At 45.1% G+C, this 72,089-nt stretch overlaps 2 protein-coding genes across 2 annotated transcripts; both read left to right on the forward strand.

The window, feature by feature from the left end:
* Nucleotides 1-7,858: 7,858 nt before the first annotated feature.
* LOC115469378 (dual specificity protein phosphatase 26-like) lies at nt 7,859-13,592 on the forward strand. Its single transcript, XM_030201961.1, has 4 exons — nt 7,859-7,958; nt 9,104-9,339; nt 10,884-11,098; nt 11,895-13,592. The coding sequence occupies exons 2-4, from the start codon at nt 9,164-9,166 to the stop codon at nt 12,092-12,094; spliced, it is 591 nt and encodes a 196-aa protein (XP_030057821.1). The 5' UTR covers nt 7,859-7,958; nt 9,104-9,163; the 3' UTR covers nt 12,095-13,592.
* Nucleotides 13,593-15,752: 2,160 nt separating this feature from the next.
* On the forward strand, nt 15,753-55,119 carry LOC115469730 (gamma-glutamyl hydrolase-like). The gene is given in 11 exon segments (XM_030202519.1): nt 15,753-15,992; nt 16,137-16,304; nt 28,141-28,177; nt 28,180-28,216; nt 32,423-32,473; nt 36,092-36,176; nt 39,402-39,540; nt 41,104-41,210; nt 41,974-42,067; nt 53,064-53,201; nt 53,775-55,119. Coding segments are annotated over 11 exon segments (1,209 nt in total). The 3' UTR covers nt 53,888-55,119.
* The last annotated feature ends 16,970 nt before the right edge of the window (nt 55,120-72,089 follow it).

A 72,089-nucleotide genomic window follows, 5' to 3' on the forward strand; every position in this document is an offset into this window, starting at 1 on the left:
TTGACTAGTTAGCTTGGGCACAGCCTTGCTTGGTAGCCTGTGTACAGCTTTACTAGTTCTTCTGTGTTTGCTCTGTGTGAGTTCCCAGTGTTTGCCTAGTTAGCTTGGGCACTGCTCTGCTTGTTAGCTTGTGTACAGCTTCTAGGTCTCCTGAGTTTAGCCTCTGGTTTTCCCTGGTGGGGTTTCCTTGGTTTCTGGAGCTTCAGCCCTAGTCTTGTCCTTTGCCAGTTCTCCTTGTTACTTGATCTCCAGCCCTAGTCTTGCTATTGGTTCTGACCCTTGCCTGTACCTATCTACTGCTCTGCTAGCCGCCTGCCCAGAGACTTCTGCTTTGAACCTGACCACGCCTGTCTCTGCCTATTGCCTATACTCAGTTATTCTCTGCCAGCCACCTGTCTCTGCCTATTGCCTGTACTCAGATCTTCTCTGCCAGCCACCTGTCTCGGACTATTGCCAGAACCTGGCCATTCCCTGCCTGCCTGTCTCACGTTAGCCTAGGTACCTGGGAGCACTGCTGGATCCTGACTCCGGTTGTTCCTGTTGCTGGTTCCAGTTCTGGTTTTCCTGTAAGCCCTACCGGCTGCTCGAACCTGAGGGCTCAACCCTCGGGGAAAGGCAGCTAAGCATAGGTGAAGCCTACTCCAGTGTGTTCCGGTCCGGTGCGTTCCAGTCCCGAGTGTTCCAGTGCAGGACTCCAGTCCGGGGTTCCAGTCCAGCCTTGTCTCTTCTCTGCTCCGAAGGTGATCTTGCCTGCCACTGCCGCTCCTTGGCCGTGGTCCAAGGACTCAAGTACCCAGGGTTCCCGGGGAAGAAGCCTGACAGAATGCCAAGGTCCTCGAGAACACGACATCAATATAATAGATTCAAGGCAAGATACAATCAATGCAAGCCAAAAAAAAAAAACTTTAGTAATCATCCTGCAAAATTCCATGACAAACCTACATATAGCCCTTTAGGGTAGTCCTAATAAAATATCATGACAACCAGGAAGTGACAATAACATCAGCAGATACGGGAGGAGCCATTGTGATGATGAACACAGAGGCTTCTCTCCAAGAAATATATGGCCAATGCATTATCTATAAAAACCACAACAGTGGAAACCACAGCAGTAATTTCTATCACTTTTCTTTCATGGGAGAAAATTCCTCACTTGGCCAGCACAATCGATGTAGTGCCAACAGGCTAATCAGTCTTTATAACATAAGCCCTTCTATAATCATATGTAAAAACTCCCACTGTCCTTTTATGATTAATATTAATAGCATTTGCCCTCTGACGCTTAAGACTAGAGACATGATCACTTCTGAAGGACATGAGGGCAACTCCTCCAGGAGATTTGACATAGAGGACTTGAACACTAATATTCCACAAGAAAAGAGCCTTGAGGATATTAAGGGGTCCTTTTTACTAAGGTGTGCTGAAAAATGGCCTGCTGTAATATAGGCGCGGGTTTTGGGCGTGCGCAGATCCATTTTTCAGCATGCCTGCAAAAAAATGCCTTTTTAAAATTTTTGGTGAAAATGGTCGTGCGGCAAAATCAAAATTGGTGCGCGTCCATTTGGGGTTTGAGACCTTACTGTCAGCCATTGACCTAGCAGTAAAGTCTCACGCAGTAACTGGGCGGTAATGACCTACGCTCGTCAAGTGCCACTTGGCAGGCGTCCAATATGCAAGTCCGAAAATACGCATGCCAAAAATGAAATTGCCGCAAGAGCCACGTGGTAGCCGGGCGGTAACTCCATTTTGGCGTGCGTTGGGCGCGAATAGACACTTACACGGCTTAGTAAACGGGCCCCTAAGTTTTTAAATTCATACTATCACTTATATCGAGTGCTTACTATATTCATATTAAGAAAGAGTGGGAGAGATAGCCCTCACTCAGAATTATTTTGCATTTGAAAAACTTTTACTAATAGATTTGTGATACAGCCATGGGAGCCACCATGGCACTGTAATTGGCCAATCTATCCATAGACTGAAGACATAAGTATTACAACAGAAATAAAAATAGCATAATATAATTTTTTTATATACTGTCACAACTGTTGGCTCTGAATGTTTTTCAGAGTAATAAAAGAACCAAAAATATAATTCTGGTAAAATGTAAACTAACTAAATTTAACTCTTACTAACAAACACATAAAATTATGTCACTTTATAATATTTTTGTAAAAGCCAAAATTTTAGTTATTGACAAAATCTCAGATAATCTTGCTCATAAGTACATACGTATTGCCATACTGGGACAGACCAAAGGTCCATCAAGCCTAGTATTTTGTTTCCAACAGTGGCCATTTCAGGTCACAAATTCCTGGCAAGATCCCAAAAAAGTACAAAACATTTTATACTGCTTATCTCAGAAATAGTGGATTTTCCCTCAAGACCATTTAATAATGGTCTATGGACTTTTTCTTTAGGAAGCTGTCCAAACCTTTTTTAAACTCCGCTAAGCTAACCGCCTTTACCACATTCTCTGGCAACGAATTCCAGAGTTTAATTACACATTGAGTGAAGAAACATTTTCTCCGATTCGTTTTAAATTTACTACATTGTAGCTTCATTGCATGCCCCCTAGTCCTAGTATTTTTGGAAAGCATAAACAGACGCTTCACATCTACCCGTTCACCTCCACTCATTATTTTATAGACCTCTATCATATCTCCCCTCAGCCGCCTTTTCTCCAAGCTGAAGAGCCCTAGCCACTTTAGTCTTTCCTCATAGGGAAGTCGTCCCATCCCCTTTATCATTTTCATCGCCTTTCTCTGTACCTTTTCTAATTCCACTATATCTTTTTTGAGATGTGGCAACCAGAATTGAACACATTATTCGAAGCGTGGTCTCTGTCAGTAGACAATGCATTCCATGATAAAACCACTGTAAACGACAATAAGTTCTTACAAGATGACTGTAACCTCAAAAAAGACGATGAAGGAACCAGAAGTTTATGGATCAATATAAAGAATCTTGAGTACTTCTAAATGTAACTAAAACCAATTATAAAGTTCTTTTACGTATTGTGTTGACATTGCAAGTAGTATACCATGCCATACTTTGTATTGTTAGTTGTATATTTTTACTGCTGTAATTTCGTATTGCTCATGTTTGATCTATTCTTACTGTACACCACCTTGACTGAATTCCTTCAAATAGGCGATAAATAAATCCTAATAAAGAAATAATAAAGAAATCAAGTACTCAGAACAATTTCTGTTTATTATTTTGTGAACTAGACACAATCTTACCTATTATAAGGAACCAATGTAAAGCTTTAAATAATGGTGTAATCCTGTCAAATTTAGATTTATGAAGCAAGATTCTGGCTGCTGTATTTTGCAACAGCTGAATCAAGGAGGTAGAATTCTTAGTAAACCTAAGCACAATGAGTCACAGTAGTCAATTCTTGAGAAAATCAAAGCATGAGTGATTTTTTGCATGTCATCCTAAGAAACAAAGGAATGAATCTAATGTAACGTGTAATTGAGAAAACATAGAAGATGATACACTTTTTTTTTATTTAGTGGTCCCCTTTCATCTCCGTTTCCAGCCAGACTCCTAAAACTATGGACCTCAGATTATAAAGAGATATTTTGACCATTTGATACAGGATTAGAAGCTGGAATAGTGGAGGATTTGCCATTTACCCATAATAGTGTTGTCTTGTTAGAATGTAATTTAAGGTGATGGTTGGCCATCCAGCTAGAAATGATCAAAAAGCAATCCGTCATCTTATCAAAAAGGTTATGAATAGTACTAGTTAGAAGCAGTGGCGTTCCTAGGGGGGTGGACACCCGGGGCGGCGCCCTGCCCCCCCCCCCCGGGTGCAGCATCCCCCCCCCCCCGATGCAGCACGGAACCCCCCCCGGGTGCACGCCGCTGGGGGGGGTGCCGCAGCGCGCGCCTGCTCAGAGTTCCCTGACTTCGCGCGTTCACTGGAGCTCCCTCTGACCTGGAACAGGAAGTAACCTGTTTCAGGGCAGAGGGACCTGCAGCGAACGCACGAAGTCAACGAACTCAGAGCAGGCGTGCGCCGCGGCACCCCCCAGCGGCGTGCACCCGGGGCGGACTGCCCCCAAGGCCCCCCCTTGGTACGCCACTGGTTAGAGGATCTTTAAATAGAGAATGCTCAATATGAGAGAACAAGACTCATTTACCCCCTATGGATTTTTTCACAGTAATAAGATTTTTTAGTTGAAGTGACAGCTGATATATAGATCTTAATGCATTCCTTCCATCTTATCTTATCGTTATCTAATCTAGAAGAAATCCATAATTGTTCTAACTTCTTACATTCCTTTTTATGTTCAGACCTGAAAGCAGACAGGAAGAAGGTTGCCAGCATCAGGGCCGAGCCCGGGGAATTTTGCCTCCCTGTCCCTCCTCTCGGTGGCCCAGAGTGGTGGTTGGTGATTCTCTTCTGAGGAATATAGAAGCGCCCATCTGCCGACCAGACATCTGCCGTCTAGGGAGGTGTGTTGTCTGCCTGGTGCCAAGATTCGAGATGTAATGGAAAGTTTGCTGAGACTCATCAAGCCTACTGACCACTGTCCTATGCTGCTCATCCATGCTAGCAGAAATGATAGTGCTCGGTATCCTATTGAACATATCAAGTGGGATTTGATGGCTCTGGGTCAGAGGGTGAAGCACCTAGGTGCAGAGGCAGTGTTCTCATCGATCCTTCCTGTTGAAGATATAGGCTGGATAAGGGAAGTTCGCATCCTGGAGCTGAATGTGTGGCTGCTTGGATGGTGCCAACATGAGTGCTTCAGCTTCCTTGACCATGGGATGATTTTCCAAGAGCTACTGAGCAGTGATGGTGTCCATCTATCAAGGAAGGGGCAAAGTGTCTTTTATAACAGACTGGTTAAAGTACTACAGAGGGCTTTAAACTAAATTGGATGGGGTTGGGTAAGAGAAACCCCAAAGTCATTAATAACTCTCAGAAGGGCAAGACATAAAATACTTTTATAGAACAGGGAAAAAAGAGTAAAATCTGAAGAGCCTTGTATACCAGTGCCCATAGTATGGGTAACAAATTTCTAAATCTAGAGGCTGCAGTGATAGAAACCTATTTGGATTTAGTGGCAGTCATGGAGACGTGGCTCACTGAGAACTATGTCTGGGACATAGTTATACCTGGCTATAATCTATTCAGGAAGGATAGGATATGGGAAAAGGGTGAAGGAGTGGCATTATATATTAAGAATAATATTAAAGAGACAGAACTGCAGGACATACAGGGTAAGGAAGAAGCACTGTGGGTTAAATTGGTAAAAGGGAAAAGAAAATGTATTTATATTGGTGTAATATACAGGTTATCCTCACAGACAGAAGAAATGGACAGAGACTTAATTGAAGACATTCACAAGATAGCTAAGAAAGGGGAAATACTACTAATAGGTGACTTTAATATGCCAGATGTCGATTGGAGTGTCCCTGTTGCGGGGTCATCTAGAAGCAAAAAGGATCTTAGATTCTTTACAAGAATAATTGTTCTAGCAGTGGGTAACGGAACCGATGCGGGATGGAGCAATTCTAGACCTGGTGCTTACAAAAGGGGACAATGTGTCTGATGTTACCGTGGGAGATCATTTGGCATCTAGTGAACACTGGAAGGTATGGTTTAATATTAAGATAAAGGAGGAGAAGGCTTATTCAAGATTGAAAGTCCTAGTTTTCAAAAGAACTAACTTTGTTGATGGGGAATTTCTCAGGGAAGAGTTAGTTAGATGGGAACAGCTGAAGGAAGTAGAACATCAGTGGACGAAACTGAAAGGACCTTCATGTTAGAAAATTACATAAAAGTAAGAGGAATAGAAGGCCACTCTAGTTCTCGAATGTAGTAAGGTAAGGGAAAAAGGGTTAGCTTTCATATGTTACAAGATGACTCAGAAAGAGGAAGACAGGCAAAAATACCTAGAAAAGCTAAGAGAAGGAAAGTGAAGAGGCAAACGGAAGAAAAGATAGCCGATATGGTAAAATTGGGGGACAATACATTTTTTAGATATGTAAGCGACAGCAGGAAGTACCACAATAGCATTGTGAGGCTCAAGGCTGAGGGGGAGGAATATGTAGAAGCTGATAAGGGTAAAGCTGAACTGCTAAACAATTATTTCTTAGTGAACCTGGATGATGTATTGAGCCAAACTGACAAATTAAAGAGTAGTAAATCACCTGGACCGGATGGCATACATCCAATGGTACTCAAAGAACTCAAGTATGAAATTGCTGACTGTTGTTAGTAATGTGTACCCACACTGAACAGTTTAGTTGTGTCTGCGAGGGAAAAGTCTCAACTTTACGGCAACAACTTTGAACTGTTGTGTTGCACGTACAAAAAGTCATCATAGACTAAAAACCCCTCATGTAATATTTTTTAGAATAATTTTTCAAGATTATTAATGCAATAAAGTTTGTATATTGAATAGTTAATCAGACTGAAAAAATATACATAATCAGTAAATGTGTCGAATCTCAATGACTGAAATGCACTTATCTTGCAACTTTGCACTCCAGCTTGCCAGATGATTCCAACAGTCCTGTTTCGTTCATCTTCCTCAGGGAACCATGCAGCAAAGTGTTTTAAAATCGCTATATGCTGGAGAATACTCTAACTGTTTGCCTGCTGTTGCGCCCCGCCCCCGGCTTCTCACAGGGTGTGGAACTCGGGAGGAGGAGTGTGGAAGAATAGCGTCACGGGGGCGGGATCCCGGAGGATGGAATGAAGCATCACGGGGGGCGGTGCGCCTAAGAAGGGAAGCGTCACGGTGTTGGATTGATGACAGAACGCGGTAAGAGGCTAGTGCCATTGTTCCGCCCTCGACGTCATCACGTTGTGACGCGAGGGCGGGGCAGAAACTCATGGCCAAACCGGATATCTAGACCACCTCAAGTTTCCGGCTTGAGGCTTCATTCGAACGTTGGAGGTGCGTTTTATGTCCAGATGGGGCATGGCTAAGGGGGAGTCTATCAGTGAGGGTCAGTGGTGGTGAGCCCCTTTAGAGATGGTGCGTGGTTTAGGGTGAGTGGTGCTGAGTGAGCTTCAGAACGTTGGAGGTGGGAATTATTTATATAGAAGTTTCTCACCTGATAACTCATTCTGTAGGAAGGCCAGGGTTACATATTTCAGGGGATGCACCTTGCTGATCTTTAGAGCCACAGCTCCTGGGGTCTAGGATTCATGGGTCAGGACCAGCTACAGATGGGAGATCCTTGGCCCCTGGGACCATTCGATCATTCACTCCTCTCATGCTCCACTCCACAGAGATACACGATCCAGCCCTACCAGGCTCCCAAATGTTTTAGCCCCTAACTGAAGTATATGTTGTTTGAACTGTTAATATATTATGTTAGTAGTAAATCTAAACAATACAGAGTGCATACACTGAGTGACACTTGGTTTTATGCTTAGAATCTGAGTGCAAAGGGCCCACTGCAGACAAATATAATAAAACAGACATCTTGCCACTCAAAATCTGCTATGGATACCATTTCTACCCCACACCCAAAACACACACCCCTTCTACATACCCAGAACTATAAAATTATATCAAGGAAGCCTGATATCCAAAAATTAATCTGTAAGGAAAACAGATACAGCTGCTAGACAGCGTCATATTGGAAAAGAGAGCAGAGTACTACAATAGATTTAGAAAAGGTGTATGTACAGCTGTGTGCGCTGAGACTGTATGTTTAACTCAACATCTCTCTCCCTCTGCATCTATCTTTGCTGTTCTCTCTCTCTCTCTCTCTCTCTCTCTCTCACACACACACACACACACACACACACACACACACACACACACACACACACACACATTTTGATATAAACAGATCTGTCTGCCAGACATGCCATGCTTTAAAATAGCTCGTCAGTACTGGGGTTCTTCAAAGCTCTGCAAGCAGCAGATCTCAACTTCATGGATGTCCCTGCTACAGAGACACACACCCTGAAGGAGGTAAGCGATGGGGGAGGGGGGCACGGCCCCTGCTTACTGCACTGCAGAATCTCTCAGCTCTGACTGCCAAGATTCACCTACTCAGTCCTTCTCCTCCAAACATGTCCTTCATTCACAGCACGCCACAAGCTGCTGGCTAGAGGGTGTGGGCACAAAGCACAACGTACACACATGCAACTCACACCATGAGCTGCAGGCTGGCAAGGGGAAACGTGTGCAGATCACAACTAGCATTACACACACACCATGAGCTGCAGAGAGGGAAGGAGGAGAGTGTGGACAGATAACACTAGCAGAACAAAACACACACACACACACACACCATGAGCTACAGGCAAGCAAGGGGAACTGTGCACAGAGCAAAGGGCTAGTTTTAGTGTAGGGCAAACAGAACCCTTGCCCTGGGCTCCATGTGATGAGGGGTGCCACCAGCCAGTGGTCACCAGAAAGGGAGGAGAGAAGACAGGAGAGAACATGGAAGCCTGTATCTCACATTAATCTTGGGGGAGGGGGAGATAGATCTTACATGCACCCCACCCGCAGCTAAACCACCACAAGGACTAGGGATGAGGGCCAGCCAGGAGAGGCGCCAGCTTCTCTACAGCACAAACCCACATACCCACCACCCTGTAGGCAAGGGAAAATGTACACAGAGTACACACACACACAAAGCACTGCTACACCTAAACCTCTCATACAACTCTCTAGATCAGAGGATTTAAACTCAATTCTCGGAGCACACCCTGCCAATGGGGGTTTTCAACCCAGTCCTCCAGACATATCCAGCCTGTCGGATTTTCAGGAATAAATGAATATACATGAGATAAATTTGCATGCACTACCTCCATTGTATGAAATCTATCTTATGCATATTCATTTGTGGGCAGTCCTGAGGACTGGGCTGACAACTCCTAGTACAAACCAAGTGTATGTTTATCTTGGGTGGGAGGGGGGGAGTATAGTGTTTTTGGGTGTAGGGGTAAGAGGTGCCTTGGTATACGATTGTGACTAGGACAACTGAAAATACTTCAGGCCTACAATGGTGGAGGGGAGGGAGGAGACTAATCCAGAGCTGGAGGAAGTAGAGGGGGGACGATTCAGACAGAGTGGGGGAGGAGTGTAATCCTATGTTTTTTTTCCCTCAGGATCTGTATCTGCTCAAAACTTTCTGCTCCCCAGCGGCATGAGTTCTGGGACCCAGTTCCATGGCTTTTATATCCAGGTTGTCCCGAAGAAGTTCCCGCTCCCCCAGCCGCAGTTCCTCAGAGGCCTCCAGCCCTCCTGTTCTCAGTGTCTTTGAGCTGGAACGACTGCTGTACACGGGGAAGACGGCCTGTAATCATGCTGATGAAGTCTGGCCCGGGCTCTACCTGGGTGATCAGTATGTAACCAGCACTGCTGATGAAGGGAGAAGGGCACTGCCAATGTCAGGAATAGAGAGGGAACATGAGACATATTATGAGAGAGACGGGGAACGGGGCATGTCAGAGAGGAGGGAGCTGCAGGCCTTGCAAGACAGAAGCTCTTTATGATCCATATTAGCACAAAATTGTGGCCTAGTTTTGTCTTCTAAATCCTGCCCCAAAGATTTCTCATTCTGGCCCTGCCATGAACTGAACTCACTCATTTGTGTGGCCCTCAGCGAGTTCTTTGCAAACACATAGCACTAAGTGCTGCCACAATCAGGCTGCAAGGACTGTGCAAGTAACAGGGCAGTTTCAAGGGACTGGCAAGGAGAGCAAGCACCCTGGGCACCAAGCTGTGGGGGTACCATGCTGCCCTTTGGAGTTAGTCTGAGTCTGCAAGTATGCAAACCCATGAGAGAAATGGGGGAAGGGGCAACAAACATGACCTTTATATTAGGTGTTGTTTTGTTCAGTCATTATCCATGGGTTATTGTCCCATCTAGGAATTTCTGAACTGGGGGGCAAGAATAATGGCTATTAATCCAATCTTAAGATGGCCAGACAGGTAGGAAAGGAAAGGAATGGCCAGTAGGAAAAGGAGGAGATGGTGCCTCTGTATAAGACTCTGGTGAGACCTTATTTAGAATATTGGGTACAATTCTGGAAGCTACACCGTCAAAAAGATATAAACAGGATGGAGCTGGTCCAGAGGGTAGCTAGTAAAATAGTGGTCTTTGTCATAAAGTGTATGAAACAGACTTAAAGATCTCAGTTTGTACTTTGGAAGAAAGGTGGAAGAGGAGAGATATGATAAAGATGTTTAAATACCTCCATTGTATAAATGCACAGGAGAAGAGTCTCTTTCAACTGACAGGAAGCTCTGGAACATGGGGGCATAGGATGAAAGTGACAGAAGTAACCTGAGGAAATACTTCTTCATGGAAAGGGTGGTAAATTCGTGGAACAGCCTCCTGGTGGAGGTGGTAGAGATGAAGACTGTATCTGAATTCAAGCAAGATAGGGACAAGGACATAGGATCTCTAAGGGAGAGGAAGGGATAGTAGATGGCATGGATGGGTAGACTGGATAGGCTATATGGTCTTTATCTGCCTTCATTTTTCTGTGTTTCAGTGGGAAGACTCGACCTTGTAAGTGAAATGCAAGTGAAACACTATACAGTACAGTCTCGCTTATCCGACCTTCGCTCAGCCGACCTTCCGGCATATCCAACAAACCTCCCCCCCCCCCAATGACGTCACATGGATTCTCTTTCCATTTTCCAAACCTGGGACCCTACTTTTACCACTGTTGTGGGCTGGGACCCTGCTTTTGCTGCCTTTGTTTCTGCATTGTTTGAGGGGTTACCATTGTTTTCCGATTATCTGACTTTTTATTTATCTGACAACGGGTCGATTCCGTTTAGGACGGATAATCAAGACTTTACTGTACTTCAAGCAGGAGTAAAGCAAGTGCCCTGGCAGTGGACAGACTGTTTATCCCACCTCTCCTTCTTTCTCAGGGACATTGCTGCAGATCGTCGGGAGTTATCTCGGCTGGGAATCACTCACATACTGAATGTATCCCACAGTAAATGGAGAGGAGGTCCTGAGTACTATGAGGGCATGCGTATCACTTACCAGGGCATCGAGGCTCAAGACTCTCCCACTTTTGACATGAGTGTCCACTTCTACCCAGCTGCTGACTTCATTCACAAGGCCCTGAGAGAGAGTGGAGGTAAGAAGGGAACACCCTACAACAGGGAGGACGGCTCTTCAGCCACAGCACAGGTGTCCAACTTGTCTTATATCCCATACCCACCACTCAGATGACTGTAAATTTGGGCCTATTTATTTTATACCTGTTTTTTTTTTAATGATAAAGAGGGACGCTCGGGTTTGGGATTCTCAGGTGATAAACTGTTCACATAGTCATTTCTTTAGCCCGAGTTGGTTGAAAAGATTCAGCTTTGTAAGGCAAAATGCACAGTGACGGAGAAAGTACCTATATAATATATGTAAACCGCTTTGGTGGTATATCAAAAATCTAATAAACATAAACATTGTAATAAAAACTACACTGGACAGGCTAAGCGAACCACAATCTTACCATCAAATTTGCTGGAAATTGCATTCACCTGGAGAATGGCTCCTTGACTCCCTCACAGAAGTGGTGCTAACTTGGGGGGTCGTCGACCCATCTATTCTTCTGCTGTAACAGGAGTAGGCCAAGCCCAAAACGTTATGAAAAGAGTCTCTGGGACGGTACTGACAAGGTTCTGGAGAATTCTATGAGTGGAAAGGACAGCTGCAGATGGATAAAGGAACAACAGACCTAGTGAGACTCACTGGATTGCATTCACATGCTGGATGCAAAAGAGGGATATCCATTCTGTACACTGTAATGAAGTGATGAATGTTAGCCATGCCATATGACTATACGTCTAACCTGCCATTGGATACTTCAGCTTATGTGACCTTTAACCTGTGACAATGTAGAATGCCCACAGTGTCTCATGTTTTTTCTCCTTCAGGCAGGATCTTGGTACACTGTGCTGTGGGGGTCAGCAGGTCAGCGACACTGGTGTTAGCCTACCTTATGATCCACCATCATATGGCCTTGGTGGAGGCCATCAAGACTGTGAAAGATCACCGGGGAATCATCCCCAACCGAGGATTTCTACGCCAGCTGGTGGCTCTGGACAACTCCCTGCGGCTAAAGAGAAAGATGTAACCATTACACATCTTCCAAAAGATGCTCACTGCCCTGAGTGTAATATTACAGCAACATAGATAATTTAATATCCTATATGATCATACAAACATATCCCAGGTGCAATAAATAATGTACCCATATTCTACACAAGAAAAGGAGACTTAAAAGGAACTTTTCTGAAGATCCAGCTGTTTCAAGACTGGGCAGAAATCGCCAGCATGGATCTATTTCTGTTCTAGTTTACTCCCATGTGGTGAGAGCTGCATGGGTTAATGGTCAAACGTTGACTCGTTTTGAGGACATTAAACAGACAAGATGTCAAAATGAATGGCAAAGTGCAACTTCTTTTCCAGGCACACCTTTATGAGGTATGGAGGAAAGGGAGAATGACTTGTATAATGTGGATATGCAGAATATGTCCCTCTTCTCTGTTCAGCTCTCAGGTTTCTGGTTCTTACATCCAGTTTTTCAGGGGGTGGGGCAGTTCCAATTAGCTGTGTGAAAGTGCTGGGATTGCAAGCTGATTGACTGATCATTTGTATCTTATTTTGTGCTGTTAAAACCCTTTTCAATATCAGGTTCAGTCTTCTGGGAAATTTGTGGCTCCTTCCTTCACTCTTAAAAATTTATATACACCCTCCTGCTCAAGCTGTTTTGTATTACAGTCTTATGTCAGACTTTTGGGGGACAGTTCTATAACTTGGTGCCCCCTTTTAAGTGTCCTGATTCTATTCTATAATGGCACCTGAGCGCCCAGATTCTGCTTTAGAATACTAGCATAATCCGACATCAGCATTCCTAACATTACATGCCTCCAGTTACACCAGCCATAGACCTGGCATAACTGTGGTGGCATAAATGGGGGGAGTATTCTGTATGTTCCGCATAAGTGGCAGCTCCGCCCATGCCCCTCCCATGCTCCACCCACATGAATACCACCTTGCATTTACACATTATACCAGTTACACACACTCTTACAAACTAGCGCTTAGCACTGTTCCTTTAAGCTGAGTGGGTGTCCTCTAGCTGCATTGCTACCAGTAGGGGTTGGTGCTTCAATATTATGTTTTCAGTTGCAAGGGATAGACAGATTCCCTGGAGTCGTTCAGAACTTGCCTGTCCTTCACTATTGAAAATGTGATAATGTAACAGCACCCCCCACTGGCAGGATTGTAGATGGAGGACTCCCGCTCAGTTTATAAGGAACAGCAACAATTATCACAGGAGCTGTATAGTTTCAAGTCGCCCACAAGTTGTAGGTATGATGTTATCTGGGGGGGTCATTAAGCACCTTTGGGATAAAAACTCAGGGCTAGCCTATTAGGGAAGATGAGGCCTTTGCCTAGGGCAGCAGCTTCAAGGTGGCAAAAAGCAGCTGTGGTCCAAGAAAGCAATAGTCCTGACAGCTAGAAACTCAAAAGAACCATCAATCCTGTACTTTTATATACAAGTAAGTTACCCAGGTAATTTTCCTCATTATGTATAAATACAAAATAAAGTATAATATTAAAATCTATGGTGTCCAATTATGCTTTTTTTACAGGTCTGGGTTGAGGTGATCATGATTATTCACTTTATCAAAATTTGGGGAGGAAGTGGGGGAGGGGTGCCCAGGGGCCTGAAATTAATTAAGTGGGCACAAGGCTGAAGTGTCACCAAGAGCACCACATACCTTTGCATCAGTCCTATAAAAGCTAAATCCACAGCCTGATGAGTTAATAAGAGTATTCAGTGGATTTGTACAGAGTGAATCTTGAGCTGATGAGTAAATCAAGACCACCATGCAAACGTGAATTATGAAGGACAATTTCATTCTTAACATCAAGACCCTTCATAATTCGCATTTGCATGGTGGACTTGATTTGCTCATCAATTCAAGATTCACTCTATATATGTCAAACCAGTTTATTATCCAACAGTATGGAATGTTATCAAAAGCTTTCTTATAGTCAAGCCACTCTATACTAAAGTTTTGGCTTTTCTTACGGCTGGAGATGATAGATTTATTCGGCATGAACTGGTCCTTGGTTCCATATGTTCTTTTTTTTTATTACCCTTCTGTTCTATCATCATGATATTATTAACATCTATTGTAATGAGCAACTTGTGACTGTAGGCAAGCATGCAATTTTTGGAGATATTATTTGGCTCTCCCCTTGGAAAAAGCTTTTCTCATATTAACCATTGTGGTGTTAGATCTGGCTGGTTTGATTGTTGCAGTTTGTCATATCTTGATGGAGAGATATTAAATGTTTGATGCAAAAGCTGGGAACTTCAAGGCCAGGGCTCTTCCAATCCGGGGCTCTTCTTAACCTAGTTTGTTTGGTTGTTATTTTGACCCATACCATTGTTTTGATGTGTACCTTTTCCATTATGTTCTGTAGGTCAGGAAGCCATTCTGCTCTGTTGTGCTCTATAGATCTATAGTCAAGGGCAATGACTCAAAATGGGTTAGTTTTGGGCATATACAAACTCAAAAAACCTAATACAAGAATAAAAACAAACAAACAAAAACCGAGTTTGCTAATACCCACTATACCCAAAATAGTGTCAGACTGTCAAGGAAAAAAACACTCTCAAGTCCCAAGAAATTTTTTCCAGGTCCTTTATTGCGGCACCAGTAATATTGTGTTTACAGGAAGTTTACATATACTTAACTAAGTGCAATCATGGAGGAGAAAAAAGACAGAGCGGTAAAAAAAACCTCCAGAATTAAAAGAGGTGGACCGACCCCCCCCCCCCCCCCCCCCACTCCTTCTTCACAACAATTCACTTGACAGGAGCACTAGCATGATACAGTGAATACATAAAGTGAGTTCCAAAATGTAAACATTAAAACTGCACTAAGCAAAAATTCCCCCCAAAAAGGTATTACTACTTAACTTGGAGTGGAGGAGTGGCCTAGTGGTTAGGGTGGTGGACTTTGGTCCTCGGGAACTGAGGAACTGAGTTCAATTCCCAGCACAGGCAGCTCCTTGTGATTCTGGGCAAGTCACTTAACCCTCCATTGCTCCATGTAAGCCACATTGAGCCTGCCATGAGTGGGAAAGTGCGGGGTACAAATGTAACAAAAATAAATAAATACTACAGCTCTCTCTTCACAACTTCCATATCCCGTCAGTCCAAGCCGCTCACTTTCTCCAGTATTAATGGTTTCTTTCTAGATGAGCTAGCATCCTACACTCCACTATATTTTCAGTGCAGGACAGTACACCAGACCTCAGCAAGGGCCACCTTTTCACTACAGGCTATTTCAGGAGGTGGAGCTCACCAAACTAGTAACAGCATCAAGATGGCAACCAGAAACTTAAAGGTTGCCAAGTTTTGGCCATACCATGACAATAATGAACCTCAGTCCTAAGCCAGGTTGTGTGGAGTATGATCAGGGCTGGATTAAGGCCAACTAATGCCCTAAGCAAAGCCCAACAATATGGTGCCGCTCAGCCATTCCATTGTTTAACTGACAAGACATTAAGACCCAATGAGTGCTAAGAAATATCATTATTGTATGAAACGAAACTCTCTATATATTTATAATGATTAGAAAAACACTGATATTCATATTGGATAATGGGTGGGGTAGATGGCAGTGAAAGAGTTAAGGGCATGATAGCTAAAGGGAAAAACTTTTGGTGCTCTTTCCCTTGGTGCCCTAAGCACATGCTTTTTTTGCTTAATGGTTAATCTGGGGCTGACTATGATCTCAATCTCTCAGCCACAGCAGAGAGATCCAAATGGAGGAGTGGAGGGCAGTGAGCTAGAGGGAGCCAGAAGATACGCCTGCTGCAGCATCAACACAAACCCAGGGAAAAACATACCCCTCAGCATGCCAAATCAAGCAGCTCAGAAGGATAAACCCTGCCCTGCATCTGTGCAGGAAGTCCCAAGGCCATTCCCGCTCTCTCTCCAAATGGCGGTAAAATGACCGTTGTCCCTGCGTCATTCTGAAGCAAATCACCAGCTGCTGAAGTACAGGAATCCATAGGCCACCGCGGTACAACCAGCACCAGAATGCCACTCTGAGAAGTGCTCACATCCTCTCATCTTCTCTGACTTACAGGAAGAGCAGCAGCCAGATGATTCACGGCGGGCTCCACAGCGGAAGCACCGCATGATCAACTCAGTGGGAGCCACAATCATCCCCCCCAGGAAGAACTCATGTCCGATGTGGAAATCCTCACCAGCCTGGCAGGAGCTCCCCTCTGAGAAACTGTTGAAACTGCCCTGGGTACTGCTCCAGATAGGAAAATAGCAGGGAGACTTACCAGCTCTGAGCTGCACGAGCCACTTTCCCTGCAGTGCACTGAACACACAGCTGCCTCTACTAAAGGGCAAAATGGCTCTTTTTTTTTCTTGCCAGTTTCAGGAACTAGCTGTTGAGCCTTGCTTCCTAGACCAATGGGAGGAGAAGGAGGAGAACATGGGCTGAAGGAGACAGGACTCTGGAACTTCCAGAGATGATCTCCTGAAAGGAGACTGCCCGATAAGCTCAACAGGGCTGAGCTATGACCATCCACCTGCTGGAGATAGAAAATATTGAAGGGCTCAGCTAGCAGGCTAGGGTTATAAGCTTCAGCTCACTTCTGGGTTCTCTGTCTCCACCTTCTGGTCGATGGACATGACTAACCCACAAGTTCTGGAATAGTGTAAGGACGATATGGAAATTCTAATTTTTGTTTTCCATTCCTTTCCTAATAATTCCTTTCATTCTATTTGCTTTCTTAGCTGCCACTGCATACTGAACAGAGGGTTTCAATGTATCATCAATGATGACACCAAAGGCTCATACTTTATTGATAGTGAACACTATTTGCTAAGATCTTAGAGGCATTAGTCACACAGCAATTGGTGATTTATTTGGATCAGCACAATATCCTTTCACCCTTTCAATTGGGATTTAGAAAGGATTTTAGTACTGAAACATCTCTGTGTGCCTTGGTAACTAAAATTAAATATTGGTTATATAGAGATATTCAGATGTTGCTGATTCAGTTTGATCTGTCAGCAGCATTTGATGTGAACAATCATGAACTACTTATATGGCTGCTAGATGGGATGGTTATAACTAACCCAGTATTGAATTGGTTTAAGGGATTTTTGACTCTTAGAACATACCAGGTCAAAACGCAAAATGAATTGTCTACTACTTGGGCTTCAAGTTGTGGTGTTCCCCAGGGATCTCCATTGTCACCCATTATTTTTAATAGTTATTTCATCTCTTGGCAACATTTTAGATAGTACAGACAGAGAGGGTAATACAGTATACAATCAGAGAAACCAAAAGAAAAAAGCAACACTGGGCCTTCAAGAATGGGACAACAGGAGTACTTTATTAGCCAAAGACTTGCATTGATTTCGCTATAGCGCGAAAAAAGCGGGCTCCGGCGAGGGAGCCTTCTCCTGTTTAGTCCAAATAGATTTATCACCCAGGCTTTTTTAAGGCATTTACAACCTCAATTCTGAACGATCGCCATATTTACAAATTTGACCCCTGAGGCAGGCGCCTTTTGGGCGCCAAAACACGGCCCGTGTCGGGTCTTTGGCTAATAAAGTACTCCTGTTGTCCCATTCTTGAAGGCCCAGTGTTGCTTTTTTCTTTTGGCAACATTTTAGATAGCCATGCATTGAAGAATTTTATTTACGCAGATGACATCACATTACTTGTCTCACTAGATAAGGTGGAGTCCACAGCTGCAAATTGTATTGTTAGTTGAGGACTGGGTTATCACTCAAAGAGCAAAATTGAATGTAGATATAACTACGTTTTTTTTATCGCTTCTAATCCACAACAAGCAGTTTTATATCTTCAGTAATAGACTGGCTAAAGTAAAGTACTAAAAATGGCTTTAAACTAAATTTGCTGTGGATGGGTGAGAAAAGCCCCAAAGTCATTAATAACCTTCAGAAAGGTAAGACATCAAATACCTTTATAGAAAAGGGAAAAAAGAGTAACATCTGGAGATCCTTGTATACCAATGCTCATAGTATGGGAAACAAATTTCTAGATTTAGAGGCTACAGTGATAGAAGCCGACTTGGATTTAGTGGCAGTCACGGAGAACCATGACTGGGATATAGTTATACCTGGCTATAATCTATTCAGGAAGGACAGGGTAGGAAAAAAGGGTGAAGGAGTACCATTATAAGTTAAGAATAATATTAAAGTGACAGAATTGCAAGACATACAGGATAAGGAAGTAGTACTGTGGGTTAAACTGGTAAGAGGGAAAGGAAAATGTATTTACATTGGCGCAATATACAGGTCATCTTCACAGTCAGAAGAAATGGACAGAGACTTAATTGAAGACATTCACAAGATAGCTAGGAAAGAAGAAGTACTACTGAAAGACGATTTTAATATTCCAGACATCGATTGGGGTGTCCCTGCTGCAAGGTCATCTAGAAGCAAAGGGATCTTGGATTTTCTACAGGAAGAACTGTTCCAGCAGTGGATAACAGAACCAACGTGGGATGGAGCTATTCTAGACCTGGTGCTTACAAACGGGAAGAATGTTTCTGATGTTATGTTGGGAGATCATTTGGCACCTAATAATCACCAAATGGTGTGGTTCAATTTTAAGACACGGGAGGAGAGGGCTTATTCAAGATTGAAGGTCCTAAATTTCTAAAGAACTAACTTTGCCAAGATGTGGGAATTTCTCAAGGAAGAGTTAGTTGGATGGGAACATTTGAAGGAAATAGAGCATCAGTGGGCAAAACTGAAAGGAGCTATTTTAAAGGCGACAAACTTTTATGTTAGAAAATTACATAAAAGTAAGAGGAAAAGAAGGTCGCTCTGGTTCTCTAATGTAGTAGTTGAAAAGGTAAGGGAAAGAAGGTTAGCTTTCATACGTTACAAGACAACTCAGAAAGAGGAAGACAGGCAAAAATACCTAGAAAAGCTAAGAGAAGCTGTAAAGGCTGTCAGGAAAGCAAAAGGCAAATAGAAGAAAAGATTGCCGAAACGGTAAAGTTTGAGGACAAGACATTTTTCAGATCTGTGACAGGAGGAAATGCCATAATAGCATTGTGAAGCTCAAAGCTAAGGAGGAGGAATATGTAGAAGCTGATAAGGATAAAGCTGAACTGCTTAACGATTATTTCTGTTCTATGTTCATGGATGAAAGGCCAAGGGTAGGACCATAGAAAACAAATGCTAATGGGAATGGATGTATAGTAGACCAGGACCGATTCTCAGAAGACTGTGTTCATGAGGAGCTGGCTAAACTAAAAGTAGACAAAGCGATTGGGCCTGATGGAATACATCTGAGGCTACTCAAGGAGAAGTTCTGGCGGCTCTGTTGTCTCAGTTCTTCAATGCTTCCTTAGAGTCTGGAGTGATCCAGGAGGACTGGAGAAGGGCAGATGTGGTCCCTCTACACAAGTAAGGAGGACGTTGGGAATTTCAGACCTGTCAGTCTGACCTCAGTGGTGAGTAAACTAATGGAAATACTTCTAAAGCAGAGGATTGTGAGGTTTCTCAAATCAAATGAACTGCAGGGCCTGAGGCAGCATTCTTTCACTAGAGGCAGCCACACAAAACAAGCAGAAGTATCCCCCTAACAACAAACCACAAAAAATGTGAAACAAAAGCAAAGAGCATGGGTAGACCAAATCTGCTTCCAAACAGTGGGTTTATTTTTTAAAAAAGGACTCAACGCATTCCTGCATTTCAGCGCCAACAGTGCCTGCCTCAGGAGTCAAACAAATTGTCTCAGCCACTGATGACAACAGTACACAAATACGCTTAAAAAATCCCAAGGTACAGTATGGTTTATGCTGTATCTTTGGATTTTTTAAACCCTATTTATTTACCTTGAAGGGCCCTGGTGCTCTTTGCGGTCGCTGCTGGGGCAGGAAAGAATCACACTCTTTCCTGCCTGCTACCACTACTCTGCTTGGCACTGCCATTTTTTAAAAATGGCTGCCAAGACTGCCGAGACCTGCAAGACTACTGCAGGAAGTCTCAGCAGCCATTTTGAAAACATGGCAGCACTGGCCCGGGGCACAGTAGCGACATCAGGAAGTAAAGAGTGGGATTCTTTCCTGCCCCCCGAAGCCACTAAACACCAGGGTCCTTCAAGGTAGGATCCACTTTGGCTCAGGCAGAGGTCTGTAATGTGTGGGAGCGGGGCATTGGTGCAGCAGTGCGGCAACGGGCAGTGGCCAGGAGGGGGTGGGGCCAATGAGTTTTACTGCCCGGGGCCTCGACCACTGTCAGTCCGCCCCTGGGTACAAGCTTAGACTTTAAGTCCTCTAGAGTCAGCAAAATACTCACAGAACCTGAACAGAACTTTTGCTGAGATACAATTGAAAAAGATATGAGATAATCCCTTCCCTTCTCCCATTTCTATGCATGGAGTTGGACGTGTCCCAAGTGACACATGGAGTGCTCTGTACCTCAGGCTCCAGACCCAGGTATTCAGCAGACTCTTAATTTCGTCTTCTAGGGACCCTACCACATCCAGTACCAAAATCTTCAAGGGTTCCTACACACACTTATATTCCACCTACTCCTCCATAGACAGTTTACTCCTTCATTATGATAAATCACTTATTTGCCTCAGCAGTGCACATAACCAACCTTCACTTAATGTTGAAAACGTCTGCACCAAATTCTTCATAGGCTTTTGAATATCATAATATTTAAAATCAAGTTTTTATCTTATTTATTCTTTTAGCTTAAAGTACTTAACTTAATAGTCGGTAATCGGACCAGGGGTTCTAACAGGCTCCAGAGGCAGAACAATTCAGAATGTGTGACATGCTCCACCCCAGCCAAATAAGTAATGTCCCTTCACAACCAAGTGCTCATTCCCTGGGCAGCTCCAGAGACACATATCAAGAGGCACACACCAAACTGCACAGCTAGAAGTTACAATAGCAATGAACTTCTGTCCAGTCAATGTGACTGTACTCCCTGAAAAGCACAATTAGCTAGGAGAGAAGAGGGAGAGCAACAGAACTACAACTGTCTAGGAAAGGTACTGTATTGGGGGGGTAGAGAATAAGGAAAGAAAGAGCAAGGAGACCCCAGCTGTCCAGGAGAGGAAGAGAAAAGGGTAGGAGGCTCACAGCCACCTAAGGAAGGACCAAGAGACTTCTATCACACCATCTCCTTTACTAAAACTGGATGCTGTCTCTCCTTTTTTCTTTCATGCCCCAGATACATTTTATGTTTTCCCTAATTCTTATCATTCTCATTGCTTCTTGTAAGTCTTTTTTCTTTTAACCTTTCTGTGTCTCTTGTTTGTATTCCAGGACCCCTGTAGAGTTGAACACTTAGAATGAGGATGTTATTCTGGGTGAAATACAATAAAAGCTTTCAATGCTTCCTGTTCAATTATCTGACACACACATACAACTCTTATGGCCAACGTTGCCCAAAAGAGGGCAGCAAAAGGCCCGAAAACCACCCTGACTTGATCAGAGCTTTGCAACTGAGCATCTGAGGGCATGAAGCAGAACCAGGGTTGTGTCAGATCCAGCTCCCAGCCGCAGCCTGGGTGAGTGGGTCTGCTGCCAGGTTTTCTGTCCTTGTTTCTTATTGAGATGGACCCCACCTTAGGCTCTGGTTCTACAGAAATTTTATAAAAAGCAGAAATTGGCAGCCTCACTTTCTCCTCAATGCCAGACCCTGGCAACTGGGAATTCCAAAGCTGTCATAACACAGCAACTTCAAAGTTTCAGGGTCTCATCACAGACCCCACAGATACCTCAGCAAGGCCCTCACAACGGGTGAGTGGCTCTGCTCATTTGACCTTCCTGCATATACTATAGCAGGACATGTCTATCCACTCCTAACCTAGCTAAGATCATTTTCAAGCACCATTCTGACCTCATGTGCAACTTTCTTTAAATGTATCCCTTTATTTTCTTACTCTTATCTATCTATATGTTCCATCTTTGCTTATACCCTATGCTATCTATTAAAATGTTTTATCATGTTTTTGTTGACATTGTGATGTAGCATACTATGTCATGTTTTGTATTGTTATTTTAATATTTTTACTGCTGTGTCTATTGTCTATGTTTGACTTACTCTTACTGTACACCAACTTGAGTGAATTCAACTTTAGGAGAAAGCTAAAAACATTTCTTTTCCCAAAACCTTCGCCCTGATACCCAACACCACACTGTACTCATGAGTCTTCCTACCCATTCTTTATCTCCCTCCTAATCACACTTCTCTCGTCTCTCACAGCCTTCTACCAAGTGTCTTCATGCCTTGCTTCAATTAATGTGTTCTAATCACTGTAAACCGTACTGAACCCTAAATCAGGGATATTAGCAGTATATTCACCAGGGGGGGGGGGGGGGGGGAATAGGTTTGGAAATGGGTGTGAAAATAATCAATGCTTTGTCCTGAAACTACCTTGGGCAACAGGAACTGACAAGAGTAGCCCTGAATTTGTCTCACTGTATTGTGCAATCTATAGTGCAAGCAAAGAATGAATAAAGTTTACAGCACATGAAATGGATTTTCTAAAAGAATTACTGGCCCTGAAATACCTGGGTTCACCTGCTTGTCTTATTTCAGTACATGGCTCCAGAGTCAGAAAGAACAGGCTGAGCCAGTCCAGTTTTTTTCTCAATGTATTAAAGGTAGTGGGAAGGTACAAAAGTGCAGTGTTGAACACCATAATGTAACCCACAGGTGCTGGAGGGGGTTGGGTAGGGCCATTTTAGCCATTAGACCAGTGGTTCCCAAACCTGGTCCTGGAGGCACCCCAGCCAATCAAGTTTTCAGGATATCCACAATGAATGTTCATGAGAGAGAGATTTGCATGATGTAGAGGCAGTGCATGCAAATCTCACTCATGAATATTGATTGTGGGTATCCTGAAAACCTGACTGGCTGGGGTGCTTCCAGTATCAGGTTTGGGAACCACTGCATTAGTCAGATTAGGTCCTTGGTCTTCCCTCCAAGCCCTCAAGGGCCACCAATGGGTCAGGTTTTCAGGATATCCCTAATAAATATGAATACAGCATAATACATTATCACTTGACACTAGTTAAACCTTTATTACAATCTTCAAACTACTTAAATAATCAATATAAGAAAATTATTAAAACAATCTGACTGCAGAAGTGATTATTTAAGTGGGTTTGAAGATTGTAATAAAGGTTTAACTAGTGTCAAGTGATAATGTATTATGCTGTATTGATTTTTTTTATTATATCTTTATAGATTGTGAGCCCAGTTATTTTTTACATTAATAAATATGCATAAGAGAGAGATTCTCATACAATGGAAGTTGTAAGCATGTATTGTTGGAAAAGGTTTATTTCCTTATCATCCATAGCTGTCCAGTCCTGACAAGTGGATGTTGTGTGCATCTCACCAGTGGAAGGACACAGAAAAAGAAGTAGTTCTATGCGCTTTGTCCCTACAGGGGATTGTGGAGACATATAATACAATGTTCAATATTTCTCTGTCTCCAAGCAGATGGTGAACGAACCATGCAGCTCTTGGTTGGTTCTTCTCAGGTAGCTCCTGACCCAGATTTTGTTCTGTTGGTCAGTAGAGCAGGGTTTGTTGTTTTGTTTTTTAAAGATTATGCTCCTCTTAGTGGAAGAGTAGCCTAGTGGTTAGTGGAGTAGATTGAGAATGAGTGGAACTGGGTTCTATTCCCACTGAAGCTCCTTGTGACTCTCACTTAACCCTCCATTACCCCAGGTACAAAATAAGTACCTATACATAATGTGTAAGCTGCACCTGCCGCTTACATGCATTCTTTCTCACACACACAGCCACACATTCACTCTGTCTCTCTTCGCTCACACAGTCACTCTCACACACTCTCTCAAACATACATACTCCGAGGAAAACCTTGCTAGCGACCGTTTCATTGGTCTCAGAAAACGGGCCCTTTGTTATTAGTTATTGAATATCTCTCTTTTAAACAGTAGTAATAAACAATATTAAGTGCATTTTATATTATACCACTGCATTCCACAAAACAAAAGGAGCAAGTTCCCACAAACCATCTTTCTATTTTGATCTAGGCAGAGAAAAAAAAAAAGATTTAAATGCTCCCAGGTTTCAACCCAATTCATGTTTAATGTGGGATATAAATGTCATAAATAAGTAAAAGAAATAAATAGAAACTCTGAATGTTGAGCACCTGATTCTCATAACATGATGTCTGTTTTAGAAGTGGCCCTTTACCAGGAGGAAAAAAAAATCTCTGCTACGAATATAACACATGCTAGGGCAGTGATGGGCAACCTTTTGAGCTTGGTGTGTCAAAATTCGCCAAAAACCGAGCATAACTCGGGGTGGTGTGTCACTTCGAGAAAAAAAACCATAATTTCGCGATATTTATAGTTTAAATAACAAAAATGTATAATTGTAATATAAACTGTATTTAATAAACCAAAAACTAATTATTTAACTACCTACTTAGTGACTTCTTGTTCATCTGTCAGTCGGTTTCTTTTGTTGGTCCTTGATATTATTTAACTTGTGTGGGTGCCATGAACTAAGATAAGTGAGGGGGAGGAGGAATTCTTTAACTAATCTGCCTATTAGTGACTTTTTTGTTGCTGAATTTCATTGGCTAAATCTTCAATTGAAGGTTGGTATTTTGTACACTTCAAGCCCAAGCAAGCGCTACTAACTTCATCTGTCAATCTGTTTCTTTGTTGGTTTGATATTATTTAACGCTGAGAATAAGGTTTCACAAAAGTACGTAGAGGGAAAAATTGTGAGTAAAGCCATTGCTATATTTTCAGGGTGCTAAAAGTGTCTGGTAATCGGATCCAGGCACTCCAAATTTCCTGGTAACTCAGATATTCTCTTAATAATTGCATCTTTATTCTGCATATCGTGAAATAGAACTGGTGCACATCTTAGGAGAGTTTCTTAATAAATTCTCCCTCACTGAGTGCTTTTCCATGCTGAGCTATGGAAGTGAGCAATGCTCAAACTTGCAGATGTTAAATTTGTAGAACCTTTTACAAATTTAAGGATGGACTTAGATTGGCTCTTATAAAAGTGTAGCTGCCTGGAAATGTATTCCTTCCGTTCATCCTCACTTTTTTTCAAGAGCTGGGAATGATTAGTTTCAAAATGTCTATTTATATTCCACGTTCTGCTTACTACCGTTGCAGTACATAGAACGCAAAATGATTTGCCATTTTTTTCTATAATGCCATACATCTCGGTCCATGTCTCTTGAAAGGGTCGGCTACTGCTACTACCACTTCCCTTTACTTAACCTTGGTTTTTTATTTTTGAGTTCTCCATCAGGGGGGCAGAGACAGAAGATAGAATTTATAGATAGCCTGTTAGCCCTAACTAGCCTAACTGACCACCTTATGTAAATTAAGATGGCTGCCGCTATTTCTAATGGCGGGAAACGGCACCCATAGCACATGCCCTCGCCTCTCCCCAGCCCTCCCCCCTCACCTATCTCAGTAATGGTGGTCAATTACAAATCCACGACACCCCAGAACAGTAGATTGGATGATGGTGCTGGTAATGGTGATCACAGGGGCCCTCAGAGATGCGTCCCCCACGGCATCCGCTGCTCTCTGCTCCGCCGGCCGGAAGTGAGGAGCCGGGGCAGAGGGAGTCAGCAGGGAGGGAGCCAATAGGAGCGCACACGGCACACCCCCAGCGGGTAAACATGCACCGGGTGATTTCGCCGGGGGGGGGGGGAGGTCGCGCTGCACCGGGGGGAGGGGGGGCGCATCGGCGATCCGCCCCGGGTGTCAGCAAGGAACTCCGCTGCTTCTCTGTATGCCGGCCACATGCGGCCGCGTGTCACTGAAAAATGGCTACACGTGTCAGTACTGACACGCGTGTCATAGGTTCGCCATCAGGGTGCTAGGGTGTCCCCTCCAAATGACACACACTGATTACGGTTTTAACAATTACTACTCTACCTATGAAAAGTTATTCCATTATTATACTTCCTCTGTGTATCTCCGTATGCTGCACACGCTGGCATGTTTGAAAATAAAAGCGAGATTAAATAAAAATGCTACGAACAATCTAGAACGACAACGTGGATGCAGCAGCTCATAGGTTTGTGTTTGCTTTGTTTAGAATGTATGCAGAACGACGGCTGCGCGGGAAAGGGGAAACAAAGACTAAACTTAATTGGCTTCAACGTTTTTGACGTCATGCCGTCTCCTCTTCTCAATCAAACCTCTTTGATACAATCGTCTGACTTCCTCATCAGCTGATGAGCTGCCTTGCTCTAAGATCACCGTTCAGACCACCACATGGGCTGGAAACTCAAAGGAGCTTTTAACGTTACCCAAGAAGTTTTAGATTCAAGACGAAACAACACTTTTCTGTCTCAGGAGAGGTGAGCGAGGAAAGAAATGCTGATCTCGGCAACTGCTCACTGCTTTTGGGTTTCTTTACTCCTCAGCAGCTTTGCCAAAGCCAGGCAAAGGAAGGATCAACGAGAGACCCATCATCGGTAAGCTGAGGATGTCAATGATCATACAGGTCCAGCAGGTCCAAAGGGGCAGTTGAGCCACTCCTACTTTCCCAACTCCTGTTTCTAAGATTTCCAGACTGAAGGGTCGAAGCAGAAAGCTGCCACAAGCCTAACCACATGCACATTTTACTTGCCACACAATGCAGAGAGAGGGGTTGAACCCAGAACTTAACCTGTTCGATACCCATGACTGCACGGTGTATTAAAATGAATGGTAATGAGTCCACTAAGTATTTCTCCGCAGTGCACTGAAAGAAACAGTGGCTTTTCAGACCCACACAATGCAAGAAATTTTTTGTGAGGTCTGGAGCAGCATAGAAGGGTTGGTTGAGAGGATTTCGTGCCCTTTTTTGTGATTTAAATGCCTGATTTTTCTTTTTCTGCACTGCAGCCAAAGTATCAGCAACTTTAAAGACAGACCAGTGGTAACACCAGTACTGTGAGCATGTCTGAACAAAAACAAAAGTGTGATCACAATATCAGCAGCTGTAGTTCTGATCATAAATAGCCTCCCAAAAATACATTTTTGTAAGGCTAATATTTATGCACAGAACAGCTATAGATGTGTGCTAGCACTTCCATTTTCTTTGGTCATGCATGCAAAAAGCTGCACTTGCTGCTGAACCTTTTGGACTAAAAACTTTCTTATTTCAAATCACCTTTGGCCAATGACACTTGAGGCTAGATTCTATATATGGTGCCAAAAAAGCACTATTCTATAAGTCATGCTTAGTTAGGCATGGTTTATAGATACAGCTTATGCCTGGAAATCACGTCTAACTTTAGACGTGACCATTTGCATCAACTGCAAAGCATGCACCTAAATTGGGCACATATCACCCTTTAATGTATAACAATGGATGTAATACTAGAACACTCCTGTTCCGCCCATCACCCTCCCATTTCTGCTCCTCTGTTTGTTACTCGTGCATAAAATTTAGGTGCAGATCCCACGCTTAAATTTACACAAGTAAATTCAATTAAATCTAATTAGTGCCAATAATTGCTTGTTAAAAAAAGTTATTGGTGCTAATTTGCTCATTCAATTAAATTGGGTGCTCAAATGGGCACACACCTAAATTTTCACATGTAGTTTTTGGTGACTTTTATAGAATTAGGTGGTTTATGCTGGCCGCCAATACTGGAGCTTGCTGAGCACAACTGTGTTGGATTGGCAACATGGCTCCACTCCCCCCCCCCCCCTACTTATCCACTCTCCTTCTTTCTCTGTTCTATCTTATTTTGGTAGTTCCATTCTGTTCCTTAGTTTATGCCAGAGGAAAAGAGGGAGGGATTTGATGGTGACAGTGTTGGATCACTTCCCTGTCACCAGCAGTAGTGTGAAAATTCACTTTTTTGGAGTGGTTGTTGGGGTTGGGTGCAGGCTGAGATTTGATATTAATATACTTAAGAAAACTTTTACAAATTCTACAGAAGCCACTTCAGAGACATAAGATCTATTAAACCCATTGGATACTTGTTCCTTGTAGAGACTTCACACCTAGCAATAGTGAAATAGTGGTTCTTGACTCCTCCCTCACCAGAACTGTCCATGTCTTCTCCCACAGGGATCCTGACTCAGGAAAACTACAGATGAAACACTGAGCCCTTTGGGAAGGCCTACATCCCAGCATCTTATGTCAATATCTGGAGTCTGCTGGATGCAGAGTGGCCCCCATTAGGTAAGGAAAGGACTGCAGCCCCTGCCTCACTCAGTCCCTGCAGCTGATTCCTGATAGCAGGGTCAGCCTGTTGAGGGGGGGAGGGGTAGGGCAAGTGCAAAAAACAAAGCTGCTCATTGATAGAGCTGGCCCTGCCTGCCAGTGAAGCAAGTTTCATTAACCCTTTAGTGTCCAATGTCCCCATAATAAGCCATATGGGAACAGATTGATGGGAACATTGGACACTAATAGTAAGACTATCAGGTGGTGCCATATTATATAGATAGGCCAGTTCTTTGCTACATTAGGGAATCAGATCATTACGTTCATTAAATGAAGCAAGGCAGTAACTGATATTTGTATAGTACTACCAGGCGTGCCCATCGCTTTACTAACACTAAGGGGCCCTTTTACAAAGGTGCAGTAGGGCTACCGCGTGGCAAAAGAGCATCACCGCTGGGTACTCCCAGGCGCCCTACGGTAGTTCTGCTTTTGCTGCATGCTGGTTCCCACGCTAGAAAATGATTTTTATTTTCTAGCTTGGGGGGCACGGAGTAGGCGTGCCCGGCGGTAATCAGGTACACTGATATGCGCTGCCTGTTTACTGCACGAGTAGGCGTGAGCCCTTACCACTTACTAAATAGGTGGTGGCAGGAGTGTAGCCAGGCTGACATTTTGGGGGAGCTCAGAGTTCTCATGGGGGGTGGGGGACACTAGCATATAGGTGTGACTAGTGTTTAGGAGTATACCAAATAATGCCTTAGAGTGAACTTTATGATTGATTTCTAAGTAAACAGTCCGTTCTGTGTTAATATAAACCACATTCACAGTTATGGAAGCTTTGGAAACACTGACATTTGTAAATCTCTTACTTCAGTCACTCACAGAACACAGACCTATCTTCACCATTACAGAATAAAGAACCAAAAATTAGAAAAGGAAACGCTAAGAAATCACATTTTCTATAAGCGGATACAGCACAGAAAAAAATAAAAATGCATTATCTACTGTAGGAAGGAAAATGCAAGATCACTTTCTACCCCAAAATAAAACCCACAAATAAATTATCTGGATACTCGTGAAATGTTAAAAAAAAACTTGTGGGACACAGTGGGCCCGATATTCAGAACGCAGGATGCAGCAATCAGCACTGACCCTGGATATTCAATGCCAGGCTGTTTCCAAAACAGTGCAAAACAAGTAAAGTCATAAACAACACAGTTTATACCAAATTGTTTAACCGCCCTTAGGTTTTGCCTTTGGGTTTAACAAATAATACCATCTGCATGTAAGGTCTAGATAAACAAATTTAAACAATCTACGTTGAAGGTATATGCCCTAAGTATCTAGTACTTGGTAGCAATAATGAAACAGTGATGGAATATTCACACAGCAGGCAGCCAACAGATTTAGGGTCCTGTTTACTAAGGTGCGTTAGCATTTTTAGCACGTGGATAAAATTAGCGCACGCTGTGCAGACACCCATAAGAATATTGTGGGCGCCTACATAACACGCGCTAAAAACGCTAATGTACCTCTAGTGCGACTTAGTAAACAGGGCCCTTAATTTCCACTGAAAATAATTAACTTTGTATGAACATGAATGTCATTCAGCTCCAACTGTTCTACTGCTGCTTCTCCTTAGTCATCATTATTCCAGGGACTCATCTATATACAAAGATTACTCAACCCCCCCCCCCCCCAAAAAAAAAAAAACAAAAAAAAAACATGCCTTTTATAACCAAACAGACTTGAAGAAGAAATAAATATATACCACAGAAATGGAAAATGTTGGCACATTTAGACTGACTCTGGACTTCTGCATAAAGGTAGCTCTGCCTTCATTATTCAGTATTGTTCTTATAAATAGTAATAAACAATATTAAGTGCATTTTTATAATATACCACTGCATTCCACAAAACAAAAGGAGCAAGTTCTCACAAACCATCTTTCTCTTTTGATCTAGTCACAGGAAAAAAAGATTTTAAATGCTTCCAGGTTTCAACTTATTTCATGTTTAATGTGGGATATAAATATCATAAATAATTAAAATAGTTGAGCACCTGATTCTCATAACATGTCTGTTTTAGTGGCCCTTTACCAGGAGAAAAAAAATCTCTGCATGAATACAACATGTGCCAGTGTTGGCCCTATAACCAGCCTCCTCCAAATCACACACTGATTTATAGCAAATTACTTTTTTACCTATGAACGTTATTCCGTTTTATACTTTCTCTGTGTACATCCATATGCTGCCCAAGCCAGCATGTTTGAAAACATAAGTAGGATCAAATAAAAATGGTACCAACAAGAACAAAAACATGGGTGAAGTAGCTCATAGGTTTGTTTGCTTTGAGGGTACAGGGAATCGATATGACGGTTGCGTGGGGAACGGAACGAGAGAGAGATTAACCTCCATGGCTTCAGCTTTTTGACGTCTTGCTCCTAGTTCTTAAACCTCCTTGAGCAGTGAGCTATGCAGGGCAGAGCTGAAGACATCTGCTTCTGGCAGCCCCGGTGACAGTCTGTCTCACTGCTTTCGGCTGCCCTCCTGATGGTCCATCTTGCTGCTTCGTCCCACTCACAGGAAGTTGAAAACACGACATGAAGCAGCGAACTGACCGGGGCAGCCGGAAGCAGCTGCCTTCAGCATGCTGCCAGCGCTGTGGCTCACTATTGGAAACAGGGAGGAGAGATGTAGCCAGCTGGACCCGAAAGAAGGGAGGGAAAGCTCAACTGCCTGACGCAGGGACAAGGAGCCTGAGGAAACAAAAAAAACGCTTGGCTGGCCACTATTGTTAGGGGGGCCTGAGACAGAACTAGGGGGCCTGGGCCCCCAAGGTATCCTGTTGCTACACCACTGGGTTGGTGGTAAGAGCTCAGGCGGTAAAGGCCATGCGCTAATTTGTAAATTACCGTGTGGTCGTTAATGGCAGAAATAAAAATTCGGCCATTTTAGAGGCATACTAAGAAGTGGCTGGAACATGTGGGAAACCCACATGCTAAACCCACATCCAGCCATTTTTAGTGTGGCTTAGTAAAAGGACCCTAGGCTTAGAGTTAAAACAGAGAAAGTGAGTGGGAAGAATTAAACCAGATGGGTTATAGGAGGGATTACTCAAGGGAGGAGCCACTTAAATTGAATATCAGTGCAAGGAATGATGCCTCTTAAGAGACTGAATAAAATAGCTAAGAGAGGAGCTTAATCCACGAAGTGTTAGCACTGTATTCTCCAACATACCCATCTGTGGACGGATGTCAACTCAAAACAACTAGGGGTGATAAACAATACAATTTTATACTGCAAAATACCAGCCCCCGATATTCAAAACCATTTAACTGGCCAGGAACCGCACCTTGTAGGTTAAAATGGCACTTAACCAGCTCTCCAGCAGTATTCAGTGGGGGATAGCCAGCTATCCCTTCTGAATATTCCTGGTTAGCGCCTAGGAGCTAACTGGCTATATTGCGCGATATTTCATATCCTGCTATTGTAAGCAGCCACATCAGGCTGCTTAAATAGCTGGTATGTCTTTAGCCGGTTTAAAGTTAACCGGCTATCTTTGAATATCAACATAGCCGGTTAACTTTAAATCAGCTAAAAATATACCAGATATGCAATGCCAGTCACCTGGCATTGAATATCCAGGCTGACCGCAAGACTTAGCCAGGCCTAAGTATCGGCCCCTTATGTCTTTTCTAATTTTCAGAATTTTGTTTTGAAAAAAATTCAGCTAAGTTGTGTGGCTGATAGAAGGGTGATCTGGGGAGAGTCAGTCAATGTTAACATTCGTAAGGTATTCTAGTATTTTTAAACAGTTTCCTAGAATCAGTATTATCTAAACCAATAAGATTTGAGTAATACTTGTTTTTAGAATAATTAATGTATTTATGCTCTAAATGGCTTTTTTCCAGTTTTTACAACAGTGTCATTTGTTTTATTGCCATTGACGTCACAAGCATCTACAATTCTGTTTTAAAATTAGCAATTCATTATTGAACCAAGAAGTTTAGTGTGCCTAAGGTTAAATGCTTCTAAATTACTTCTGCTAGGACAGGCTGATGTGCGTTGCCAGTACTGGAGGAGATGGAGCATTCACAGAACTACCTCCCCCCCCCCCCCCCCCCCCGCATGGCCTCCAGCACGCCTCTGTCTATGTATATGGTCATGTAATCCTGTGCAGGATATAGGAAGTTTCTCACCATTCTGTTTCTTGGACCCTTAGGTTGACCCTTCAAGAGTCAGAGTATGAGAAGCTCTTCTACTCCATTAATGGGTGAGTGAGCAGTGAGCTTCTGGGAACCTTTTTCTGTCTCAGTGAGTGAGTCCTGGGCTTTTTTCTCAGGTAACTCCATGTCACTAAGAGGTAGATGCACTAAACGTTTTTCATCGTTAAATGAGCCCTCAGGGAAGAATTTCCTATCCTTTCCATGCACTTAAGCCTATTTTTCCGACGACAGTAGCAGCTACGAAAACGGAATGGAGATGAGCAATTAGTGTGAAAACCCCATTGAAACGACATGCACTAACCTTTTCCGATTGCCTTTACGCAGGAAAAAGGCAGGAAAACTAACGAGAGGTCTGGACCACTACTACTACTACTACTATTTAGCATTTCTATAGCGCTACAGGCATAGGACAGCTCTGTGCCAGGAAAAATCATTAAGAGAAAAAATAACAAACTTTGAGCCAATCCCAGCGCATTAGCAGAGCTAAAAGCGCTGTGATGGTCCAAAGGACGTCAGAAAAACATAAATAAATAAAATAAAAAAGGATCGGGAGGGGGCAAGGGCGCTCATCAGGAGCGTCCTGTACGGACGGCCTTGCCCCCCCCCCCCCCCCCCCGCTGCTCCCCACTTTCCGCCGCTCCCCCACCCCGAAAAAGCAAAATTCAAGCAGCCCCTGCCCCCCTCCCTTCCTCACTACTCTCACCTCAGCTCCGCCTCCCGACATCCTAGGTTACCGACGTCAGAAAGGGGCGGGCCCAGCAGGAGAAAGACGCGCCATCGAAGCTGGGCAAAGGCAGGCATCAGGCTTTCTTCTTGCCCGGTGCAGCGCCTTCGGACAGAGGAGAGAGGCGCTGCACGGGCCGGTAAGAGGGAGGGGGGCCCGATGGAGGAGGGGAATGGCGGCGACGACCCCAAAAGGGGGCGGGGCACAGGACGAGGATGTCGGGAGGCGGAGCTGAGGTGAGGTAGTGAGGAAGGGAGGGGGCAGGACGCCTGCTTGAATTTTGCTTTTTCAGGGTGGGGGGAGCGCGGAAAGTGGGAGCAGCGGGGGGGGGGGGCAAGGCCGTCCGTACAGGACGCTCCTGATGAGCAGCCCTTGCCCCCTCCCGATCCTTTTTTATTTTTATTTGATTTGGGAGCCATGTGCTTGTGATTTGACTGTGTTTTGACTGTTTGTGGCATGCGCAGAGCAGCTAACATAACGCTTGGCTGCTCTGCGCATGATTTGGGGGCCGATTAACGATGTGTATTGTGATTCTTTGATACATTGTACGTTTCAATACCGATCTCAGCATGTGTGACTTTTTTTTTTGGTGCATTTTTCGTTATTTTAAAATCGTTAGGGACTTTAACGATTTAGATTTTTTTACGTTTGGTTGCTGCATCTGCCTCTAAGGGCAGACTTATTCAGTTCTAGTTTGGCCTCCATGTACATGAAGACATAGGTCTGATTAAAACTACTTCTCTATATATATGCAGTAGGGTAAAGCTAGCACTGGATCAAGTTGCTTTAGGCGATATGATGTCATCTGCTAACCCTGCTTCTTTTGGGTGACTGGGAGTGTTCTTCTGGTTTGCTGTTCTCTTTCTTCTTAGAAACCCAGCGATAGCTGTGAAGAGTGAAGTCGGTATAACAGAACCTGGCAGAACCAAAAATGGGACAGGAAGGTGATGCCCATATGTAGTGCAGTCACTGCTGACTATAGAGGGCTCTGTATGCACTGTTAGTATAAGACGAGGCGAGAGAACCCAAAAGGATTTAACATGGGAGACTTTGCTCTTGCCAGTCAGAGTTTTGTTTCAGTTTCTCCCAGGGAGAAGAATGTAGCACAGCCTCTGGGCATTGTACTAAAACTAAAAAAAAAAAAACCCACTGATGCACAGAGCACTGCAGGGGATGTCAGGACAGAAGCTGGTGGTGAGAGCGGCAAAATGAGAATCAGGGATGGCAGGGCTCAAATACTGCACTGGCTGCGTTTGATTGCTATTCTTATTTTAAAAAACTCAGGCTAAGTTAGAAAACAAAAGGAAATACTATTGGCTCTTGGCATTAGGAGTTTTACAGAACAGAGTCTAACAATAGGAAGGAAAGTTTTATTCCTCACTGCCATACAAAGGTTGCAGAACAGAGAGAAAGAAGAGAAAGAAAGGAAGGAAGAAAAGATGAATGAAAGATAGATTCTTAGCTGTAAAGAGTTCTTACAAGGGTTGGAGAAGGACACCCCCCTAGAAGTAGGCTGTGGCAAGGATATGAAACTTCTCTTGCCAGCCAGGCCTTCAGAGTCTCTTTAGAATGTGAGCACTGAGCAGCAGGGTTGCCAGGTGGAAAATATTTTTCCAGCCTAAAGGAGCCCAAAATCCAGCCCAAACCCCGCCCCTGACACCCCCGCCCCCGCGTCATCACCCCCGCCCCCGCCGTCATCAACCCCGCCCCCGCCGTCACTAACCCCGCCTTCCCCGTCACTAACCCCGCCTCCCACGTCACTAACCCCGCCCAAAACGTCACTAACCCCGCCCACCGCGGCCGAAAAAGCCACCTAAAAAAACCGCCCGAAGCACAAAAACCAGCCCAAAAAACCGCAACCCACCGCGGGCAAAAATTTCCCGCGGCGGGTCGCGGAAAACCGCCCAATTGGGCGGTAAAACCGCCCACCTGGCAACACTGCTGAGCAGTCACTTACATACTTCCCATCACAAAGGACCACCTCATATATCACCCAATCGGCAATCCTGCAAGTACAAAGGAGTCCTGTGATAGGGCCTTAGTGTCCTTGCCACACCTCTGCTCAGTAACAAATAGTTGGGATGTCATGACAACGGGGGGGGGGGGGGGTCTTGTCTGTTTGTTTGTAACAAGACAGTTGGTTGGGATGTCTTGGCAATGGTCTTTTGTCAGTTTGTGGTCAGCGAGAAATTCCTGTCTTGTAACTATCAGTGGAAACTCACAGAAACACACAGAAATAAGCAGACCCAAAAGAAAAGACCAGAAAATTCCAGAACAATACCTCTTCTCCCACCGACCTTGGGAAAATCACTTCACCCTCTATTGCTTCAGGTTCAAATAGACCTGTGCTTACTACTACTAATCATTTCTATAGTGCTACTAGACGTACACAGAGCTGTACACATTATATACAGGTACTTTCTCTGTCCCTAGAGGGCTCACAATCTAAGTTTTTGGTAACAGGCAATGGAAGGTTAAGTGACTTGCCCAAGGTCACAAGGAGCTGCAGAGGGGAATCGAACCCAGTTCCCCAGGATCAAAGTCCACTGCACTAACCACTAGGCTACTTTTCACCAACCTGACTGGCTGAGTGTGCCCCAAGGACTGGGTTGAGAAGCACTGAAATAGACTTTGGGACTTCTGGTACCAGGAAGTGCTGATGGATATCAACCCAGTTCTTGGGGTAAACCTAACTAGTTAGGTTTTCAGGACTTCCACAGTGAATATGTATAGATAGATTTGCATACAATAGAGGTAGTGCATGGAGATGTGTCTCATGGGTCGTCAGGATTACCCACAGTGAATATGCAACTGGTTGGGAGTGCCCTGAGGATAGGAGTGAGAACCACTGACCTACTGTACATGAATGTAACTTGATGTGCTCTAGTTCAGAAAAAGAGAGTAATGAAATTCACTTTTCATACTTTCCTCCTGCCTACAGGATTCTTTTCCCTGGGGGAGCTGTGGATTTGCAGAAATCAGACTTTGCCAGAACAGCCAAGATTTTCTATCGACTGGCACTGCAGGTGAGTCATATGCACCAGTACCAGCTGTATTAAAAGCACTGGGTGGGACAAGTCCAGTAGTGAGATCCACATGGTATAGTGCAGTGTGGTATCTCAAACTCACTGTATGACAGTGTCTCAACCCCTTGCACTCTTTTTTTCCTCAGACCTGTTCTGTGGTCTGCTCTCTTTCAGGTCAGTTCATTCATCATGGAAGGTTAAAATTAACTGAAATGAGAAGTTGCTGATCATCACCTTGTTTCTTATAATAGCGACCGCTTGTAGGTATCCTGTAGAGTATGTGTTCAGCTTATGCTTCTGCCTACTGGCAGAATAAAATTTCACGTGTTACAGTTGTTCTTCTTTCACCACAATTGCAAAACCTTTTTGCCTGCTCATTCTTTTGTCTGATTTTTTTCTTAGCAACTTTGAAACATGCATCTCTTCAGCTTGCTTTTGTATTTTGCCCATGGAAAAGGCAATTTTCAAACTGCCCACCAAAGTGCAGGGCACTCAGAGAACTGGCGCTTAATACCCTAGGAGAACCTTCAAACATGCGTCCTTCACATCAAGTGGTGGCTCAAGGCCCTCCCCCTTGTGGTTGTCAGCATCTCTCCTTCCTTTCCCTCCCCCTTGTGGTCTCTTGCTTTTCTCCTTCCCTTTCTTCTTTCCTGTCCTCTCCCCCCACCCTCTCCCATGAGGTGTTCCTTGGCTTACCTCCCTTCCTCCAGGGCAGAAATGTGGTTGTCAACATCTGTGAAGTTTTTCGTTGTGGTCAGTGAGGGGCCTTGACATTCCATGGATGCTCAAGGCCTGCTGGCTCCTACCTCTCCATACTTCTGTTTTAAAAGGGGCAGGACCTGATAGACCTTAAGCATACGCAGGTGCTCAAGGCCCCCCACCAGCTACAGTTATCTTCTATAGAAGCTCACTGCAGCATTGGTGCAGGTGCCACCCTCCTAAATTGTGCCACCCTAAGCAGACATCTTGTGGATGAGCCAGCTGCACCCACTGGTTAAAACAGCACATCACGAACAGGAGTATTATAGAGGGGTATTTGCAGTGGCGACCCTACCATTAGGCCGCCTCTCTAACGTAATTTCCTGTTTCCTCGGAGGTGGGCCACCCATAGTAGAGAGAAGGAGCCAGGACTGATGGCAAGGCAGCCTATGAGAGTTGCTGCCGCTGCCTTCTTTTAAAAAGAAAAGAAAAAGGTAATTTCGGGGAAGGGGGTTGGGGAGGGAAGAGAAGGGGCGATGCCACCTCACAAGTGCGCCACCTGAGTCCCCCGCCTCGGGTGGCCTAATGGTAGGGCCGCCACTTCAAACACCCCTCTATACTCCTCCTGTCCCTCCAGGTAACAGTATGTGCAGTGTAAAATTTCATGCATACTTTTAACCAAAGCAAGAGGTCAATGCAGTAAGCTGCACAACCCATGAGCTCAATGATTTTCCTATGCTTTATCTTACTCCCAATGCAGGAAGAAAGATTAGTGTGGGAAAATCAGTATAAAACCACTGCACTAAAAGGTAGTTTAGTGGGAATGCAAATTACTGCATAGTAAATACCTCCCAATGTAAAACACAGCGCTAAAATCTATTACAGTTGACTCATTTTGCAGCACTGAGTTTTTCTGTCACCCCAAGGCTGGTATAAAGATGCAACGTAGGAGCAGAGAGTGATCTGAGGTGAAGTGCGGTACTTTAGCTCAGATTCTGAACTAGGCAAAGTGGGCCACTTAGACCTCATAAATATCCTTGGTGGCCCAATAGGATCCCCGCCACCCCATCTCTTGACCCCACAAATGTTGATAGCCCAAGATGACATCACACACGTGCAGAGAAGGGCAACAAAAATGATAAAGGGGATGGGACGACTTCTTTATGAGAAAAGGCTAAAGCGGCTAGGGCTCTTCAGCTTGGAGAAAAGGCGGCTGAGGGGAGATATGATAGAGGTCTATAAAGTAATGAGTGGAGTGGAACGGGTAGATGTGAAGCGTCTGTTTACGCTTCCCAAAAACACTAGGACTAGGGGTCATGCGATAAAGATACAAAGTAGTAAATTTAAAACGAATTGGAGAAAATGTTTCTTCACTCAATGTGTAATTAAACTCTGGAATTCGTTGCCAGAGAATTGGTAAAGGCGGTTAGCTTAGCGGAGTTTAAAAAAGGTTTGGATGGCTTCCTAAAGAAAAAGTCCATAGACCATTATTAAATGGACTTGAGGGAAAATCTACTATTTCTGGGACAAGCAGTATAGAATGTTTTGTACTTTTTGGGGATCTTGCCGGGTGTTTGTGACCTGGATTGGCCACTGTTGTAAACAGGATGCTGGGCTTGATGGACCTTTGGTCTTTCCCAGTATGGCAATACTTATGTACTTTATGGCCCATGCCTCCTCTCCCCCCCCCCCCCCCCCCACCTCAGAGTTGTGAGGCAGGAGTGATGGCCACTCATTCTTACCTCTGTAAATGGTGGCACCTGACACACGTAGAGTCAGTCTGCCAAATAAGAGAATCTGCTTATTTGGCACAGTCGACCAGATAAAGCGATGATTCCCTTACTTGGCAAACTGACCTTGCACAATGCATCCTGACACACCGTGTGGAGGGCAGATGCCACCATTTTTCAAGATGGCAGAGCAAAATCAGGAGAAAGTGGGTAACACTCCTGTCTTATAACTCTGAGGTGGGCCTGAAATGTTCTGGGGAGTAAGGGGTTCAGAATGGGAGGAATGGAGAAAAAGAACAAACAAACATACACACACAATCTCCCTTCATGTTAGTTTGTGAACCAATCTCTACTCACACTCTGACAAAAGGGAGATATTTACTTCAGATTCAGCAAACAGCTGCATCTTGCCATTATTCTATGTGCTGTTTTTTTTTGTTTTCTTACATGCACACTTTTTAGTGCAGTGGTAGTTTGCACGCCATTAGTTTACTGCATTGGGAGTAAAAATATTTTTTTAGTGCACCCATTAGAATGCCGTACGCTGGAGCTTAGTGTTTTCTATATCAAGAACATAAGAATTGCTATATTGGGTCAGAGCAAGAGTCTGTCTAGGCCAGTATCCTGTTTCCAACAGTGGCTACTCCAGGACACAAGTACCTGGCAGAATCCCAAGAAGTAGCAAGATTCCGCCCTACTGACCAAGGGATAAGCAATGGCTTTCCCCAGATCAATAGCATGGTTTATGAACTTTTTCTCCAGAAATGTGTCTTCTCTTCACGCTCTCTCTTCACAGGCCTTTCGCTCCGGAGATTATTTTCCTGTTTGGGGAACATGTCTGGGTCTCCAGCTTCTCACAATCCTCACAGCTGGGGAAAACCTGCTATCGGATGCCCTGGCAGAAAATGTCTCTCTTCCTCTCAATCTGACAGAAGGTGAGTGCCCATGACCCCTGCCAGATCTGGATTCCTGAAAGCAGTTATCTTCCGCCATTGTCACTACATTCACATAAATCTTCTCCTCAAGTCATTCTGTTGGCTCCCTATCCATTTTCATATATTGTTCAAACTTCTCTTACTGACTTACAAGTGCACTCATTCTGCAGCTCCTCAGTATCTCTCCTCTCTTGTCGTTCCCTACACCCCTCCCTGGCAACTGTATTCATCAAGTAAATCTCTCTTATCTGTACCCTTCTCTTCTGCCAGCTCCAGATTTTGTTCTTTCCATCTTGCTGTACCATATGCCTGGAATAGACTTCTTGAGGGTCAATGTGTCTTTTGGCCCTGTTCAAATCCAGGCTACTAGCCCACCATTTGTGAGGCTGTTTAACCCCTTATTCATCTGTTCGTTCATTCCTAGAATAAATTAAGCCGTCAATCTCTTACTTGTCCTGTTTGTCTGTCTTGGATAGACTGTAAGGTATGTTGAGCAGGGACTGTCTCTAATGTGTTTGTGAATGTTTGGTAGCACTGTAGAAATGATAAATAGTAGTAATTGTAGTAGTCACATTTAAGGAGAGAATTTCCTGACCATTAATACCTAAGAGTAAAGAAATCCAGATTATTTGGGTTCTGGATGAGGACATGATGATATTAGTTAGTGAGCCAAGAGCACTGGGCCTACAGGAACAAATCCTTGTAAATTGGCCCCTTGTATGTGCAATTCAGTCTGCTGCCTCTGTCGTTATGAGCTTCAGAAACATATTTCAACATACAAGAAGGTAATACTCAAACTGCCTTTTGAAAGCTGCACATATACTAATGACTTGCAGACTTTACATCAGGATTTTGCTGGAAACAGTACACACAGACTGATAATCCAGTTTAGGTGAGTTTTTACATCCTGCCTTAAATGCCCTTGGAGATATCCCCTCTCCATTTGGTAAAAATTGTGCATTCTCTGGGACCCCATCCATGCTTTTAGTTGGATTGATTCAGGGCACATTTCAGACAGTTTTGAAAATTGCCCTCCCAGCTGACTTGAGAAGACCAGCAGGCACTCTGGGCTTAAAATCAAGCAGGGCTGTGCAGTCAGGACACCAAACCTTCGACTCCGACTCTTCTATTTTTCTACTGTCCAATTCTAACTCCAGCTCTGACTCCGACTCCAACTCCTACTGATATTAGGCTTTACATTTTTTGTTTTGGGTCTAAGTACTGGTAAATATACTTTAGATCCAGGGCAAAGATGTGTATCTATAGGTATAAAATGATAAATTTACCAAATATTATAATGTTGTAAGTTTTTATTTTGAAGCTGGAGTCAGAATCGGTACATTTTTACCAACTCCACAGCCCTGAAATCAAGACAAGAATTATTGAATTTCTTTTATTTGAAGTGGTTTTGATGTGGATGGATGTTCTAGCATGGTCTTGAATTTATGGATGTTTGTTGTAACCCACACAGAATTTATAGATAATATGGGATAAAATTTGTTAAATAAATAAGAATTTATTAAATCATCTCTGATTAGCATGATTTTGGAATTCTCCTTCCAGATGCTGTATCTAGCCGAATGTTTAGTGACTTCCCCCCAGATTTGCTAAAAGCCATGTCCCAGGAGAAGCTGACAGCTAACTTTCACCATTATGGAATCGGCACCCAGGAGAGTGGAGAAGGGTCTTGTGCTTGGAGGGGCCTTGGTCTGGTGATGGAGGGGTGCTGGGACTCCTGAGTCTGCATCTGAATAAACCTTTAGAACATCACTGCAGTGAGGGCTGACCTAGGCTTCACACACCCTAGACTGGACTTTTCTTTCCTCAGCCACTGGGGTCCACTACCCTATCTCAGGGTTCACTGAGAGGCAGTGCTGCTGTAATAGAATTACCACAGTGAGGGGGTTTTATATAAACGGCGCTCAAACATCGGCACCGTAAAAAAATCGGCGCCAAGCTCTATTCTATAGAGGGCACACTGAGATGTGTGCCCTTTATAGAATGGCGTTTAGAGCTGATTCCTGCGCCTAACCGTAGGCGCCAACATTTACTCCTGCTAAAACCTGGCACAAATGCTGTCGCCTAATTTTCAGGCGTTGAGCACGCAAATCATAGTATTCTATAACATTGTTCCTAACTTCTAGGAACGCCCCCTGATCTGCCCATACTCCTCTCATGGCCACACCTCTTTCTGAGTTGCACGCTAGAAACGTTAGGCACGGATGTTTTAGAATAGCGTCTATGGCAGACGCACATGCAAAACCAATTATTGATTGTTAACACCTCATTAATTGATTTGCACGTGCATCTGCCCAGCGTGCGCAAAATTGTGCGCCTAACTTTTGGTGACCTATATAGAAGCTAGGGGTGACTGTGTAATTGTCCTGTTCCTCACTTGAGTTACGCTGTCTTTTACTGTGTTCCTCATTGCAGGTGTTTAAGGCCAATGATAAACTGCGGAAATTTTACTCTGTACTGTCTACCAACACAGACTCCCTGGGAAAGGAGTTTGTCTCCACCATAGAAGGTAGGGATGGCAGCTTCTGCCTTTTACGTTAATCATGATGGTCAAGAGAGGATAAGTGGGCAAGTGGGAGACGGGGAACAAGTTAAAAAAACTTTTCAGACAGATCGCTGACTGTGTGAACATATCTTTTAAATATACTCGCTCAAGCTCTACAGCTGTGTGTACACACATGCACACAGATAACTAGGAATGGAGGAGTAGCCTAATTCAGTGGTTCCCAAAACTGGTCCTGGAGGCACCTCAGCCAGTCAGGTTTGCAGGATATCCACAATGATTATTCATAGGAGAGATTTGCATGCAGTGAAGGCAGTTCATACAAACCTCTCTCATGAAGTCCACCAGACCTCCAGCCCCCCCGTGTTGCTGTCGGGGGGTTGGGGGGGGGGGGCACTAGGCCACCAGGGCCTTGCCTTTGGGGGGGGGGGGGTCCCATGGACATCCAGCTGAATGTTTGACAGGTTCGGGCTTTTGACAGCTCGGACCTGTCAAGCAAGTGTGGGAGGATTGTGCCTGAGCATATGCCCGGGCACAATCCTCCCGAACTTTCTCCAGATGATCAACGCTAATAATGCACCTAAATTTGCATGTTATTAGCATTGATCATTGGGGAGTTAATTCCCCACACTGTTCCAGTGCTATTTTTAGGGCGCTGCTTCAGAACAGCATGGGAAATTGATCATCAGGTCCTCGTTTCCATATGAATTATGTTATGACTCATTAAAGAAACAGCTAAAGTCTTAGAGGTCAATATTCAATGTGATTTAACCAGCCAGAAACAGCTCCTGGCCAGTTATATCACCTGATCGGGGCTAACTGGTCATTTCAGTTTCACTTAATCAGTTAGCACCACTGAAAATATCCAGTTAGTGACAAACTGAAAAACTAGCTATTTTGAGGGCATTCCAAGGGGTGGAGTCAGCACTTAACCAACCAGGTTAACCACATCAATAGGACTGAGTTTTATGCATCCTATCTTTATGCGGCGTCCCATGGCTGGTTAAGTACTGAATGCTGCACTTAACCTGCTATGTGTTAGCTGGCTCCGGAAACCCAGAATTTTCAATGTCGGTGCTTAGACATGGCCCGGCAGTGAATTTCTGGGTTTAGTGCTAATGACCGTCAGCACAACACTGACCGCTGTCGGCTGAATATTGAGACCTTGGTTTTTTTAAAGGATATTTAAAAGAGGTTGTAGTTTAGTGCTGGGATATTGAGGAGTTTGCAAGTTAAAATTACATAACTATGAATTTTTTTTTCCTGTAACTCACCTTGGGCTCCTTTTGAGTGATGCTTATAATCAAATACTATAATGTGGGGGTCGTGGAGACGAGGAGTGTGTCAGAGTTTAAGAAAGCATGGGACAGGCATGTGGGATCCCTTAGGAAATGAAGAGTTAGTGGTTACTGAGGGTGGGCAGGCTGGATGGGCCACTTGGCCCTTATCTGCTGTCATATTTCTATGTTTCTGTGACATGGCCACCAGTGGTCCTTTTTGGGTATTTCACATGCAGCGGCATACCGAGGGTGGGGCGGCGGGGGCAGTCCACCCCGGGTGCATGCTGCAGGAGGGGTGCAGGGAGCAGTCACGCGACTGTGAGCTCTGCCGGTTCCCTGCTTCCTCTGCTGTTACGTTCTGTTCCGAGGCAGAGGGAACAGGGAACTGGCGGTGCCGACAGCTGTGCGGCTGCTCCCTGCACCCCAGCAGGTAAGAAGAATGTGCCGGGGAGGAGGACAACGCTGTACCTGGGGGTGTCATGCTGCACCCGAGGGGGGGGCGCAGCGGTGATCTGCCCCAGGTGGCAGCCAACCAAGGAACTCCACTGCTCACACGAAACCACTTGGGAGCTGTGCTGGGCTGTAGGTCAATGCTTCTCAACCCTTTACTGTGGAGGCACACCCAGCCAGTTGGGTTTTCAGGATCACCACAGTGAATATACATAAGAAAAATCTGATTGCAATAGATCCCCAATATATTTATTTATTACGATGTATAACTGCTTTTATAAAGAGATTCACCCAAGGTGATGTACAGCTTGACATAAAACTTACAATTTTGTTAACATTATAACAATAGTAAAACAAACAAACAAAAGCATAAATGCAATCAATAAGGCAAATTTGGAAATGGCAAACTGAATCCCAGTAATAGGGCTAACGTGACAGTATGAGAAATATACACATTGAACAGCACTGTAAAGCTATCCTATAATAGAAATATGGTAGTTGTCAGCAGAATGTGAATTATATCATAATAGGCATGGAAAAACATTCATGTATCATGATGTCACCACAATACAAATGAAGCACCTTAATAGGCACATTAGAACATTCAGATGATCCCAAGGGCAACCGGCATGTATGGAGCCCAACTGTTAACGGGGGGGGGGGGGATGGGGTGGGTTGTGAGTTTCAACTCTCAGGTTGGGCCCTTGGTTATAGTGGCAGGCTGTGTAGTGAGCCTTCTTTGCCAAGGCACACGGGGGAGGAGTTCGAGCAGGTGAAAGACTTGGGAAGTATTCTGCCCCATGCCCTGCCTTTGCCCGATTGGGCAGGATAAATTTTAAAAACTTGCAGCGGAAAGGACTCCTCCAATATGAGCCTTCCCTCTACCTATAAAGCGAATGCTACATACCTGTAGAAGGTATTCTCCGAGGACAGCAGGCTGATTGTTCTCACTGATGGGTTGACATCCTCGGCAGCCCCCTCCATCGGAAAGTTTACTAGCAAAGGCCTTTGCTAGTCCTCGCGCGCCCATGCGCACCGCGCATGCGCGGCCGTCTTCCCGCCCGAAACCGGCTCGAGCCGGCCAGTCCAGTATGTAGCAAGACAATACACTCCAAGGGAAGACACAACTCCAAAGGGGAGGCGGGTGGGTTTGTGAGAACAATCAGCCTGCTGTCCTCGGAGAATACCTTCTACAGGTATGTAGCATTCGCTTTCTCCGAGGACAAGCAGGCTGCTTGTTCTCACTGATGGGGTATCCCTAGCCCCCAGGCTCACTCAAAACAACAACCATGGTCAATTGGGCCTCGCAACGGCGAGGACATAACTGAGATTGACCTAAAAAATTTACCAACTAACTGAGAGTGCAGCCTGGAACAGAACAAATAGGGCCCTCGGGGGGTGGAGTTGGATCCTAAAGCCCAAACAGGTTCTGAAGAACTGACTGCCCGAACCGACTGTCGCGTCGGGTATCCTGCTGCAGGCAGTAATGAGATGTGAATGTGTGGACAGATGACCACGTCGCAGCTTTGCAAATTTCTTCAATAGAGGCTGACTTCAAGTGGGCTACCGACGCAGCCATGGCTCTAACATTATGAGCCGTGACATGACCCTCAAGAGCCAGCCCCGCCTGGGCGTAAGTGAAGGAAATGCAATCTGCTAGCCAATTGGATATGGTGCGTTTCCCTACAGCTACTCCCCTCCTATTGGGATCAAAAGAAACAAACAATTGGGCGGACTGTCTGTGGGGCTGTGTCCGCTCCAGATAGAAGGCCAATGCTCTCTTGCAGTCCAATGTGTGCAGCTGACGTTCAGCAGGGCAGGAATGAGGACGGGGAAAGAATGTTGGCAAGACAATTGACTGGTTCAGATGGAACTCTGACACGACCTTTGGCAAGAACTTAGGGTGAGTGCGGAGGACTACTCTGTTATGATGAAATTTGGTGTAAGGGGCCTGGGCTACCAGGGCCTGAAGCTCACTGACTCTACGAGCTGAAGTAGCTGCCACCAAGAAAATGACCTTCCAAGTCAAGTACTTCAGATGGCAGGAATTCAGTGGCTCAAAAGGAGGTTTCATCAGCTGGGTGAGAACTGAGATCCCATGACACTGTAGGAGGCTTGACAGGGGGCTTTGACAAAAGCAAACCTCTCATGAAGCGAACAACTAAAGGCTGTCCTGAGATCGGCTTACCTTCCACACGGTAATGGTATGCACTGATTGCGCTAAGGTGAACTCTTACAGAGTTGGTCTTGAGACCAGACTCAGACAAGTGCAGAAGGTATTCAAGCAGGGTCTGTGTAGGACAAGAGCGAGGATCTAGGGCCTTGCTGTCACACCAGACAGCAAACCTCCTCCAATGGAAGAAGTAACTTCTCTTAGTGGAATCTTTCCTGGAAGCAAGCAAGATGCGGGAGACACCCTCTGACAGACCCAAAGAGGCAAAGTCTACGCCCTCAACATCCAGGCCGTAAGAGCCAGCGACTGGAGGCTGGGATGCAGAAGCGCCCCTTCGTCCTGTGTGACGAGGGTCGGAAAACAGTCCAATCTCCACGGTTCTTCGGAGGACAACTCCAGAAGAAGAGGGAACCAGATCTGACGCGGCCAAAAAGGAGCAATCAGAATCATGGTGCCTCGGTCTTGCTTGAGTTTCAGCAAAGTCTTCCCCACCAGAGGTATGGGAGGATAAGCATACAGCAGACCCTCCCCCCAGTCCAGGAGGAAGGCATCCGATGCCAGTCTGCCGTGGGCCTGAAGCCTGGAACAGAACTGAGGGACTTTGTGGTTCACTCGAGATGCGAAGAGATCTACCAAGGGGGTGCCCCACACCTGGAAGATCTGTCGTACCACACGGGGATTGAGCGACCACTCGTGAGGCTGCATAATCCTGCTTAACCTGTCGGCCAGACTGTTGTTTACGCCTGCCAGATATGTGGCTTGGAGCACCATGCCGTGACGGCGAGCCCAGAGCCACATGCTGACGGCTTCCTGACACAGGGGGCGAGATCCGGTGCCCCCCTGCTTGTTGACATAGTACATGGCAACCTGGTTGTCTGTCTGAATTTGGATAATTTGGTGGGACAGCCGATCTCTGAAAGCCTTCAGAGCGTTCCAGATCGCTCGTAACTCCAGAAGATTGATCTGCAGATCGCGTTCCTGGAGGGACCAGCTTCCTTGGGTGTGAAGCCCATCGACATGAGCTCCCCATCCCAGGAGGGACGCATCCGTGGTCAGCACCTTTTGTGGCTGAGGAATTTGGAAGGGACGTCCCAGAGTCAAATTGGAGCAAATCGTCCACCAATATAGGGACTTGAGAAAACTCGTGGACAGGTGGATCACGTCCTCTAGACCCCCAGCGGCCTGATACCACTGGGAGGCTAGGGTCCATTGAGCAGATCTCATGTGAAGGCGGGCCATGGGAGTCACATGAACTGTGGAGGCCATGTGGCCCAGCAATCTCAACATCTGCCGAGCTGTGATCTGCTGAGACGCTCGCACCCGCGAGACGAGGGACAACAAGCTGTTGGCTCTCGTCTCTGGGAGATAGGCGCGAGCCGTCCGAGAATCCAGCAGAGCTCCTATGAATTCGAGTCTCTGCATTGGGAGAAGATGGGACTTTGGATAATTTATCACAAACCCCAGTAGCTCCAGTAGGCGAATAGTCATCTGCATGGACTGCAGGGCTCCTGCCTCGGATGTGTTCTTCACCAGCCAATCGTCGAGATATGGGAACACATGCACCCCCAGCCTGCGAAGTGCCGCTGCTACCACAGCTAGGCACTTTGTGAACACCCTGGGCGCAGAGGCGAGCCCAAAGGGTAGCACACAGTACTGGAAGTGGCGTGTGCCCAGCTGAAACCGCAGATACTGTCTGTGAGCTGGCAGTATCGGGATGTGAGTATAGGCATCCTTCAAGTCCAGAGAGCATAGCCAATCGTTTTGCTGAATCATGGGGAGGAGGGTGCCCAGGGAAAGCATCCTGAACTTTTCTTTTACGAGATATTTGTTCAGGGCCCTTAGGTCTAGGATGGGACGCATCCCCCCTGTTTTCTTTTCCACAAGGAAGTACCTGGAATAGAATCCCAGCCCTTCCTGCCCGGATGGCACGGGCTCGACCGCATTGGCGCTGAGAAGGGCGGAGAGTTCCTCTGCAAGTACCTGCTTGTGCTGGAAGCTGTAAGACTGAGCTCCCGGTGGACAATTTGGAGGTTTTGAGGCCAAATTGAGGGTGTATCCTTGCCGGACTATTTGCAGAACCCACTGATCGGAGGTTATGAGAGGCCACCTTTGGTGAAAAGCTATCAACCTCCCCCCGACCGGCAGGTCGCCCGGCACTGACACTTGGATGTCGGCTATGCTCTGCTGGAGCCAGTCAAAAGCTCGCCCCTTGCTTTTGCTGGGGAGCCGCGGGGCCTTGCTGAGGCGCACGCTGCTGACGAGAGCGAGCGCGCTGGGGCTTAGCCTGGGCCGCAGGCTGTCGGGAAGGAGGATTGTACCTACGCTTACCAGAAGCATAGGGACCAGTCTTCCTTCCCCCGAAAAATCTTCTACCTGTAGAGGTAGATGCTGAAGGCTGCCGGCGGGAGAACTTGTCGAATGCGGTGTCCCGCTGGTGGAGAGACTCTACCACCTGCTCGACTTTTTCTCCAAAAATGTTGTCCGCACGGCAAGGCGAGTCCGCAATCCGCTGCTGGAGTCTATTCTCCAGGTCGGCGGCACGCAGCCATGAGAGCCTGCGCATCACCACACCTTGAGCAGCGGCCCTGGACGCAACATCAAAAGTGTCATAAACTCCTCTGGCCAGGAATTTTCTGCACGCCTTCAGCTGCCTGACCACCTCCTGAAAAGGCTTGGCTTGCTCAGGGGGAAGAGCATCAACCAAGCCTGCCAACTGCCGCACATTGTTCCGCATGTGTATGCTCGTGTAGAGCTGGTAAGACTGGATCTTGGCCACGAGCATAGAAGAATGGTAGGCCTTCCTCCCAAAGGAGTCTAAGGTTCTAGGGTCTTTGCCCGGGGGCGCCGAAGCATGCTCCCTAGAACTCTTAGCCTTCTTTAGGGCCAAATCCACAACTCCAGAGTCATGAGGCAACTGAGTGCGCATCAGCTCTGGGTCCCCATGGATCCGGTACTGGGACTCGATCTTCTTGGGAATGTGGGGATTACTTAATGGCTTGGTCCAGTTCGCAAGCAATGTCTTTTTCAGGACATGGTGCAAGGGAACAGTGGACGCTTCCTTAGGTGGAGAAGGATAGTCCAGGAGCTCAAACATTTCAGCCCTGGGCTCGTCCTCCACAACCACCGGGAAGGGGATGGCCGTAGACATCTCCCGGACAAAGGAAGCGAAAGACAGACTCTCAGGAGGAGAAAGCTGCCTTTCAGGAGAGGGAGTGGGATCAGAAGGAAGACCCTCAGACTCCTCGTCAGAGAAATATCTGGGGTCTTCTTCGTCCTCCCACGAGGCTTCACCCTCGGTGTCAGACACAAGTTCACGGACCTGTGTCTGCAACCTCGCCCGGCTCGACTCCGTGGAGCCACGTCCACGATGGGGGCGCCGAGAGGTAGACTCCCTCGCCCGCATCGGCGAAGCTCCCTCCGCCGACGTAGTCGGGGAGCCTTCCTGGGAGGTGGCCGCGGTCGGCACCGCACGCGGTACCGACGTCGGGGACCTCAACCTGGGCGATGGACCAGCCGGCGCCACGCTCGACGGTACCGGAGGCGCAAGCACCGCCGGTACCGGAGGGGTAGGGCGCAACAGCTCTCCCAGAATCTCCGGGAGAACGGCCCGGAGGCTCTCGTTCAGAGTGGCTGCAGAAAAAGGCTGAGAGGTCGATGCAGGCGTCGACGTCAGAACCTGTTCCGGGCGAGGAGGCTGTTCCGGGCTGTCCAGAGTGGAGCGCATCGACACCTCCTGAACAGAGGGTGAGCGGTCCTCTCGGTGCCGATGCCTGCTGGGTGCCGAATCCCTCGGCGACCCAGAGCTCTCGGTGCCGACACGGGGAGGAGACCGGTGTCGATGCTTCTTCGACTTCTTCCGAAGCATGTCACCGGAGCTCCCCGGCACCGACGAGGAGGACGTAGAATCCATCCGTCGCTTCCTCGGGGCCGAGACCGAAGAGGGTCGATCCCGGGGGGGCTGTACCGCAGGAGCCCTCAGGGTAGGAGGAGACCCACCCGAAGGCTCACCGCCACCAGCAGGGGAATGGACAGCCCTCACCTGCACTCCTGACGATGCACCTCCGTCCGACGACATCAGCAGACGAAGTCTCGGTACCACCGACGTCGATGCAGTCGCCCGAAGCCTCGGCGCCGATGCAGAGGTCCGATGCCTCGATGCAGTCGATGGAGCGGCAGCCAAGGAAGATGGTCCGGACGCTGACGACGTCGATGCACTCGATGCCTCCGGTGCCGATGTCGACGAAGAGCCCCGAGAACAAAACGTTCCACTGGGCTAATCTCGCTACCTGAGTCCGCCTTTGTAACAGGGAACACAGACTGCAGTTCTGAGGGCGGTGCTGGGCCCCTAGACACTGAAGACACGCAGAGTGCCTATCAGTGAGCGAGATTACCCGGGCGCACTGGGTGCACTTCTTGAAGCCGCTGGAAGGCTTCGATGTCATTGGCGGAAAAATCACGCCGGCGAAATCAAAAGCCGAAATGGCGAAAATTGAAGCACCAAAATTTAAAGGGAGAAAAATCTCGACCGAGGCCAAACTAGGCCTACCCCGACAACGAAAGAAAACTTACGGGGCAAAAGTTGAGAAAATACGGGAAGGGCAGAAAACCCGAAAGGGTCTTCCGGAACACTTCCGGAGCGCTTCCCGAACTTTTTGAAGAAAAAACAAGGAAAAAACACGTCGAAAAGGACGCGCGAGGTCGACTCTCTGGGGCACGAACGGCGTAACACGACCGTACCGAGCGCGGACGAAAGAAGACTGGCCGGCTCGAGCCGGTTTCGGGCGGGAAGACGGCCGCGCATGCGCGGTGCGCATGGGCGCGCGAGGACTAGCAAAGGCCTTTGCTAGTAAACTTTCCGATGGAGGGGGCTGCCGAGGACGTCAACCCATCAGTGAGAACAAGCAGCCTGCTTGTCCTCGGAGAAAGAGAGGTTTGGGCCACAGGCTTCAGAGGCAATTGCCTCCAAGCCTCAGGATTCCTTCCTGTTCCTTTGAGGCAGCTAGCTCACTAGTCCCATCCACTCTCTTTGTTTAGGCTCATGGTTTGTTGCATTTCCTTTTTTTACAGCTTGGGGGGGGGGGGTGCCCAAGCTAGAAGTGGTTCAAAGGAGGTGTTTTGAGCAAGGCATTAACATTCATTAGGCATTAACTATTAGGCCTAAGTATACAATTTTGTCCTAGAGGTCCAGGCTTGCTTTGATCTGGCTGTTTATGGCGGGGCATACTTTACTTATACTTTCTTTGATTGTTTACATGGACTCCTTGATGACAATGGTGGGCAGTCCCCTTGGGTTTGCTTTAAATAAACTTTACATGGTTGCTTGGGTTACATAGAGCCACATTTTCAATGCACATAGACTTACAAAGTTACATGGGTTACTATGGAACTTTGTAAGTCTAATTGCTTTGAAAATGAGCACCTTAATCTTTAGTAAAAAGCTGCAGCCTGGGATTCTTTTATTTATTTTTTTAATTTAAATTATTGCAGTAATGTTAAGAATGTTATGAGGGCTGGTGACCGAGGAGGGTGAGTTTCTCGCATCCCCTATTAAACAAAGTCATGATGCCAATGCTGTTTGTACAATACAATGAAACATCTTAATAGGTAGCTGAGGGGCAAGTGCAGTTGCGATTTATAGTCCGGAGAAGTGAAGGCAAATTATATGAATAAGATATGAGGAACATACAGGGTAGAGTAAGGTAACCTAGGGGTAAAGTGAGTGGCTATTCAGTTGCTGCTTATATTAAAGGTTTCAGAGAGGAGCCAAACTTTTACCTCCTTCCTGAAATAGAGGTAGCTTTGAATTTGGCCTAGCCCCTCTGGGAGAAAGTTCCAGACTGTTGGGCTACTCCTGAGTAGGCTCGCTGGCAATTGTTACATTGTGCAATTTCTTTTGATGAGGGTATACACAGTGAGGCCTTTAAAGCCTTCTCAAAGAGCATCAAAAGTATGTAGAGAGCTAACTTATTCTTTAGGTACTCTGGCTCATTTTGTCTGAGCACTTTGAAAATCAAAACCTGGCCCTGTATGGTATTGGTAGCTAGTGCAGTTCTTGCAGGAAGAGTGTGATGGGGTCATGCTGCTTGCAGCTGTTGCAGCCCTCTTATCAGTCATGTTGCAGCATTTTTAATTAGTTGGAGCTGGTGTAAACCTTTTGGTTTGACCAATGTACAGAGCATTGCAGGAGTCCAGTCATGAGGTCATCATGGCATGGACCACTGTGCTCAGAATATATATATATATATATATATATATATATATATATATATATATTGGAGAGAGAGATTTTATAGTTGTCTCAGGTGACAGCTTTTAAATATTGTTTGAATTTATGGGATCAGAGTAAGTGATGAGTCTAGCAGTATCCCACAATTTCATTTTTTTGAGAGGGTTCATACTTTTTTTTTTTTGTTACATTTGTACCCCGCGCTTTCCCACTCATGGCAGGCTCAATGCGGCTTACATGGGGCAATGGAGGGTTAAGTGACTTGCCCAGAGTCACAAGGAGCTGCCTGTGCCTGAAGTGGGAATCAAACTCAGTTCCTCAGTTTCCCAGGACCAAAGTCCACCACCCTAACCACTAGGCCTTCCCAAAAGGTATTTTGAAATAAGGTATTTGTCCATTTGCTTAAGGAGCCCACAGAATCTCTGTTTTACTTGGGTTCAGGCCAGAGACTTAGCGAGGTTTTGACGTCAGGGGGACCACAGGGAAGGCACATGAGGCAGCAGCACACATAGAGCTATAACCGCGCATGCAGCTTCATTTTGTTCGCAGCCAGGTCGGGGAGGCAGCAGTGTGAACCCGTGAGTGAGGGGTAGGGAAGGGAAGCTAAGTTTTTATGGTTCCTTCAGGGGGTAGGGAGGCTTAACCTATGGCGCATAGGCACCAGTTTCTTTGAAAATTATGTTTGGGGAAGTGACTGCTCCCCCTGTGCCCCCCCCCCCCCCCCCCCCCGAGCTACGCTTCTGGTTCAGGCATCTCCTTTGTGAACCTGATTGTTCAAGTTTGTTATGCCAGGACTGGGAGATCCTGCTTGAGGGTGGCTGCAGCTCTCTGTGAGGTCTCTTCCTCAGCCTGCTGTGTGTTGTTTCCCTGCAGGGAAGGTGTATCCCATGTATGCTGTACAGTGGCACCCTGAGATGAATCGCTTCGAGTGGAAGAAGGATCTTGCCTACCCACACTCTAGAAACGCTGTGCGACTGTCTTCCTTCATGGCAGACTTTTTTGTAAATGAAGGTAAATTCCTGGGGAGGCAGTCAGAGGTCTGGTACGTTCTCTTGTCAGGTTAGAGGGTGAGTCTGCCAAGTTTCAAACTATGAATAAGTGATACCAAGCAGCACTGCCAAAGTCACTTAGCTCCAGATTGCAGGCTTCGCTGAGGAAGGACTTTTCAGCCAGTTGCTTCCCAGATGGCAGGAGGACACAGGTTAGTGTATGATTAAAAACCAAGCAGGTTCACCCCCTCCACTACCACTTACCAATCTCCTGGCGGAGTTATCATTTCTTAATCTTGTGGTTGGTGTCAGATACTGAGGTGAGAATGGGTGACCAACTGTAAGCATATCAGTAATGTACATTTTCTCACAGTCAAGCCCCTGATGTTCCACTACCTTTTGAGCAGTCAGTAGCAGGACAAATGGGCATATGTGACCTTGGGATATGGGCTCTGCTTTCTGAGAGGTAGGAAAAACCCCTAGGGAGATCTCATGGGCTCAAAGCTTCTTCTGGTTCCCCCCCCCCCTCAAGAATTCCCTAGAACTGAATACTGGTGGGAGGGTCCTTACTTATTATCTGCTGTTGTCACCACAGCCAGGAAGAGTGCCCACAGCTTTACCAGCCCAGAAGAAGAGGAGGCGGCTCTGATTTACCACCATCAGCCCATGTACATTGGAAATTTCTATGAACAGGTCTATTTCTTTTAGAAGCTCTGTTGTCCTGGATCTGGAAACCTGGCAAGAGGAACGCTGGCTTGAGAAGACTGCTCCCCTCCCTGTAACAGAACCATGCACCAAACAGAATTCCTACCACTCCCCCCCCCCCCCCCCCCCCCACCAGGGATTTTTCCAGGTTCAGATACAAAATTTGCATTTTGCTCCAAGGTGCTGCAGGCTGGGGTTTGCGCAGGAGATCACTGGAAGACTGCACTGGGGATTATGGGCCTTACAGGAGCGCAGACTCCACTTAAGAATTTGAGAAAAGTGCAGCCTTCCATACCACCTACTCCTGGATCGAATGACGGAATTCACAGAATAATATCTGTAGTTTGATATTACTTAGCTGTGCTACAATTTCAATTGGGGTCCTGTTTCCTTCGGGTATATAATCCTAAGCAGACAGGGCTGCTGTGAACTAATAAGTATTGTAGATGTTAAGAGGATATTACAGAGGCCTGCTTAGAAAATGACAGGTTTCAGAGGTAAAGGTGCCTCCTTTCACCCCTTATCCCGCTCTTGGAAAAGGTGACACTGCTCATTAATACTCCTCAAACTACAGTCTCACACTGCCTCTAACACCTAGATCAGTTCAGCCAAATACAAACCACTTAGAAACCATTCCTTCCAGTCCAGTTAACCTGAAACACCTTATTAGAATAATTTTGTTGTGTACAACCATTTTGTATCTAAGCATGTATTTAAATTGATTTTTTTTCTAAATGGTTTCCCAGGGTAGACCTGTATATATATTTTTACTATAAGGTGTTCCACAATCAGAACTATGGATGGAGGAAGTGTAGAGGGCAGCGGATGCAATCTTTGCTCGATTGCTTAAATACATTCACCTCCTGTGCCTGAGAATATTTGGTGTCCTGTGGCCAGGACCGACCTAACCATTAAGCAAGACTAGGTGGTCACCTAGGGCAGCAGCTTCATTTGAGCAGCAAACAGCAAAGGCAGGCAAAGCAAAACAATTATGGCTGTATTGAGTATTCAATAGACAATGGTAGGAGGATCACCATAAAGGACTCCAAAGCATAAGGACACCAAACAGATGAAGAGGAATCCAGTAAAACTTATATGGAAATATAATGTTTAATTTTTACAAAATATTTCTAAAAGGCAAGAAAAAGACCTCAAAATGCCCGACTGCTTACTTTCCATTTTCAGCGGCTTTAACTGGGAGCGTGGTTAAGGACCAGTGATTGAATTACGGTGACTGTTTATAAGCAATATTATTGATGGGTTGATTGTCACCAGTCTGAGGTCCTTTTTTCCCCCCTTCCATTATTTTTTCACTATCTTGCAAATTGTTTGATTAGATCCACTATTTTTGTTGCTGTATTTCCAAAAGTGGAGCGGAGTTTTTCCCATTTGTGCTACCAAAAAGATTTTAGCAAATTTTATTCTTTTTTGTAAATTTTTTAAAAATATATTACCACGCTCAATGGTAACTTCAAATTTTATTTGGTTCTCAAAAACCTTTACCAATTCTTATGAAATGCTATGAAGCAGCCATTTTCACAAATAAAGTAAAGTCAAGCACTTATCTGTTGCCCGACGGTGGCCCCATCCGTTTCGCTTACAGGCTTTTTCAAGGGCTGTGCTTCGACAGAGAAAGCATTGAAAACATTTTTTTCCTCTCTCTTGTTCTGATCATGGCTTAGTGCTGCTTCAAAGTTTTACTGGATTCCTCTTCATCTGTTTGGTGTATTGAATATTCGTATTTGATTTGGCCCCAAATAGTGCCCCAATACATTATTCATATTTGCCCGACTAGTGATTTAAATCTGAATCAACTGGGGCTCTACTGTGCTAAATCCTACTGAAATAAACAATTGATGTCTGATTTCACGTTGCTTCTTTTATTTGTTATGTTAAAGCTCAATGCTCATTATTTGTATTCGGCCAAACAATTTCACTCCTAGCCTGTTCTCCACTCAGGATGAGGGGGACAAGAAGGAATCAACTCACAGAAAATAGATAAATAGATGTGGCTCCAGAGGATGTGTGAGAAAGGAGGCTGGCACTATGGGTGTCTATGAGAGAATCGACACTGGGAATAGTGGGAGAATATGAGGGGGATTTTGGCCAGAGGTGTGTGAGGAGAAGAGAGGCTTGGAGAGGGGGAACATTCATTCATTAATGGAGGGAGAGGAAAAAGATTGATGATAGGGGGATAGGATGGGGTTAGAGGTAGGAGTATAGCTATCACTGGGCCCAGCAAAATGCTCAGGGCCATGCTCACCCCCCCCCCCCCTCCCCAGGTTCTGGCATCTCACCCCCCATTCCCATTCCAGTATCCCCCGTGACCCTCAAAGCCCACAGCGGCCAGCCAGCAGAGAGAGCGAGGTACACAGACTGCCTCCGACCAGCACCGCCAGCGCCTTTCCACTGCCATGGCCCGCCTCTCTGTCATCACTTCCTGTGGGTGAGATGCAGCATTGGAAAGACTGGCACTGGCAGTCATTCACAATGTTCACTTATCAAACACTCATGGAGATCTGACAGATGTCCACTCTTGAGCTGTCTGTGCTGCAGCTGTATTCATAATTTAACACATATCAATGCATGGATCTCTGATAGAACTGCAGTTGGGGAGAGCGGAGGAGGTTACTTGCATGGAGTGGTGGTTGGATCCCTAAACAGAATAGCAAGAGGATGGGGGTGCCTGCACTGGTAGGCAGTTGTCTGTATTGGCTGGGTAGACTAGATGGGCCACTTAGGTCAGGATAAAATGGTATGGTATGGTAGCTGTGCTAGTCCACTTTTAAGGCAATAAATAGAAATAAAACAGAACAAAAATAAGATGATACCTCTTTTATTGGCCTAACTTAATACAGTTTACATTTTTTTGATTGCTTTTGTAAGTTAGTCAAAAAATATATTAAGATAGTCCAAAAAAGGGTATCATCTTATTTTGTTATATTTCTTTTTATTATAGCCTTAAGATAAGAATTGTCATACTAGGTCAGACCAAAGGTCCATCCAGTTGGGTATCCTGTAACAGTGGCCAATCCAGATCACAAGTACCTGGCAGAATCCTCCCCAAAGTAGCAAGATCCGTGCATTTATTGGTAGCCAATGTAATTTTAGTAATAGTGGAGTCACTTTAGAGTAGCAAGGAGCTCTGAGTACAAGGTGAGCCACTGTGTTCTGGACAGTTTGTAGTTTTCTGATCAGTGAGGTTTTTAGTCCTGCATAGATGGCATTGCAGTAGTCAAATTTAGATAGAACTAGTGATTGGGAAAGGGATCAGAAAATTGAACTTGGAAAGTATGGTCTCAGTCTTTTTAATTTCCATAGCGATTTAAAGACATTGGATACTACTTTGGATACCTGTGGTTCAAGCGATAATATGGCAAGGAGAAGTAACCTGAGCATGGGACAAGACTAAGGAACAACCAAAATATGGATTTCCAACTCCGATTTCAGAAGGGAAAGGGGCATCTATGTACAAAAAGGATAGATGTTGGTATTTAGACCTGGTACCGAGCACATCTAGGTTACAGAATGGTGTTCCGATTGAGTAGCTTTACACTGGAGAGATTAAGGGAAGTAACCCCTTAATCCTCCAGTGGTTGCTGCTTGGGCCCCCCCCCCCTCCCATCTGAATTTGAAATAGCAAGGCATACTGAGGTCTATGACAGCTTCAGGAACTATGGACATTTATGGTACTAAAATGTCATTATAATGTATTTATTAATTTCCATGTGGCCTTTGCTTTAAACTTTGTTTTAATTTGTTTATCCAGACCTTACATATACATGGTTTGCTTTTTAAACCCAATGGTGAATCCTAAGGGTGGTTGAACAGTTAGGTATAAACTGTGTTGTTTCTGACTTTACTTGTTTTGGAGTGCTTTGGGTCCTGCTGATCTGTGTATCTGCTGTCTGGAATTTTGGAAGATGGAAATAGGAAAATAAAAATTACATTTTGGATGTACTCTGTGGAAGTTGTTTACTTTTGCAATGTGATGGATGTCTGTTCTGGTGTATGCATGTGATAATCTTTGAATAACTGCCTATACTTATGGCTATGATTTCTGCATCGTTTTAAGAACAGACTTTTAAATACCCAGTTGGGTATAAATGCTAATCTCAACTTTGTTAAATATTTCAGACATATCCATCTGTTTGCTCCCATGATATAATTGAATTCTATTCTGTCTCACTGTATTTTCAAATGTAAGTCACATTGAACCCGACTTTGCTTGGGATAATGTGTGATGTAAATGTAAAAAATAATCCGTTATCCTCCACCTTTTAAGACATTGCCTATCCAGCTGGATAGTGATGGCACAAGGAAAGCAAGTTTGATCCAGTGAAGACTAACTCAAAGTAACCTGTTCCTTAGCTGGGCCCTAGTATTACCATATTGAAAATGCGACCATACCATGCCTTTTTGGTTACATTCCACTAATAAGTTAAATGATTAACTGGCTTATATATATAAACTTTAAATGCATGACTAGGGACACAAGCATACATTTATTTATTCAATATCACAATTTGTCAAGAACAGCCACAAAACAACCTTTTAGGGTGGATAGTGTTCACAATGAGCTTCTTTTATTATCGACCAGATAGAGATAAAAAAAATTCAGTTTGGGCACAATATAAGTCATCACAAGAACAAAATATAAGAAAACCAATGGACTGCATTTGGGGCTTATAGCCCATTTAGTTATGTTTAAACAAATGAGATCTGCATGAAACAAAATATTTATTTTGACTTATAAAACCACTTACCCCTGAAACATGTTAAAAAAACAGAATAATCCATTTGTGTATCTAACATGTCAAATTCTACAAAACAGATGAAGATGTGATTCCATGTGCCCCAATAAAAGGAGAGTTTAATTTTACTTCCATTTAATTTAAATATTTTCCATCTTTATAACACCAAACTTCCCAAGGTGAATTACAATAGTTAAAATGAACCCATCAGGAGACAGGATATCCTCACTGAAATGTGGCCATCTGTATTGTATAGAACAGTGTAAAAAAGTGAACACACAATACAGAGTTTACAACTGCTTGTGCTACTATGTACAATAATTTTTATTATTGTAAAACACACTGCCTCATCATCTCATCTCAACACAACAAATACAAACTCACAACCATAAACACCCTAGAACACACACCCTCCCTACCTCAGACAGCCTAAAAATACTCGGCGTCACAACTGACCGCAACCTTACCCTTGAGAGCCAAGTAAACTCCGTAAAAAAGAAAATGTTCTACTCAATGTGGAAACTTAAACGAATAAAACCTTTGTTCCTGAGGGAAATCCTTCGCAACCTAATACAATCAATGGCCCTAAGCCATGCAGATTACTGCAATGCAATCTATGCGGGATGTAAAGAACAACTTTCAAAAAAAACTCTAGACCGCACAAAATACAGCTGCCAGGCTATTTGGTAAATCACGCTTTGTAAGTGCTAAACCCCTCCGAGAAAAGCTGCACTGGCTCCCAATCAAAGAATGGATCATCTTCAAAATTTGCACCTTTGTTCACAAAATTATCTATGGCGCACTCCCAGGATACATGATAGACCTTATAGATCTACCAACCAGAAACAGAACCCGATCATACTTAAACTTACATTACCCAAATTGCAAAGGACATTAATACAAAACAACTTTCTGAGGTTTTTGCAACTACATTCAAAGCGGTTTACATATATTCAGGTACTTATTTTGTACCAGGGGCAATGGAGGGTTAAGTGACTTGCCCAGAGTCACAAGGAGCTGCAGTGGGAATCGAACTCAGCTCCCCAGGATCAAAGTCCACTGTACTAACCATTAGGCTTACTCCTCCATTCCTGGAAGCTTTCAAATAAATTAAACATTTGTCCATTAAGTTAAATAAATAAAATATTTTCCCTTCCACATTTTAAGGCACTGGCTATCCAACCAAAACAGCTTTAGATTTGTTAGATAGACTACGCATAGGCAGGCCCTTATTTCTAATAATCTTTTGCTATTGTTTTCAATGTATTAAAACCATGGGAAGCTCCGCTTACTGGCTTCAGTTCAAACAACGGACTAGAGATAGGCTCACTTCGTCTCCCGTTTTATCCAACCACCTTGCAAACAGCACATCATGTTAATGTAGACTGGGAAGGTGAGAAAGACGTCAAGACGGGGGTGGAGAGCAGAGGCAGAAATGACTTCCCATGCCCCCCCCCCCCCCCACCCGGAGCTGCGGGGCCTAGGGCAGATGCCCCTTGTGACCCTGCTGCCTTCAAGATTCCCAACTCACCCTCTGTACCCGATCTTCCACCGTGCTGCGCTCTATCATTTTCATTTACAGACCAACCATCGGAAATGCGAGCTCTGATTGGCTGCGGGATGTATGATGCAGCCAGGGGTCGGGGGATTTCCTGTCACACTAAACAATGCAATGTATGGAAACAGGGAGGTGGTGGGAGCCCAGTGCAGAAAGAAGGAGGGAGTGGAGGGACGGACGAAAACCCAAGCCACCTCCAGATCTTAGTGTGCTCCGTTCTCAAATAGAGCCAAGCTGGCAGACACAAAGGCACATCATAGAGAGACACAAAGAGCGATCACAGGCACAGACACAAAGAGACACATGATCGCTCACACAGACCTGCTCACGGAGACGGGGACACAGACACACCCACACTTTGCTGTTTGCTCCTGGATGTTGCTTGGGTTTTGTTTGCTGAGTGGGGACATCAGGCAGCTGTATGCTGCTGTTCATTCCTGGTGCTCTGGAGCAGCGTTCTTTACCTGTGGCTGCCTTTTCATTTGAGGAATATTTCTTTGGGGCTTACTGATGCACCCATTCCAGTGGTGTAACGGTGAGTAGCGTTGAGCGGGACTGGGGTTTTAGATCCATGTAGCATTCTTGACATTGCTGCTTCATGGGTCCATGGAGGGGGTAACAGTGGGTTTTGCCTGCTGGTAATGGGGTTCTTGCATCCATGCAAGATGCGGGGCTTAGCTTTGCTGCTTCTGTGGTATTTGGATTCAAGCACGGTGCAGGGGTTAGCCATACTGCTGCTGTGCATCCATGCAGGGTGCGGGCTTGTCCTTGTTGCTTTTCGGTTGTGTGGGTTCATGTAGGATAAAAGGGTTGTCCATACTACCTCTTGGGTTCCTATATGGATCTAGAGTACGGGGCTTGTTCTTGCTGGTTGTGCGATTTCCGGATCCATTGAGACTGCTTCAGGGGTTATCCATGTGCTGCTGGGGTTCTTGAATCGGTGCAGGGGATATGAGCTGGACTGGCTGAAGTCTTCTCCAAGTATCTTGTGCTAGTAATAGCAGCACTTCAGAAAATAAACATCAGTTTATAGAAAATCTTATTCTTGTTGGGCAGACTAGATGGACCGTACAGGTCTTTATTTATCTGCCGTCATTTACTATGTTATGTGACTATGTTGTAAGGACGTCAAACAGTGTCCGTTTCTTAGCACCACAGGGCCCTCCTGGTGACGACCTCAGCTTATGTTATGTCAAATGTTATTTGTGCTTTGGGCATGGACTGCTACTAGTGAAGCTCTAGGAGAAGTTATTCTATAGAGAGAGAAAGGGGATCAATAGGAGAGACAGTAGGGCACTTTTGGTCGGTCTGGCAAGTTTTCATAAAGGGCAAGGCAGGAAACTGACCAATGGAAGAGTCGATTTTCTACCACTGCAGCATTGAAAAAAAAACAATTTTAAAGTGCTCTGCTTTTGTCACTGACAAATATATATATATATAAAGCAGCAGCCAGAAGTAGCAAGTGTGGCTGGGGGAGCCACGCCCTCCAATATCACATGATCTGGCCAAAAGGGGTGGGATGAAGAGGAAGCCACCTGCTTCTGTAGTGCTGGTTGCTGATGTCTGGCCTCTGGCTTGTGCAGGAGGATTTCTTACCTGGGTCCTGATGTAATGAGGTAAACACACAACAAACAAATAGGGAGCAGCTAGAGCCAAGGTCAGCAGGAAAGAAAGGAAGGGGGAAGGGAAGAAAAGTAATGCTCCTGGAGCGTGTGCATGGGAGAGAGAAGCATGTTCCCCCGGAGCTGAGAGGGTGAAGGGCAGAGAAGAAGAGCAATTCTTCCGGGGCTGGTGATGGCTAACGTTCGAGCCAGAGAAATCTGTATGTTGGTGGCCAGAGGGTAGGAGAGAGAAAGGAGGATACTGGCAGCTTCTGGTGGCAGGGAGAAAAGAGAGATGATGGGGGAAGGATGCTGCCAGCAGGGCACAGGAAGTGAGAGGTTCTCTTTTGTTGGATGTGATTTTATGTGTTTGGGATTCTAAACTTTTACAGGCTTTAACTGTTGCTATTCAATAATTGTTTTTAGTATGGCTGTACTATTGATATATTTGATATGTGTAACATAAAATATTGTATGTGATTAACATCTTTTGTTGTGGTGATGGTTCTGTTTTTCCATTTGTTTCATCACCGGAGGCGGTTTACGCCTCTCGGTACTATGTAAGCCACATTGAGCCTGCAAATAGGTGGGAAAAATGTGGGGTACAAATGCAACAAAATAAATAAATTGTACTGCATACTGGCTTTTTGCAGTGTGTATTTTATAAATGTTTTCAATCATTGTTCTGGTTGGCATCACAGTGGCATGCAGAAATATACACTTCATTTTTACTTTCAGAGACTGCTTTGAATATCTATTTTTATAGATATGCTATTGTTTCAGAAAAACACATCTATTATAAAATTTTATTTTTTTTATACATTCAGATTTTTCAAATTTATACTGCTCAACATAAATTTTCATAAGTGTTTGTGTGTGTGTGTGGTGGAGGAGGGGGGGCACAATTAGAAGTTTCACCTAATGCACTGACTCTGGCTTCTTCCGCTCCACAATTAGAGCCTCTATTTCTCCAGTGCCACAGCTGCTTGGTTCTTCCAGCATCAAACTCCGGAGTTTCTAACTGCAACCTTATGATTGAAACGTTTACTGTGGTTCCCAAACCTGTCCTGGGGGCTCCCCAGCCAGTCAGGTTTTCAGGATATCCACAATGAATATTCATGAGAGAGATCTGCATGTGCTGTCTCCACTGCATACAAATTTCTCTCATGAATATTCATTGTGGTTATCTTGAAAACCTAACTAGTTGGGGAGCCTCCAGGACAGGTTTGGGAACCACTGCTTTACAGTTTGAACCACAGGGCTCTATAATATATGGATCCCTCAATGGTTCGAACAGCAGCTGTTTGAGCCACCCAGGCTCCAAGCTTTGGTGGGGGTTGGGGGGAATAGGGTTGCCTGCTCACCCTAGGTCAAGACTGCCAACTGAATCCAGATTCACAGAACAGTGATCCATTGCATGCAGGGACTTGTAGTTCTGATTTCCCCATTGCATTCCCTAAGAAAAGTAAGACTACAAGTCCCAGCATAGATAGCACTAGATCAAGCTTGTCCTGTGAATTTGGATCCAGTTGGCAGCCTTACCCTAGGTTGACCATAAATGTTAATGTAATCCTGTTTTTGCCCTATAGCATGCAGAGAGATGTAGTTTTATTGGTCCAATTGGGTTAGTCGGAGGCAATCCCTGAATCCAATGTGACAAAGTCAAAGCTGCTGCAGCGGTCTGGGGTGAGCTGGCAACACTGGGGAAAGAAAAACTGTCTTTGATGCTTCTTTATGCATATTGCAGACTGGAGGATCCTATGTATGGTGGATGGGGAATCTGGGAGATGGCATAACTTCAGATCTCTCCATACACATGATCCAACTGCCCCACACCTCCTGCAGTAAAAGTTAATATGCCAAATTAATATTTACAATACTGTGCACGATTATATTTTTATAGTGTAAACAGGGCTCCTTTTACAAAACCATGCTATTGATTCCTGCACAGCAAATGCGACAAAGCCCATTCAATTCCTATGGGCTTTGTCGTATTTCCTGCACTGGAATCGTCAGTGTGGCTTTGTAAAAGGAGCCATTAGAGATCAATAATCCTAAGCCCTTTCTATTAAAATTGCATTATGCCAGCAGAAATCAAGGCTTTGATCATGTTATTTTGCCAGCCGTCTGAAGTTGTGATCCAGGAGGCAGAACTGGAGTGGGGCATGGGGTGTGGTTGGGGGGGTATGAATGTGGCGGGTTTTTCTCTAAAAATTGGCAACCCTAGTGCTTAGCCCTGCTTTTCTTCTGGTGGCTTAAGAATTGCAAGAAAATACTGGTTTAACCTTTGTAACAGCCACAGAATGCAACAACACTCTAAAAAGCTATACAACATATTGGTTTTAAATTTTCACCCCACCATCACTCCCTCCCCAGTCACAGACTGCAAAACAGTCGAAACAGACCACACATGTTGATTCTTTATGGCAATCTGAACTCGCACAATCATAATTATCCCAAACTGTATCACCCCCCCCCCCCCCCCCCCCCGGAAAAAGCAAGTACTTCGTTACAGATTCAACAAGTAGTTAGGATTCAACAAGTAGTTAGGCGTGTGATGTGACAAATGATCCCACACTAGGAAAGAAAACACTTTTAATGAGGTTATCGTGTTACTCATTCACCACAGAGTTACGTAATGTTTTGTTCCGTAGATTTTCGGTTGTGGGATCTTCTCTGGACCAATCAAAAGTGTATGTGTAGAAAGTAGCTTCAACCTAAATATGATGCATTGATTTCTTGGTGGCATAGCAGCTAACTTTTTTTCAGAATGATTGGGGGTGCCAAACCCAATGGGAATTATCCCTCCCTGGACACCCTCAAGGCAGTTGCTGCATAGTGGAGGTGCTTAAGCACTCATAGCACATACAGAGCTATGAGTGAACCTTGATTTGGAATTTTTGAAGGCCTCTTTATAATGTTTATTTAAATGCTTTGACGGAGCCTTTATATAGAGGGTTTGTCTATCCTCAGCTGAATGGGGCAAATTTCCTTCAAAAAGAGGACACAGAGAGCAGCCACTTGGAACTCTCTGCCCCTCTAACAGAAATATTATTCATTGTTTTTTTTTTTTTTTTATTATTATTTTTATTAACACAGTGCAACAGTGTTTGTACAATTGCCACAACTTCCAAGTATAATTTTACAACGTCACAAAGAAATGTTATCTATCAAAAGGATTGATCCATAAATCGCCAACATGGCTTATGCTGCGCACTGCATTTTCCATTTTTTTTTTTAACCCCCCCTTGCACTCATGCATCTCACACACCACTCTAACCCGTTCCATAACTCATCATCCGCATCCCATACACACTCCACTTACTCTTCCCCCCTTCCCTCATTACCCTGTAAAAGTAACACCTTTAAGCATGCTGTCCACAAAGCATGATATTGTCTGTTAACAAGTTTTGCAGAATCAGAATAAATTCGGCACTCATTCTCACCAACCATTCTCATTTTGTTGTACCACACTTCCCCCGAAGGGCTCTCTGGTTGGATCCAGTATTGTAGGATGGTCTTTTTGATCAATAATATAGCGGTGTATATGAATCTTCTGCACGGCTTAGTAAGTCCTTGGGCAATCAAAAGGTCTTGGTCTCCCAATAATAAGGTGGCATAATCCCACTCTATCTGTCTATTTATGACTTCAGTGATCAGCTGAAATGCTCGATTCCACAAAGAAAGGGAGGGGCACTCCAAGAAAGAGTGAAGAAAAGTCCCCTGCCCCTTCTGGCATTTGGTGCATTGTCCCTCTTCCCACAGTCCTATAGCTGCCCCCTTGGCCTTTGTAATGTATGCTCTATGCAATATTTTGTATTGGGTTTCTTGGAGGTCCGCTGCCTTAACCATATCATATATATTAGAAAATAGCTTATCAAACTCCTTAATAGTATAATTCCTTTTCAGCTCTCTATTCCACTGATCCATTAATCTTTCCATCCCCCCCAAGGGTCTGTGCATTTGTAGGACTTTGTACCATGTAGTTAAACTGTTCATCTTGTACGGTGTACGCAGTAAGATCTTATCCATGGGTCCCCATAACCATTTGTCCCTGTATGCCTGTTGTAAAGAAGAGTAATAATGCCGCACTTGTAAATATTGCAGTAAATGATTATTAGGGATGTCCCACCTTTCCTTCAGCTGTTCAAAAGTGTCTATGTGCTCCTGCCCCTGCTCCATAAGGTGGACCAACATCACGCATCCCTTCTCTCTCCATTTAGCAAAGATAGAATATCCCAGGCCTGCCGGAAAATCTGCATTGCCCACCATGCCCAAAAAGGGGGAAGCTCCCGACTCTCTATTCTGCTGTCCTCTCCACCAGGCCCATGCTCTGCGCAGAGGCTGCAGAAAGGCCAGTCTCCCTGCAGTGTCATATATGTTACTAGGCCTCATGTGCAGTAAATTTGTGAAGGACCACGGGGCACTCCAGTCCTCTAATCCACCACCCGGCAAAAACCGGTAGCTGCCCGTCAGTCCCTCAAAAATGAGTCGCATAAGTGCCGCCACATTGTACAAACGTAGTTCGGGCAATGCCAGACCTCCCTTGGCCCTACTCAAAGAAAGCTTTTGATGTCCGATCCTTGCTCCCTTCCCCCGCCAGATAAAGGCGCGTATAATAGACCGATATAGGCGCTCGTCCTTCCTCAACACCCACAAGGGGGCCGCTTGCAGTGGGTATAGGATCTTTGGTAGCAAGACCATTTTAACTAAAGCTATTCTGCCCATCAGGGAAAGCGGCAATTGTTTCCATCTATCACATAGCTTTCTGATGTTGTCCAGTGTATCTACTATATTTTTCTTATAGAATATCAAGGTGTTTACACTAAGAAAGATTCCCAAATATCTCATAGCTCCTCGGGCGAGCGGTATTGGTATCCCCGACAGGCCTGGGTCCGCAAAATTTCCTGACAATGGAAGTACTTCTGATTTTAGACAGTTGACCCGCAGTCCTGATAATTCCCCATAATCCCCTATTATTTCTAACACCCGGGGAAGATCTCTAGGCCCATTGGCCAAGTAGACTAGAATATCATCTGCAAACAGATTCACCCGAAAGTCCTGTGTACCCACCCTTATCCCTCTTATGGCCCTATGCCCTCTAATTTTTATAGCTAACGGTTCTATGGCCAACAAAAAAAGGAGCGGTGACAGGGGGCATCCTTGACGGGTTCCCCTTTGTAAGGGAAAGCTCTCTGTGAGTTTACCGTTAATTAACAGTCTGGCCACTGGGAGAGTATAAAGCGTTTTAATCCATGAGATATAAGTCCCTGTTATGCCATAGCGATTCAAGGTCCAAAATAGATATTGCCACGAAATGCTGTCAAACGCCTTCTCCATATCGAGGCCCGCAATGACTTCCAGCCCCCCTCTGCCCCTGCATTCCTGTATGGCCAAAAGAGCTCTCATAATGTTCATGGAGGCATGCCTCCCCGGGACAAATCCCACTTGGTCTTCATGGACCAAATAGGAAACCACCTCATTCATCCGTCGAGCCATGATAGCGGCCAAGATTTTAATATCCTGATTTAACAATGAAATGGGGCGATAAGAACCCACCTGGGTTGAGTCTTTACCGGGTTTTGGAATTAACACTATATGGGCCATATTGTTCTGTATAGTTAATCCGTTCCCCATCCCGTTAAACCAATCTCCCAAGGGGGCCGCCACCAGGTCTGCCAAAATTTTATAATACTCCGGGCCATAGCCATCTGGTCCTGGTGCCTTAGTCAGCTTTAAAAATTTGACGGCTTGTTTAACCTCCTGTTCCACTATTGGACTATTAAGATTGCCTAACTGGTCAGCTGCCAGGGTAGGGAGGTGAACATCTTGAAAAAAAGCCTCACATGCCACCTGATCAAACTCTCTTACCCCATATAGGGAACTATAAAAATTAACAAATTGCTGTGTGATGTTTTTTTCTGTGGTGTACTCCCTACCTGCCGTGTCCCTAATAGTGGTAATAAGTTGCCGCTTGCGGTATGGCCTAACTAATGCTGCCAATAATTTCCCAGCTTTGTTTCCCCACTTGAATAACCTGAATCGCTGGAAGTATATGTCTCGCTGCGCTCTCTGATTCAAGAGTTCATCTATTTGATGTCTAATCTCTAATATGCGTGCACTTTCCTGCGTTGACAGAGTGGTCAGATGTGTTCTCCTCAAAGTGTGGTACTCATTGGACAATCTCAGAAGGTCTGCTTCTCTCTCCTTCTTTTTCCCCGCCGTGTAAGCTATTATGTGGCCCCTCATTACTGCCTTCGATGCCTCCCAGTATGTTCCCGCATCTACGTCCCCTGTATGATTATACGTTTGGTAGTCTATCCACTTGTTCCGTAGATATTCTCAGAACTCCTTATCATGATACAAATAGGGATGAAGTTTCCACACTCTCTCTCCCTGGCCTCCTGCAAAGGATATCGTCATGGTGACAGCTGAATGATCGCTAAGGGTGCAGTCCACTATATGAACGTGAGAGGACTTGGAAAGCAGGGATGGTGTAGTAAGCAGATAATCAATTCGAGAGTAGGTATTATGGGGGTGAGAGTAGAAGGTGAATTCCCTATCATTGGGGTGTAAAAGCCTCCAGATATCCACCAACCCCAGCTGGGATAGCAAGAAGTTAATCCCTTTACTCCCCCAATTCTCTCCCCTTAGCTTCCTTGGTTTACAATCCATTGTCTGGTCGGCCAAACAGTTAAAATCTCCCCCCATCACTATATGACATTCCGGGAGTGGTACCACTTTAGCTACTAGGTCTGAGAAAAACTTGTGGGAGTAGATGTTAGGCCCATAAACGTTACACAATAGGATACTCTGACCCCATAGGTCTCCCAATGCAAGTACATATCTTCCTTCCATGTCTGAGATCACCTTATGCATGGTAAAAGGCAGTTGTTTATGGATTAGAATAGCCACCCCTCTTTGCCTAGAGTTATAAGAAGCATATTCTACCTCCCCCACCCAATCCCTCTTCAATTTTTGGTGTTCTATTGCCGTTAAGTGTGTTTCCTGAATGAAAGCTATATCAGCCTTCTCTTTTTTCAACCAGGAAAGCACTTTGGTTCTCTTAACCGGGGAGTGAAGTCCGTCAACGTTAAGAGTAACTACTTTTAAGTTAGCCATCCTCGCCCCCAAGAAGAGTACTCTCTATGGTTTTGCCAGCATCCCTTTCACTGGTCTCCCAGCTGGACCAGCGAAATCCCTCTTGTTGCCTCTCAAAAGGCCTTCCAAATCTATTCCGCATTCTTCTCTCTCCTTCTCCCCTCTGAATCCCCATCTGAGTTTCAATTTGCTTTCGTGTTCCTTTTACTCCCCCCTCCACCCCCCTCCCACACACTTCCATACCCCAAACACATACACACGCACTCCCCTTCCCTTCCCTCCCCCCCTTATTCCCCCTCCCCTTCCCCCCCACTATCATCTCTCCTCCCTCCTCCTTCCCTACTATAGTCCCCTTCTCTGTCCCCATCCTTCACCTTCCCAGATCCGCCCTTAGCCCCTCCCCCTTCCCAGCTCATTGAGCTCTAAATGATCAGATCCCTTCCCTTCCACTTAATGAAGCACTAAAATTATTAACAAAACATTAATAAACCTTCTCAACTGGATAACAGCCAATTCAACTCCTGCTGCCCTTTCTCCCAACAGGCTTTTAGCAATGTTCTCAGTCCAAACCTCAAAGGCAGTAGGCTCACCATTTACTCATGCAGAGATCATCTTGAACTATGAATATGCATAGGTATCACCAGTCTACCGCCACTGCAAGCAGATTATTTTCCAGCTCCCGCAGTTCCAGCTGTTTCAGCCCTCTTGTGCATTGGCATTTAACTTGCGCAGAAACGCTTGGGCCTCCCCGGTCTCCTGCATGAGTAATGTCTTCCCTTCATGCCATATTCACAATTTCGCGGGATACATAAGCGCAAAGCGCACTCCCTTCTTATGGAGCTCGGAGCATGTAGGTGCCATTGCCCTCCTCTGCGCTGCGATCCTGGCGGAGTAATCATTGAACAAAAGTATGCGATGGTTTTCATAATCCACACTCCCACGCACCCGAAATGCTTTCATCAGCTTTTCCTTGGAGAGCCAGTTAGTATAATGGGCTATAGCTGTACGTGGCTTAGCATTAGCATCTCCCTTCGCTCCCACTCGATGGGCTCTATCACAGCAAAAAGTACTCTGGGATTCTTCCAGGCCCAGCGCCTGGGGCAGCCAGGAATCAAAGAACCGGTACAAGTCATTACCTGCCACCGTCTCCGGCAGCCCAATCACCCGCAGATTGTTCCTGCGGTTCCGGTTTTCATGGTCTTCAACTCGTTCTCGCAGTTCTCCCGTCTCCTTCTGCAGTGCGGCTACCAAAGTCGCCGTGGCCCTCGCCTCCTCCTCGCCCGTCGAGATCCGCTGTTCCATCTCCTGCAGCCTGTGGGAGTGCGCATCGAACTTCTCGTGTATTTCCTCCACAGCTGATTGTAATTTATTCAGGCGGTCAGCCAATGCCGCCGATACCGATCGGGTGATTTCCTGGACCCACTCCGTTGTCTGCATGAGCGTCGGGTTCGGGGGCACACCTGGATCTAAGTTTTGATCACGCTGTGGCGCCGCCATTTTGTTCGGGGCCTGGATTCGCGGTGTTTTGGATTTTCGTTGCGCCCTTGTGGGCATAACTCAGACGTTCCGTCTTTCCAAATTCGGCCCCGCAGTAGCCGGTGATGTTCTTCTCGCCTCCGCACTGCTTTCTTGGCTTCAAAAGATTCAGGATCTACGATATTTCAGCAGATTTCGGCTGGTGTCAGGGGGAGCTGCATAGGTCTGCGTCTTCCTAGGAAGCAGGCATCACGTGACCCCCAATATTATTCATTGTATAAATAGATCTGCTTGTCCACTGCCTTTCAAACACTAAGGAAATCATATCTCCCTCTGAAAAGAATAAAACTATTTTTCCCCTAACATCAAGTAACTATTTTTTGATCTGTGTACCACCATTTTTTTTAATGTCTCATCTGTAAAATGACACGCTGACCAACACAGTGCTTCTAAAATCATGCTGGGACACTGGGTCAACCCTCTCTTAAGGGAAAGAGGGTCTCCCAGTATCGTGCTGGGACTGTCAGCACTGTCTCTGAGGGAAGGGTCTATAATACGATGCTAGGACACTAAGTCAGTACCGGCTTACTGGAAAGTATTCTCAGATACCATGCTAGGACACTGGGCTAATACTGGCTCACTGGAAAGAGCTCCCTAATATTATGATGGGACTCTGGGCCAGTACTGACTCACTGGGTGGGAATTGCCCCCTGATAGCATGCTGGCCACTAGCATTGTTACTGGGCCTTCAGACACCCTGCTGGGACACTGGGTCAGTACTGTCACTGGGAAGAGCTTCCTGACACCATGCTGGGAATTGGGTCAGTACTAACTTGGAGATAACAGTAAGGTGGTGTTTTGGGCTGATGATACTGGGATGGGTGAAAGCTCTGATTCTGACTGGACTCCAGGTTTGGCTCTTTTAATTTTATTGAACATCCTAAGTCTGCTTTTTCCTTGTTGTAGTCTGACTCCATTTATTTTAGGATCTGAGTTGTATGAATATTGACAGGAAAGAAGCATGGGGGTGAATGTCTTAATAACATTACTGGATCAGAAAGCCGTGACACCTGTCACCATGTACATCTGTACTGAGCAGGGGATGGCAAAGTGCAGAGTTGTGCTTTTGAGGGCAATATACGATGGGGGCAAGGAAATGACAGGGACCCAACAGGGCAGAGACCTTGGGTAATCAGATTTCTTGAAGGTGACCAAACAGCAGTAGAAGAATGGCAGCACCGCCTCCTCCACCCCCTCCCAACTTTCTTGTCATCTTTCACACTAATCTCTGTTTTGCACTATGTTAATTTATCTCTCTGACTGTATATCTCTCTTGCTCTTTCACACTCCCCTCCCTCTTTTTTTTTAGTTAATTAGATGAAGACCTTTCTTAACTGGGGTTAGTTATTCTGAGAGAGTTTTGTTCCTGGCTGGATGTCCCTCCCTTATGGATCCCTTCCATAAAACTTAACTAGGGAGAAATACAATGAAATAGTTACTCATTGCAGACATTAAACAAACACCATATCTAAAAATATATCTCTTGCTTTTATGTATTCTGCAGGCCTACTTCTCTATCTCTTTCCCCATAGCTTGTCTGTCTCTGATGCTTTGTTATACACAGAACCTGTGTACAGCCTGTGGTAACTTTAGGACTTGTTTGGTTTACAAATACAGTCCACATCCCACCCAAGATTAACACCCCCACACACTCC

This window comes from Microcaecilia unicolor, chromosome 4, assembly GCF_901765095.1.
Source record: "Microcaecilia unicolor chromosome 4, aMicUni1.1, whole genome shotgun sequence".
Classification (NCBI taxonomy): Eukaryota; Metazoa; Chordata; class Amphibia; order Gymnophiona; family Siphonopidae; genus Microcaecilia; species Microcaecilia unicolor.

Bases quoted from the DNA above. Each gene is read 5' to 3' on its own strand.
- LOC115469378 (XM_030201961.1), top strand. From the start codon at position 9,164: ATGGCTTTTATATCCAGGTTGTCCCGAAGAAGTTCCCGCTCCCCCAGC. The intron at 9,340-10,883 runs GTATGTAACCAG...CTTCTTTCTCAG, and splicing joins GGGCTCTACCTGGGTGATCA to GGACATTGCTGCAGATCGTC. The intron at 11,099-11,894 runs GTAAGAAGGGAA...TTTCTCCTTCAG, and splicing joins GGCCCTGAGAGAGAGTGGAG to GCAGGATCTTGGTACACTGT.